At 37.3% G+C, this 72,089-nt stretch overlaps 1 protein-coding gene across 1 annotated transcript; it reads right to left on the reverse strand.

The window, feature by feature from the left end:
- Positions 1–31,300: 31,300 nt before the first annotated feature.
- Positions 31,301–37,650, reverse strand: FAM110C (family with sequence similarity 110 member C). Its single transcript, XM_053709739.1, has one exon. It carries the CDS (start codon positions 37,405–37,407, stop codon positions 36,415–36,417), a length of 993 nt encoding a protein of 330 aa, XP_053565714.1. The 5' UTR covers positions 37,408–37,650; the 3' UTR covers positions 31,301–36,414.
- Positions 37,651–72,089: the final 34,439 nt, after the last annotated feature.

Genomic DNA, 72,089 nt, shown 5'->3' on the forward strand with positions numbered 1-72,089 from the left:
CATCAAAGATGAGCTTGTGGGGCCTTTTCGGGTTGAGGATGGAGTCAAGCTCAACTCCCAGTCCTACTGCCAGTTTCTGGAAGACACCTTCTTCAAGCAGTGGTACAGGAAGAAGTCTGCATCCTTCAAGAAAAACATGATTTTCATGCAGGACAATGCTCCATCACACGCGTCCAAGTACTCCACAGCGTGGCTGGCAAGAAAGGGTATAAAAGAAGAAAATCTAATGACATGGCCTCATTGTTCACCTGATCTGAACCCCATTGAGAACCTGTGGTCCATCATCAAATGTGAGATTTACAAGGAGGGAAAACAGTACACCTCTCTGAACAGTGTCTGGGAGGCTGTGGTTGCTGCTGCACACAATGTTGATGGTGAACAGATCAAAACACTGACAGAATCCATGGATGGCAGGCTTTTGAGTGTCCTTGCAAAGAAAGGTGGCTATATTGGTCACTGATTTGTTTTTGTTTTGTTTTTGAATGTCAGAAATGTATATTTGTGAATGTTGAGATGTTATATTGGTTTCACTGGTAAAAATAAATAATTGAAATGGGTATATATTTGTTTTTTGTTAAGTTGCCTAATAATTATGCACAGTAATAGTCACCTGCACACACAGATATCCCCCTAAAATAGCTATAACTAAAAACAAACTAAAAACTACTTCCAAAACTATTCAGCTTTGATATTAATGAGTTTTTTGGGTTCATTGAGAACATGGTTGTTGTTCAATAATAAAATTAATCCTCAAAAATACAACTTGCCTAATAATTCTGCACTCCCTGTATATGTCAAGGGATATTCAGGGATTTCTGATAGATATCAGTGTTCCAATGTAACTATCGCTAATTTTGAAAAAAAAAAAATGGTTTGGAAATAGCAAAGTGCTACTTGTATTTATTGCCCTATAACTTGCAAAAAAAGCAAAGAACATGTAAACATTGGGTAAACTCAGGACAAAATTTAGAAACTATTTAGCATGGGTGTTTTTTTGGTGGTTGTAGATGTGTAACAGATTTGGGTGGTCAAGTTAGAAAAAGTGTGTTTTTTCCATTTGTTCATCATATTTTATCATTTTATTATAGTAAATTATAAGATATGATGAAAATAATGGTATCTTTAGAAAGTCCATTTAATGGTGAGAAAAACGGTATATAAACGGTATATAATATGTGTGGGTACAGTAAATGAGTAAGAGGAAAATTACAGCTAAACACAAACACTGCAGAAATGTAAAAATAGCCCTGGTCCCAAACGGTCAGAAAATGGAAAAGTGATCTAGTCACTAAGGGGTTAAAGGGATATGAAACACAATTTTTTTAACAAAAGATACTAACAAAATGAAGAAAATTTAATAACAGAAGTAAATTATTCCTTGTTGTATCTGAATCATAAAATAAACATTTTGGGTTTCATGATCTTTTATTTTTTATATAACTTAGCTCTGAAATTGTGGCTTTTCTAATTCTCAGAAAAGAAAAAGCACCCTGCAGATGTCTCAAGGATGACTCTCCGGCATAGTGTTCCCTAATTGCCTTTAACAAAAAAGAACAGCAAAACAATGCAGTTTATATTAACATTATGACCATGACTAGCCTTGTTTCCTGCAGACTCAAGCTTGGATTGGCTACTCTAAACAAGGAAAGGGGTGGATGGGTGGAGTTTGTTTAAAGGGGCAGTCTAGTCAAAATTAAACTTTCATGATTCAGATAGGGCATGCAATTTTAAACAACTTTCCAATTTACTTCTATTATCTAGTTTGCTCAATTCTTTAGATATCCTTTGTTGAAGAAATAGCAATGCACATGTGTGAGCCAATCACACAAGGCCTTTATGTGCAGCAACCAATCAGCAGCTACTGAGCAAATCTAGATATGCTTTTCAGCAAGTGATATCAAGAGAATGAAGCAAATTAGATAGTAGAAGTAAATTAGAAAGTTGTTTAAAATGACATGCTCTTTTCTAAATCACGAAAGAAAAAAATTGGGTTTCATGTCCCTTTAAGTAAAACCGTTCACAGCAAAATGATCTTTTGTTTTAAAAATGTTTAGACTTGGTTGGTATGTTATTCTATAGCAAGGCAACAGAAGTAATTACAAGAGGTTTATTCTCCCATTGATGAAGTAAAGAAATACATTTAATATTAAAAGTAAATTCTTTCTGAAGTATAAAAGTTTAATTTTGACGTTTATATCAGTTTAAGAAATTGCACTGTGTAATGAAGTAAGTATGACGTGGATTTTTCAAACAAACTCAGACTTTCAGTAAAGCTTCAGGATTCCTGCAAAACACTCCGAATACTTCCTGAGAAATGACATTCACAAACTACTATTTCCCAGCAACAAGCAGATTTTACTACAGTATTCTCTGTTGCAATCCAAGAATAAATTTCCTGTTTTTACCACTTCTTTAAGTTTCCACACCTTTATGAGTCAGAACTTGGCATAAAGTATACAAAAAAAATTAGATCGTATATGAATGATGATTAATTTTAAAGCACATTATTTGCATTTCTGATCAATTATTACTCATTACGGAGCTGATTTTAAGCTCCATTTATTAAACCTGAAAACATTTTACAGCTCAGCATTGAACTAACGCATGAAAGCACAGAAAGCAATACAGATTATACAAGTCACTTGTGATCTTGTTATTCAAAAATAACACATCTAGACTTAAAAATTTCCATTTTAAACCAGTATCATGAGATGTAGGACACAGCATAGAAGGTACAATGCAATTTTATTGCAGAGCATAGAAGTATACAGCTTGTACAACACATCTAACTTGGTAACTGCGACATAGACTATAATGGATTTAAGCCACGCCCCCATCCGGTGATGTCACCTCCCACTCTCATCACATCTTCCCCTTTTTCAAAGAACAAAGCATACATTTTTTAAGAGTACATCAAATAACAAGGTATACAAGAACCATACAAAAAAAGTTTTGTTTAGTGTATAACAAATAAGAGAATGTAAATGAACAACAAGAAATACAATCCTGACTTCATCGGGGTAGACTACCCTAGTCCACAGTGACCATGGGATTATTCTGCCCATTCTTCCGGTCACTGCTCTAACTAGTGTTAATCCCGATATCAGGCTGGAAGTTTCAATACTCTTCCACTTGATGTCATTTTACATGAACTGTCCTTTGATACAGAAGAAGGTGATTGAGAGTCTGCTGGAAGCAAAGAAGCATCCCCGCTCTGATCTTGCTGAGGGGAAGGCACCCCTCTTAAAACAGGGGATCCCATCGGCGATGGCTCTGAGGCATCTAGTCCCAAACTCTTAGGTACTGGTTGAAGGTGTCTTCTATTTCGACGTGTGACTGTCCCTCCATCAGGACTACATAAGACCTTGGTTCTGAAGAGCGTCCAAATACTGTAGCAGGCATCTTCCATTTCTTCTCATCATCCAGTTCAACTCTGACACTTTGCCCCACATTCAGCTCCTGCTAGGGCCTTACAGAGTGTTTTCTGTCATAGAAAAATCGATAACCCTTTTAGCCTCTTCATCCCTCCTAAGGACCTCGTTCCGAGGAACAGAGCAGGTCCGCTGAAAGACACCCACAGAGGGTAAAGTGGTGCACATCTGACGTCCTAGCATCAGCTGTGCCGGGCTAAAACCCATGGCTTGGATTGGAGTCACCCTATAGGTCAAGAGAGCTAAGTATGTCCAGGGCCATCTATAACGCAGGGCAAAAGGGGCAGCTGCCCCAGGCCCAGTCTTTGTTGGGGGCTCAAAGCAGCTGCCCCTTGAGCCCGCTCAGCTGACTGATATTTATTTATTTTGATATATAATCAGATCTGATTATATATCAAATAAATGGGCCGCTGCGCTTGCAAAACAAACTATTGATCCGGTGTGCTGGGGCTGGGTGGGAGGAACAGGGGCATCATGTGACCTGAGTGACAGTCTACTTTGAGTACTTCGAACTCCCTCTTGGAGGCCACTCCTGGCCGCCCTAACACTCACTCATTACTTTCTTCCACCACTTCCAGCTTCCTGTCTCATTACATGCAGCCGCGGAATAGGGAGACAGGAGACTGTGAGAGAGGGAAGCAGCAGCGGGCTGAGCTTGCTGAGAGGGGCTCGGGAGGCCAGAGTCTGAGGGCGCCGTGGTAAGAAGTAGTTAGGCTATGTTTGCAGGCTGGGCTGGCAGCACTCACTACAGTCTGCAGGCAGCAGCGAGGAGGGGTAGGACTAGCTAGCCTGGCTGGTCACATCACGCACAGACGGTCCCACTCCACAGAGGTGTCATCTCATCTAGTCATTTTCTGGTGAGCAAAAACATCACCACACACCAGTGATGAATCATCAGATTTTAATGGCATTGGCATAGATACAGTCCATATCATATAGGATTGTTCTACACTTATCTATGTATAATAGAGAGAAAGAGAGAGAAAGAGAAAAAAAGAGAAAAAAAGAGAGAGAAAGAGAAAAAAAGAGAAAAAAAGAGAGAGAAAGAGAAAAAAAGAGAAAAAAAGAGAGAGAAAGAGAAAAAAAGAGAAAAAAAGAGAGAGAAAGAGAAAAAAAGAGAGAGAAAGAGAAAAAAAGAGAAAAAAAGAGAGAGAAAGAGAAAAAAAGAGAAAAAAAGAGAGAGAAAGAGAAAAAAAGAGAAAAAAAGAGAAAAAAAGAGAAAAAAAGAGAAAAAAAGAGAGAGAAAGAGAAAGAGAGAGAGAAAGAGAGAGAGAGAAAGAGAGAGAGAGAAAGAGAGAGAGAGAAAGAGAGAGAGAGAAAGAGAGAGAGAAAGAGAGAGAGAAAGAGAGAGAGAAAGAGAGAAAGAGAGAAAGAGAGAAAGAGAGAAAGAGAGAAAGAGAGAAAGAGAGAAAGAGAAAGAGAAAGAGAAAGAGAAAGAGAGAGAGAGAGAAAGAGAGAAAGAGAGAAAGAGAGAAAGAGAGAAAGAGAGAAAGAGAGAAAGAGAGAAAGAGAGAAAGAGAGAGAGAGAGAGAGAGAGAGAGAGAGAGAGAGAGAGAGAGAGAGAGAAAGAGAGAAAGAGAGAAAGAGAGAAAGAGAAAGAGAAAGAGAGAAAGAGAGAGAGAGAGAAAGAAAGAGAGAAAGAGAGAAAGAGAGAAAGAGAGAAAGAGAGAGAGAGAGAGAGAGAGAGAGAAAGAGAGAAAGAGAGAGAGAGAGAGAGAGAGAGAGAGAGAGAGAGAGAGAGAGAGAGAGAGAGAGAGAGAGAGAGAGAGAGAGAGAGAGATATTGATATAGATATAGCCAGGTACTCATTTAATTCATAATGCTTGTATTTTTGCATGTACATAACCTTTGCAGTGTTTATCAGAGCTAAACATTTTTGGGCAACAAAATATTTAAAGTAATATTTTATTTAAATCCAATTAAAGACCGATCAAACTGTGTATTAAAGACCAATAAATTCAAACTGTGTATTTAACAATCTCAAAGCCCCAAGAAATTAGGTCAGATGTGTTTCATACTAAAGAAACATGAAAATCAAAATTCAAATTTCATGGTTTAGACAGAGCAAGCCATATTAGAACACATTTCAATATGTCAACTTTTAAAATGATTTTTTACTCTTGGTACCATTTGTTGAAAAGTATACCTAGATGCTCAGGAGCAACAACGCACTACTAAGAGATAGGCTGTCATTGGCTCACCTGATGTGCTCAGCTAGGTCCCAGTAGTATTGTTGCTCATGAACTGACTTCAAGTATGTGTTTAACTCACTTTGCCAGGGATTAATCATAATCACATAGTTATATATAAACCTTAGTGCAATAATAAAACACTTTTATTTCACTTAAAGGGATACTGAACCCAATTTTTTTCTTTCATGATTCAGATAGAGCATAGGAGCTTCATTTTCTTGGTATCTTTATTTTACAAACATTTTTACAAACATTTAGCCACCAATCAGAATGCGCTACCCAGGTGCTGAACCAAAGATGGGCCGGCTGGTAAGCTTACATTCCTGCTTTTTCAAATAAAGATACCAAGAGAACGGGGAAAAAATTATAATAGGAGTAAATTAGAAAGTTGCTTAAAATTGCTGCTCTATCATAAACGCAGCCAAATCAGAAATTTTCTGGATTCGTAGGACAAGTGACTCATGTTTAGAAAATCCATTCAAAAGAGTAACAGACTCATTTAAATATCTAGGGATAACTATCCCGGTGAATTCGGATAATCTTTATGAATTTAATATTCCCCCAATTGTTAGACAATTTAAGGAAAAGCTTAGAATATGGCAAAGCTTACCACTCTCAATTTCTGGACGAGTAGCACTAGTTAAAATGATCCTCCTTCCGAAACTGCTGTACATACTTCAGAATATCCCAATAATTCTTCTTGAAAAGGATGTATGGCTGATTAATGGTTTAATTAGACAATTTCTTTGGCAGGGGAAAAGAGCATGAATATCTTTTAATAAACTCACTCTTCCACGTGAGTTTGGAGGCTTAGCACTCCCAGACATTAGAGCATACAACCTTAGCTTCCTGGCACGAATAGCGGCAGATTGGATCTTCTCAAAAGACTATATTCTAAATAATCATCTTGAGAACAACATATGTAGTCCTTACCTCCCCTCAGCACTTCTACACTCCCCCCCTAAGGAGTTACCTCCAGAAATTAAAAGACTCAAAGTAATCTATAATCCTATCAGGGCATGGTGGAAAATAGCAAAAACTCTTTCAATTAACTCCAAGGTTTCGCACTACCTTCCCTTGATAGGAAATCCAAAATTCCAACCTGGGCTACACTCTGAAGTTTTCAATAGATGGTATAAGAATGGGCTGAATAAATTGATATTGCTGATAGACAGTGATAGAAAAACTACTAAAACATTTGAAGTATTAAAAGAGGAATTTAGTTTACCTAACAAAGACTTCTTCGCTTACTTACAGATAAGGCATTTTCTGTTTGAATTAATTAGAGAAGTGGGCTGGGGCTGGAAACTAGGTAAACTTGAAAACTGGCTTATACTTATGAAGGTCGATCGTATGTCTATTTCTGTGGGCTATCACTTACTGGGTGCTAGCAGGGGTAATTTAAATCTGACAAGAATTGCTTCAGCATGGACCTCACTCGCAGCACAGAATGGGGTTGACCCAAAAACTTTGCAATACTCTATAGCTAAAGTGGCTAGGACTACTCTCTCTGCTACATGGCGGGAAGCACACTTTAAGTTACTTCACAGGGCATATTTCACTCCGGAAAGGGGTCTTAGGGTGCATGAGAGAGAGCTGGGTGGGGATGATGAGAGAGAGCTGGTTTTCTTTTCTTTCTTTTTCCCCTTTTTTTTTTTTTTTTCTCCCCCCTTTCCTTTAATCTTAAATAGAAAACCCCAACTTAAGGTGATTTAAGCTAATAATGCTTCTTTTTTTTTGTTTTTTTTTGCGGACTTAAAGAAAAATATTCTTACTTTATTTTTTTTATTTCTTCCTTTGGGAAAATTGTCAGTTAGAGGCTACTTAATATAACCTGCTTTTGTCTTTATATTGAAATTGTTTGAACTTTAAGATGGTGATAATTGTTTTTCTTATCCCTTTTTCTTAAATATTGTTATGAATCAAGTCCGCATCATTGTATAATTCGCCTTTCTGTTGGTTAATAAAGAACAATTTAAAAAAAAAAAAAATTGCTGCTCTATCTGAATCATGAAATAAAAAATTGAGTTCAGTGTCCCTTTAAATTCCCTATCTTGTCTGGTTACTAAATAAATAAATAAAAAGCAACAAAGTAAAAAATTAAAGGGACATGAAAACAAAAATTTTTATTTTGTGATTCAGACAGAGCATACAATTTTTAAAAGTTTTCAACGTACTTGTGTTATTAAATATACTTTGTTCTAGAGGTAATCTTTGTTGAAAATATATTTAGATAGGTAGTGTGCACTGTGCAGTACATAACTGGTAACACTGCAGTCACCTACTGTTCTTGCAAAAGTGTAACAGTTATACAATGCTGCTGGGGGGGGTCAAGAAAATGTTTGCCCAGGGTCCAATCAATATTAAAGATGGCCCTGGGTACGGCTCAGCTTGCTTCAAAATGAACTTTGTTGTTTGAACTGCCCTTTCAGCCATTCCTTTGGCCTGTGGGTAATGTGGACTTGACGTAGAATGGACAAAATCATATTCACTGCTGAAAGAACTGAACTCCATGGAAGCAAACTGCATTCCGTTATTACTCACTAACTCCATTGGTATGCCCCACCGGGCGAACAAGCTCTTGTGACGAGTGATAACGGCTTGACTGGTGATCTCATTTAAGGGTGCAATCTCCAAATACCTGGAATAGTAGTCAATCACGACTAGGTACTTTCCCGTGTAGTTCACACAAATCAGTAGCTATTTTCTGCCATGGGCCTGCAGGCAGCGGAGTAGAAATCAAGGACTCCCTTCTCTGAGTAGGCCAGCGTTCCTGGCAAAAGGCACATTTTGACACGTGGCTTGCAATGTCGGAACTGATCCCAGGCCACCATACTGCCATAGCTGCCCTTTCTCTGCACTTTGTAATGCCCAAGTGGCCATCATGAATCCTGCCTAACATCTCCTTCCGCATGCTAACAGGAATAACAATGCGGTCCTGGAACAGCATCAACCCATCTAGCTCCGTGAGCTGCAACCTCTCTGACTGGTAAGAACTTAAAGATATCCAGGTTGCCCTCTTTAGCCAACCTTCTTTTATGTACTTAATGGATTTGGATGCCAATACTGAATCCACATACACTTTTACATCTGATTCTGTTGAAGATCCTTCAGCAGCAGCCAGCGGGAGCCTGGAAAGTGTATCTGCCACTACCAGTTTTCCCGGCACATGCACTGCCTGAACGTTGAACTTGAGCAGCCTCATCAGAAGTCTCTGGCATCTTAGGGGTGTTTTGTCAATATCATAAGAGTTGATTAGAGGGACTAGAGGTTTATGTTCAGTCTCCAGACTAAATTTCTCTAAACCCACTAAGTAACTCTGGAAGCGCTCACAGACCCAAACTGCAGCCAGGCACACTTTTTCAATTTGGGCGTATTTTAACTCAACAGCCATCAGTGTACGGGAACAGTAGGCGATGGTCTGTAGTTTGATCTCATTCAGCTGCAGGAGGGCGGCCCCTTGCCCATAACTGCTTGCATCAGCACTAACCAGTCATTTAGAAGGGTCATAGAACCCTAACACTGGGGCAGACACCAGCAAGGACTTGACCTGTACAAAAGCTTCTTCCTGTGAAGGACCCCAGACCCAGGCAGCATCTTTCTTCAATAACTCTGATAGGGTGTAGTACTGTGAATAAATCTGGAAGGAACCTGCCCCCATAATTGACAAGGCCCAATATTTGTCTCAGCTCGTGTACATCAGAAGGACTTTCATCTGTTCAATAGCAATTATTTTATCAGAGTCCGGCTTGATGCCATCTCCATTGATGATATGCCCAAAGTAACATAACTCAGATTTTCGAAAATGGCATTTATCTTTATTTAATTTCAGCCCGGGCTCTCTAATGGTCTGCAGCACACAGCTCAATCGCTGGTCATGTTCTTCCAATGTAGATCCATACACTAAAATGTCATCCTGTCAGGGTTTTTTCCCTGTTTTGTTTGCCATGTGCTGCTGGCAGCCATTTTACTCACCTCTCTTGCTGACTCTGGTGCATTGTGGGGGATGCTGCTCATTTCCTGCACTTCCTTTTATGGCCAGACTGGTGTGCATCATCTGTGTGAGACAGGATGCAGTCTCAGAATTGTGATGTCATCACTTATTATTTAAAGGGCCTCTGTTCAGAATGCTTTGCCTTTGCGTTGTCTCAGACCTGTTTGTGAGAGTTCCTGTGTATTACCTGGCTGTCTGATGTCCTTCCTGGTTCCTGATCCCTGGCTTGTTCCGGATTCTGCTGTTTTCCTTGTATCTGGTTCCGGCTCGTCTGACTATTCACTTTGGCTCCTGACTCGGTTCGTCTGACTACCAGCTCTGGTTCTGACTCCTGGCTTGTTATTTGACTTGTGGACTTTTTATTATTTTTTTGTTATTAATAAAGGTGTGATTATTTTTGCACTTCTCGTCTGAGTCTAATTCCTGGCACCCTGACACGTCCATGACGACTGCTGTGCCCTCGTGGTCCCTTAAGAGGGAACTCATCTCCCTTTGAAAGAATTCAGGAGCAGAGGATATCCAGGAGGGGAGTCTGCAGAAGCAAAACCGACCTACCGGTGTAATGAAGGTAGTCAGTTTGCGGCACTGTGGATCTAGAGGTATCTGCCAGAAGCCGCTGGAAGCATCCAGTTTAGAGAAGAACTTCGCCCCTGCTAGTTTTGAAGCTATGTCTTCAAGCATCGGCAGCACATATCTCTCTCACTTCACTACCTCATTCATTCAACCTTTTCAAGTCTACGCAGGTGCGTACTTTCCCGTTTTTCTTTGCAACAGGCACAATGGGGGCACACCAGTCAGTTGCTTTAACAACCTCTTCAATAACTACCATATTCATCATATGCAGAAATTCCTTCTCCACTTGAGGCATGAGCGGGAACGGAATTCTACGAGGAGTGGTAATGCTGTATGGGATTGCATCACTTTTAAGTGATATACGGACTGGGTTGCAATTCAGTAGGCCCAATTCGCCAAACATGTCTTCCGAAATCTCATTCACTCTGGCGACAAGGCCCAAACCACAGGCTGCTTTCCTGCTCAATAGGTTGTTATCACACTGATCTCTAATTACATGTAGCCACATGGTAAATTTCCTCTGCTTGTACTAACAACTGGAAATAAATTTCCCCGCACAAATCAATGCGGCAACCAGGACTTTGAACTTTCGTTGTAACTTTCATCAGCTGTTTTATGAATGCTGCAAGAGACATAACAGTGATGTCTGCTGCCGTGTCAATCTTGAAGGCAACCTTGGCTCCCATTACAGTAAGGGTAACCCACCAATCTTCGTCTGAACCAGACCGTTCAACGACAGAACCTGCAAAGGACACTTCTTGACCCTCCTGGTCACTATCCACCTGCATCTCCTTAATGTATTCAGTTTTATACATCACTTCAAAATGACCCATTCGGGTACACTGTCTACATCTTTTATCTTTAGTGGGGCATACAACATTCTGATCATGGGTACGGTTACAACGCATGCAGCAAGCCTGCTGTGCCCACCCGCTTCTGGGCCTATCTGTTGCCCTTGGTCTACACTGTACGTTTCACCTGCAGCTCTCCTGAACTGCTGCACTTTATCCACAATACTCTCAGACCTCAGATCAGCACTTTGCTTTTTCCCCAGTTCACTCTGGCTGGCCATCCTAATAGCCCCATCTAATGTTAATTCAGCCTCCAACTGTAGCTTCAGTGAGACTTCAGCATCTGCAATTCCTATGACTATTCTGTCTCTGATTTTCTCTTCTTTAGCAACACCAAACTCACAGAATTCAGCTAGTTCATACAGGCTGCGCACAAATAACTCCACAGATTCTCCCACACGCTGAGCATGTTTGTGAAAATAGGCGCCCTCAAGAATCACATTTCTTTTGGGCACAAAGTGAGCACTGAGTTTGTTCATAACTATTTCAAAGTCAAATTCTTCCCCTTCTTGGAAAGTAAATGCATTGAACACTGGCTCCACATCTTACCCCATAGAGTATAAAAGAGAATTGACTTGTACTTCACCACTCTCCTTGTCCAGTTTGGAAGCAATCCTGAAGCATTGAAACCGCTGAAGTCATGTGGGCCAAGCTGCAGGCTGAGAGAAATCAAAAGGCTCAGGTGGGGTAAACTTCGACGTTGTCATTAATCAGGAAACAGAAGCACAGGCAAGAACTTCTGACACCATGTCATGAGATGCAGGACACAGCATAGAAGGTACAACGCTATTTTATTGCAGAGCATAGAAGTATACTGCTTGCACAACACAATTAACTTGGTAACTGCGACATAGACAATAAAGGCTATAAGCCACGTTCCCATCCGGTGACGTCACCTCCCACTCTCATCACAACCAGTAATAACACAATTTGGAATCTAAGCCTCAAAACAAAAATAAGTTATTTAAAAAAAAAATAGTTTATGACACAGGTATTTTTAAATTGACAAAAAATTAATTTTATATTTGTTACATCTAATATAGCATTTAAAATGTATTACCATGTCTTGTTTGCATATCCAAATGTTCCTGTGCTAAAAAAAGTAATAATAATATTATTGTTATGCCTGTGATAGTGTCACACTCTACCACTATATTAGTGGGAGATGTCCTCATCAACCAATGGGCTTCTATCCTGTGCAATAGTTGTACATGCCAGTTTTTTTTATCAAAATGAACAGCTTTAACTGAATTTTATTACGCAAACACACACAGACATATAAATGTGTCTATCCGTATGATTACAGCTACATTAGCCCCATACAAAGTCATGACGAGGACACAATACCTATCTCTTTATGCTGCTTTAATGCTGTGACATATTGCCTTGTGCTAATGTTGTTTGCTTAGGTTAGTTTACTCACCTTGTAAGATGCAGCATAGGAAGTTCAATTATCTAATGTCAGGTTGTCTTCACAGTACCCTGTCTACCTCCAGGGCATTTTCATAGCTGAAACCTCTTAATTAGGTGTACAGTTATGTTCCAAAAATACATATAACTAGTTGCTTCTAACCAAATACTACCTTTTTTGTCTTATCAACTGCTTATTAAAGGGATATTCCAGTCAAAATGTAAATGCACATAGATGAATTACATCTTTGAATAGAAACATATTTGTAATATACATGTATTGGCAAAAATGCTTCTGGATAAAAGTTATCACTGTTTTAGTTGTAAGCATTTGTCTCTGCACGTGCATGTGAAGCTTAGCTAGATATTCTCAGTGCACCAGCATTTTAAATACTGCAGCTGCTCAGAGTGCCAGTGTGGCTTGTATCATGTGAGCAATTAACAAATGGAGTCATTACCAGATGATAAAAGCAACTTAGGCTCTCTGAGCAAGTGCTGTGTTTAAAATGCTGGTGCACGGAGCATACTTAAATATACGTTTTAAACAGCTATAGATTTTATTAGAAACATTTTTGTTAACACATGTATAATACAAAAATGCTTCTATTCAAAACTGAAATGCACCCATGTACATTTTAATTTGGGCTGGAATGTCCCTTTAACATAATACTGAGGAGCTTTCACCAAAAACCTCTGCAGTCTCATAAATTGCTATGCTATTCAAAGGTAACTATTCATTAAGGTTATTATTTAGTGAATGGACTACTTATTATGGCATAAGATCTAGTAAGAATGGGGACACTGAAAAGCTGTTAGTGAATCTTCAACACTGTTCCTAGGTACGTCAATCCTATATGCTAGAAACAGATGTATAGCATGTAATCCCACCCACACTTTATTATTATCAGGTATCTGTAGAGCGCTAACAGGTTCCGCAGCGCTATGAACATGGGTGGTATATAAAAGCAATTACAGGGATCAAATGGGTAGAGAGTCCTGCCGAGAGATGCACTGTTGTAGTCGGCTCTTATGAAGGTGGACTACAAACAGCTGGGCTCATACGCTTACATGCTATGGGGTTTAAGGGGATAGCAGTGGAGATAGGAAGGTTAGTGTAGGTTGCATGCGTCCCTGAATAGTAGAGTCTTCAGGGAGCACTTGAAGCTTTTAAAACTTGGGGAAAGTCTTGTGGAGCGAGGCAGAGAGTTCCATAAGATGGGAGCCAGTCTGGAGAAATCTTGTAAATGGGAATGTGAGGAGATAACAAGGGAGGAGGAGAGAAGGAGATCATGAGTGGTGCGAAGAGGTCGGGAGAGTATCTGGAGACAAGGTCTGAGATGTAGGGGGGAGCAATGCAACTGAGGGCTTTATGTGTCAGAGTGAGAATTTTGTGTTTAATCCTGGAGGCATACAAATGATAGTGAAAGCCGTGGGACTTTATTAAGGAACCTAAATGTAGATTGAGAAGGGGACCGAGGACCCCAACAGAAAGAGGTAACGGGGCAGAGGATGCCCCAGAGAAGGCTACACTAAAGGTATGGTTAGACAGATAGGAAGAGAACCAAGAGAGAGCTGTGTGGCAGATGCTGAAGGATTGGAGGGTATGGAGCAAAAGAGGGTGGTTGACAGTATCAAAGGCTACAGACAGATCAAGGAGGATAAGTAGAGAGAAGTGACCTTTAGATTTTGCTGTAAGTAGGTTGTTGTTAACCTTAAAAATTGCTGTCCCTGTTGAGTGAAGGGGGCGAAATCCAGATTGCAGTGGATCAAGGAGGGAGTTTAATGTAAGGAAATGGAATAGACGTGCATATACTAGCTTTTCAAGAAGCTTTGAGGCAAGAGGCAAGAGGGAAATAGGGCGGTAGTTGGATGGAGAGGTTGGATTGAGATGTTTTTTGAGGATAGGTGTGACTAATGCATGTTTAAGAGATGTGGGAACTATACCAGTGCTAAGGGAGAGGTTGAAGATGTGTGTGAGTATAGGGGTAAGGGTAGAAGAGAGGGGAGTACTTGTGAGGGGATGGGGTCGAGGGGACAGGTAGTGAGGTGAGAGGATAGTATAAGGGCAGAAACTTCTTACTTTATAACAGGGGCAAAAGAGCTAAATTTTTGGCTATGTGGGTTTTGGATGATTGTGAGCTTTTAAGGGGGGGATCTGTAGTATGTTAAGAGCTGATTTCATTTCTGATGGAGTCGATTTTGTTGTTGAAGTAGCTGGCAAAATCTTGAGTTGAGAGAAAAGTTTGGGTGGGAGGTGGGGGTGGGCTAGAAGAGTATTGAATTTGGAGAATAGACATTTTGTGTTTGAAGAAAGAGTAGAGAAGTAATGTTGCTTATATAGATTAAGGGCAGAGTAGTAAGTGTTCAAGATAAACTTATAGTGAAGAAAGTCAACAGAACTCTGAGATTTCCTACAGTGTTGCTCAGCAGTACGGGAACATCTACGTAGGTACCGTGTCAGAGGAGTATGCCAGGGTTGAGGATGAATGTATGTTTTCCGAGCTATGGTAGGTTTGGCCAGATTATCAAGAACCGATGTAAGGGTGGAGTTATAGTGGCAGATAGATTCATTAGGACAGGAAAAAGAGGGGATGGAAGAGAGAAGAGGTTCAAGAGAGCTAGCGAGCTGTTGCTGATCGAGTGACTTGATACCTCTGTGAAGTTTAGTCTGAGGGGTAGAAGGAGAAAGAGTTGTAGGGAGGGAGGTGATGTTACAAGTGAGGAGGTGGTGGTCAGAAAGAGGAAAAGCTGAGTTTGTGAAGTTTGAGATAGTGCATTGATAGCTGAAAATCAGATCAAGGGAGTGACAATGTTTGTAAGTGGGAGAGTCAGTCCATTGTGACAGGCTAAAAGAGGAAGTGAGTTGCAGAAGTTGTTTTGCAGAGGAGGCAGTGGGATTATCAACAGGGAGGTTGAAGTCACCGAGAATAAGGGCAGGGGTATCTGAGGAAAGGAAGTAAGGAAGTAAGGTAGCCAGGTGGCAAAGTGATCTAGAAATAGAGTTGCGGAGCCAGGGGGGCAGTAATAAAGAAAATGTGAGGGAGGAGAAGGGCTGTATTTGTTGAAAGGTGCAACAAGAGGAAAGTAAAATACCAACACTACCTACTTGTCTATTGTCAGACCTAGGAGTGTGGCTGAAGTGGAGACCCCCATGTGACAGTGCAGCAGAGGAAGCAGTGTCTGAAGGAGATAGCCAGGTTTCTGTGAGAGCCAGAAGACTGACAGAGTGGGAGATAAAAAGGTCATGGATAGAAGTGAGTTTGTTGCAAACAGAGCGAGAGTTCCAAAGTGCGCAAGTGAAGGCTTTAGATGCAAGAGGAATGAGATTAAGATTACCAGAGTTTTGTTTATGAAGTCTATTGAAGGGTACACATGGGCAAGGAAGTTGTTGGGGACCAGGATTAGGGGAGATGTCGCCAGCAGCTAGTATGAGCAAGAGGCAGGGCCGGCGCTCCCACTAGGCACACTAGGCAGCCGCCTAGGGCGCACTACCACCTAGGGTGCAGCCGGCCATGACTGCTGTGATTTGGGTCTCAAAGTATGCAGCGCGATGATATCAGCGCTTTATGAGTGACACTCTCAGACTCAGTCAGTGAATGTGCTTAGCGTCAGCACACAAGTCATCATTAATCTCAGTTAGTCCCTGGACTGTCTGCAAGCAGTGCGCTATGACTGTGTGTCTCCTGTCCTGATATGACTGAGCCTCGAAGTGATTGCTCCCAACAAGCAGTGGCCGCCTACTGGTAACGTCACATCACGTGTGCGCACTGCACTAAGCATGTGCAGTAATCGTGGGGAAAGTGAGGTGGATTGTGGAGGAACTGAGAAGTCAGAAGGTTCAAGTGTATGGGTTTGTTTTATAGAGGAGAGGGAGACTGTATGATACTGTATAGTGACTGGGTTTGTTTTATACAGGAGAGGATGACTGTATGATAATGTATAGTGACTGGGTTTGTTTTATACAGGAGAGGGAGACTGTATGATAATGTATAGTGACTGGGTTTGTTTTATACAGGAGAGGGAGACTGTATGATAATCTATAATGACTGGGTTTGTTTTATACAGGAGAGGGTGACTGTATGATTGATAATGTGTAGTGACTGGGTTTGTTTTATAGAGATGGTGACTGTATGATAATGTGTAGTGCATGTGTTTGTTTAATAGAGGAGAGGGTGACTGTATGACAATATGTAGTGACTGGGTTTGTTTTATACAGGAGAGGGTGATTGTATGACAATGTGTAGTGACTGGCCTGTAAGTGCATGGGTTTGTTTTATAGAGAGGGTGACAATGTGTAGTGACTGGCCTGTAAGTAAGTGCATGGGTTTGTTTTATAGAGAGGGTGACAATGTGTAGTAACTGGCCTGTAATTGTAATTAGGCAGGCAATGGTGGCTTATATATAAGGTTATGTATAGATCCCTCTCTTTATATTTGCATCTTCATGTACAGTATGTAGCTTGTTATTGTCCAATACAAGCTAGCCCCTTATTAATAAATTTATACAGCAAGACTTTGAAAACCCTGAACAAAACCATGTATACAAATATTTATTTACTTCACATGATTAATCATTATGTTAAAGGGACATTGGTACACTAGATTTTTCTTTGCATACATGTTTTGTAGATGATCGATTTATATATAGCCCATCTGGGTGTGTTTTTGTAAAGATGTATAGTTTTGCTTAATTTTAAATAACATTTTGCTGATTTTAAGACTCCTAACCAAGCCCCAACGTTTCAGATTATACTGATATATATAGACTTCAGACTGCTTCTGTTTGTAAATTGGTAATACAGTCCAAAGAAGGCAGCAGCACTCACCAATTTATGCAAAAGATTCCATCTTTATTGGGATATTCAAAGAATACAAGACAACGTTTCGGACCTCTAGTCCTTAGTCATGTCAATACATAAATGCAGGTAACAAACCTTAATATAGGGATGGGGGTTAGAGAACCTGATACTGATATATACAGACTTCAGACTGCTTCTGTTTATAAATTGGGTCATTTCATATGCAGGGGAGGATTTGTGGAGGGGGGCGCAAGTAGCAGGTCTTTCCTAGGGCGCAAAATAGTCTAGCACCGGCCCTGGCAAGAGGGAGAGTGACATGAGATTAGATGTGGATTTGCAGTAGTGAGTTTTTGTGATGAGTTGCAAGGGGGAGAGAGAGTCTTTAGGAATGTGTGAAGTTCATGAATACAAAAGTAAGGTGAAGTTAAGAGAGATGGGCTGATGACCAGTGCAGGTGGTGAGGGATAAGGAGTAATTGAGTAAAGTAATTTGTTAAACAGACAAAAGGTGGCAAAAATGGATATTAACATTTTGTGCATTTTTTACAAAATAGACAGTGTATAAAACTCAGTATAAAAACAGAACTTGCCTTATCCCTTGTCCAATCCTTGTCCAATTCTTGAATAATTTGTTGTTCCTCACGTATAAATGTTTACTTAAGAGATGTGAACAGATGCTACCTAAGCCTGTATTGCTACCCCTGCATTGCTTTCCCCATAGCAGTGTTTACATTTATAGGCCATAGCATTCAGCTGAATGCAATAAATTAGGTAATGAAATAATCAAAGACAGTCAAAGGCCAATTGGGAAAATTGTATTCAGGGTGAGATAAGTTTAAAAAAAAAAAACAGACAATAGAATTTGGGGGAGACTGGGGTTATACCATTAGTGAAATTATAAATTTAGCAATTATAACAAATATTTGCAAGGTTTAAACATCACATAGATGAAGACAAGATCATCAGTGTAAATATATAAATTATTACACAGACTACAGGCAAATGCAAAGTAGAGAGACTTGTAGTACAAATGACACAAATACAGGGAAATTTGCAGGATTTGAATGCAGGGACCCAATTCACATACCAAAGAGACTTGTAGTACAAATGATACAAAGACAGGGAAATTGACAAGATTTGAATGCAGGGACCCAATTCACATCCTAAAGAGACTTGTAGTACAAATGATACAAAAACAGGGAAATTGGCAAGATTTGAATGCAGGGACCCAATTCACATCATAAAGAGACTTGTAGTACAAATGATACAAAAACAGGGAAATTGGCAAGATGTGAATGCAGGGACCCAATTTACATCCTAAAGAGACTTGTAGTACAAATGATACAAGAAACAGGGAAATTGGCAGGATTTGAATGCAGGGACCCAATTCAGATACCAAAGAGAGACTTGTAGTACAAATGGCACAAAAACAGGGAAATTGGCAGGATCTGAATGCAGGGATCAATTCACATACCAAAGAGAGACTTGTAGTACAAATGGCACAAAAACAGGGAAATTGGCAGGATTAGAATGCAGGGACCCAATTCACATACCAAAGAGAGACTTGTAGTACAAATGACACAAAAAAACAGGGAAATTGGCAGGATTTGAATGCAGGGACCCAATTTACATACCTGAAAGCAGAGGAGCGAGCAATAGGCAGTTTGTTAGTTAGTAAACAGCAGTGTGGTGAGTATTGAGTGTAATTCTTGTATAATTTGTTGTGCCTCACTTATAAATGTTCACTTAAGAGATGTGAACAGATGATCTTACAATACTGCTACCTAAGCCTGTATTGTACACACCAGTGTTTACCAAAATAGCTAAATATATGCTAGATATAATGAGGTGTTTAAAGCAAAGATAATAATATACAGTTGTATCTTTAATATTAAATCAGCGAAATATTAAAAAAAAAGTTTTACATTTTAGTGTTCACAAAGTAGCAAGTGCTGTCATGTTCTAATCTATGTTTCCATATGATTAAAATCCTGTTTGACAGTTTTTATAATTTAATAAGGCAGTTTATCGTAGGCTGTTTGTGTGCGCCAGATTTTCCACTCGTATTACAAGTTGAAAGTAAATGCGATCTCTTGAGCGCAATCTCAATTTATGCTAGAATGATTACCACGTCCTCAGACCTCTAGTTAACTGTTTCTCAAAAAAATGTGTCACAAAACACATCAAAAATACATTAAAAAGTACAATTAATCTCAAAATAAAATCATCTAATAAAAATTATTTTTTAAATTTTTCTTTTTGCACAAATAAAGTTACAAGGGCTCAAAAATATGAGCAAAGTGCTTTAACATTGAGATACATATATATATACATGTCTAAAGATGGATATGTATATATATATGTGTGTGTGTGTATATATATATGAGTGTACATATGTATTTATATATTTATATATGTATTTACAGACATATTTACACACATATAAACACATATACACACATATATAAAAGTGCATTGGAGCCCTTTGCAGTTAAGTAGATGAAAACATGTAAAAATCTATTTATGCAATATTCATATTTAATAAAGTTTAATACTGTGTATTTACTGTAAATTTTGTACATTCCAATGTTCTACACACAGCAGAATATACATATTGTAAATACATATATATATATCTGTTTATATATCTATATAGGTGTAAATATATATTGTACAAAAAAATATATATATACTGTATATATATATATATATATATATATATATATATATATATATATATATATATATATATAGAGAGAGAGAGAGAGAGAGAGAGAGAGAGAGAGAGATGTATTTATGAATAAATAGAAAACATTCTGCTATGTGAAGAACATTGGAATGTGAAATATTCATATTTTCATGCTGGGTTAGAGCACTTGAGAATATGCAATCGTGTTTGCACACGAGTGTGGTAAGTTTGTTTCCTCTTTTTTGCTCATTGACTTATATGGGGGATTACATTATTGCATGTACAGTATCCTAAGTTCTGCTTTTTACGTGTGCAGGGTTTGCACGCGAGCGAAAACAGTTTACTTTCAACTCATAATACGAACGCAACCCAGCATGCGCAAAAAGCTTACTTCTAGCGCAGTTAACTCTCAAACTGGAGTGTTAAAAAGCACTCCACTTGTAATCTGGCTCTAACTGTCTTAACTACCAAATATATAAGAAATCTCATCAATCTCACTACCAGGGGTCATTCTGGGCAATACAATGTTCAAAAAGTTGAACACAAAGCTAAATATCAAGGATGCAGAAGCTAAACATGGGATTCTTTGTTTTAATACCTATTGCTATTTTTTTGTAAATTTTCTATCTCCCTCCTTTTACTTATTTGATCTGTAGAGAGCACTTGATATGTACAAAAAGATTCTGGTGCATTTTAAATTTGTAGGTGCTACCTTGTATCTAACTCTCTGTAGACTGCCCCCTTATTTCAGTTCTTTAGACAAACTTGCTTTTTAGCCAATGAGTGCTGAATCCTAAGTAACTACAGGGAATGAGCACAATGTTATCTATAGGACATACTTTAACTAGAGCTGTCTAGCTGTAAAACAAACTAAAAAAAACTGTAAAAATGCATTAAGATAAGAGGCGGCCTTCAAGAGAAAAAAGCAAATGATGGTAAAAGTAAATTGGAAAGTTGTTTAAATTTGCCTGCCCTATCTGATTCATGAAAGTTTCATTTTGACTAAACTGTCCATTTAAAGGGACAGTTTACTCAAAAATGTTCTCCCCTTTAATTTGTTCCCAATGATCCACTTAACCTGCTGGAGTGTATTAAATTGTTTACAAGTAGCTCCTTTACCCTTATATTGGCATTTGAAATTGTTAATTTAGCATGTGGTATCCCCACCTATTCTGAAAGTTTGTGGCCGCGCGTACCAGCTATAGATAAGCTTTGTAAACACAGCCAGCAGAAGAAATTACACTCACAGTGTGATAAAGCAGAGATAAGGTAATAAAATGTTGATTTTCCATTGTTCTCTCAAAGTATTGGTGATTGTTTTAAGGACAGATATAAGATAAAGAAGCAGTTATATGTGCACAATGTGATACAGTAATGAGATCTGATTATACCTACAAACTCAACCTATTTTATTAGGCTGTGGCTTCAAAACACAAAATCAGAGCTTTAATATACAGAAATAAACCTTAAAAAGCTATTTGTCATACATTTTTTACTCTGCAGTTGGTAAAAAAAGCAATTATAAACACATTAAGGGAAAAGTTATTTTACAGTATACTGTCCCTTTAAGTAATAGATGTTTAAAGGAATACCAATTGGTAACATAATTTAATAAATAAAGTATAAATGTTATAACGTTTATTTACTTGATGTAACTAAATGCTTTATAGAGTAAATCACACAAACTATACATATATGAATGAACTAGTGAGTACATTCTACACTTACACATACTGTGCACTGACTAAATCTATATTTGTTTCTCCTAATTCTGGTAGAAATAACAGAACAAAGAAGTGCAAAGCTGCTCATTTTACCTGAGCTTATTTTAAAAGGAAATGAGAGCTGCATGAGAATAAAATGATTTACTGAAGAAAAGGAACAATTTGAAGGAAATAAAGCTAATTTGTGATTTACTAATTACACTCATTGCCGGGCACAGCTTTGCATTGTCTTCCTTGTCCATATAGCCTCTTAGCTGATAGAGAGAACTGATTATAATGCAAATGTAGCCTGTAGTTATACTTAATAGCGTCTTATCTGTACAGTGCAGTCAAATCGCTCTAGGCACATGTCTGGTACTCCCTATCACTTTAAAAGAGAAAAATCCCCTAGGGAGACATATCCTCCATTGCCATGAGCCCATAGAAGGATATAATGTATGTTTGGGGTTGGCTGTTTCTCCTGTTCAGAGGCTCCATTACAAAAGTTCTTTAGGAGAGTTCTATTCTGTGAAAAGCACATATGGGATAGAAGATGTTTCACCCTAAGTGGGCACCTACTCACAGAAAAGGATAGTGAGCTGTGAGCATTCCAAGATAAAAGCTTTTCTATTAGCTGTTTGTGGAAACAGTGTCTTAAACGTTAGCACATTTGTAAACCAAGAACTAATCATACAGAGTTGTACCAGCTCATTCTAATGAATTGAACCAGTTGAATCGGGAAATTGTAACACTGTGTGTATGATTCATACATTTATATCATATGTTTATAACCTGAGGAATAACAGGGTTGTGAACTGATCTCCTTATTAATACAAACTAGCAGTTTATGGGAGCTGCCATGCAACTGGCCGTTGGAAGACTGCTACAGTAAGAGATTAGTACTATTCTATAATAAAAATAACAAGTTTTAATTTGTTCAAGCACTTTATTAAAAAAAAAAAAATCGTTGCTAACTGTGGGCCACATTCAGATTATGCATGAGCAATATCGGGTTTATAGCTGCTTTTTTGCGCTCATCGGATGTGGCGCTTGTATTACAAGTTGAAAGTAAATGCGAATAATTACCAAGACCTCAGAACTCTGGTTAACTGTTTTGCAAAACAAAAAAGTGCCACAAAACACATCAAAAATGCAATGCAACGTGCAGTTACACTCATAACAACACTAATAAAAACATTTTTTTTTTTTTAAATATTGCACAAAAAAAGTTATAAGGGCTCAAAGATGAGGTCTCAGGTATTAGAAAAAAAGGCATGCAAAGGGATTTGACATAGAGATACATACACATAAATACATACGTACACATATATAGACATATATTTATATATATATATTTATATATATAGTCACACAATGAAGAAATAGAGTGCGAGTCAAACCCAATAATTATATAGCACACCTTAAGACTCCTGTGCCTTTCCTGAGCAAAACAGAGCCCAAACGCTGCACAATCCCCCCTAAGCATCTGTTACATACGAGATTATAAATCTCCGCTTCTTGTAAACTGTGCTTGAATAAAGTTGGCACTGGAATTGTGCTCTCTTACCCTTCACCTCCGACTATCCGGCTCCTGAGAAAAGAGGGACCAAGCTGTCTTTGCGGGCAAACTGCTCTTCGGTACCCTCCGCCTCCCTCAGCGTAGTCATAGCCTATAGTGCTGTGTCTACTCCTACTATTTAATATGAGTGTACCAAAAGCGTCATTAAATTCTAAGAAGTATGTGATAACAGATCTATCGTTTGGCACGTTGACCGGAAATATCTCACATATGGTCTGGCAGACAAATAGTTAACAGAGTAGCGCAATTGTGTTTTTAATTTGTAATTAACTTTGAGCCAATTACATTTTTGCATTTGCTTTTAAATAGTAGGAGTAGACACAGCACTATAGGCTATGACTACGGCTTAACCGCTGAAACGCGTAAGCCCAGTGCTGCGCTTACTCTGCAAAGCTGCGGAGGTTTCCATTTGTATGTTTTTTCTTTTTAACAAGTGAATAAAAGTCAAGTTTTACTTTTGGCGTGGATCGCAAATTCTTCTTGGAGGTCTATATATATATATATATATATATATATATATAGATAGATAGATAGATAGATAGATAGAAGAGAGTCCCCAAATGCCTGTGCACAAATAGCAAGGACAAAAATGTCCAGGGATTAGAACCTTCGATGTCGCTATGGTGAGGGATATCGATAAAATAGGGTTCGTCTATTATGTAGTGTGGTAAGTGGAAACTGGCTGAAATTGCAAAACCCCAAGTTAAGGGAAAGAACTTACTCTGTTGGTGTCCTGGCGTGAGACGAACTCCTTCCAAAAGTGCCGTCGTTCATAGCACCTCGAGAGGCAGAACACGCTCATTGATCCAATCGTTCACCTAAAGTGCCCGGTTTTTAAAAATTCGATTAAAAACAGGGGCACTTTAATTCATCAAAATTTACATTTCACTCCTGTTGTGAAAAAAAACTTACCTTTTAAACTTGACAGCAGCTCCAGCTTCCTCCAGTCATCGCAAGCCATTTCGGACGTCAGAAATGATAGATAGGTCATCCTCCAATCACGGCTTCCCCCTCGGGGGAATCAGTGTCTGATTCAACGCCATGATTGGAGGAAGCCGGATTCCTCATTTTAGACCCAGGAAGAGGCTTTGCGACGGGTGGAGGAAGCTGGATTGGCTGTCAAGTTTAAAAGGTAAGTTTTTTCACGACATGAGTGAAATGTAAATTTTGATGAATTAAAAGTGCCTATGTTTTTAATCGTATTGTTAAAAACCGGGCACTTTAGCATCAATATTGACATTCACTTTAAAGAGGAATATAATAGTGGAGGCAGATGTGTATATAAAAAAAAATTATGAAGCCTTACTAAAAATTATTTTTATACACAATTCAACCAATATATTCTACAGACCCTGCAACACGTCAGGAAAGAGAAAGAGAGAGAGAGAGAGAGAGAGAGAGAGAGAGTGAGAGAGAGAGCAACTTTCATGACTCAGATAGGGCATGCAATTTTTAACAACTTTCCAATTTACTTTTATCTTCAAATTTGCTTTAATCTCTTGGTATTCTTTGTTGAAATCTAAATATCTAAGCCCTTAAAAGGCCGCCTCTTATCTCACTGCATTTTGCCCGTTTTTCACAACTAGTCAGCGCCAGTTCAAGTTTGTCATAGAGATAACATTGGGTTCACTCCCGTGGAGTTATTTATGAGTCAGCACTAATTGGCTAAAATGCAAGTCTGTCAAAAGAACTGAGATAAGGGGGCAGTATGCAGAGGTTCAGATACAAGGTAATCACAGAGGTAAAAAAGTGTATTGATATAACTGTGTTGGTTATGCAAAACTGGGGAATGGGTAATAAAGGGATTATCTATCTTTTTAAACAATTACAATTTTCAAGTAGGCTGTCCCTTTGATAATAAAAAATAATAATAATTGTTAGTTTTCATTACTTTCATCATACTGTTATATTATAAAAATACTAATAATTTATTACTCTATATAAGCCTGCCAGATTAGTGTTTCTCAAGGAAGTGCACTATGCTGCACCAAAGAATGGAAAATAATTATGCAGCAAACTTTTTCTGACTCATAAATGTCACATTTACATAGATTAACTCAGGTTACAATCTTACATAGGGAATGCAACACAGTAAACAGGAATTAGTTGCAATATTCATCCAAAATGAATCATAAATAATCACAGCCCTGAAAGTGATGGTAAACTCCGTTTTACATAAATATGTAATTATCGTTGTTTTGTTATAATAATATTGCACACCATATGTCGTCTAAGCATGTATATTACAAATGACTTACAATGAGTTTATTAATAACACATTTGGATGTATGCCCTCTCCAGCCCCCTGTGGTCACATAATCTGGTTTTCTCTTCATCAGCCAATCTGTAAACGTGTCGCTAGACAGGCTTACTTCTATGTAAACGTTATACACAAGTGCAATATAGCGGTTGTCTTCCAGCACGCTCCTCCAATCATGAGCGTTTCGATTTGGTCCTGATTTTGCGTGTGCTTGTGTTTATTGTGCATGAGTTTGTATATACGCCAACATTGAATTGTGTATTCTATAGTTTTCATTACTTGTATCAGTGCCAGTAAGAGTACATCATCCTTCTTTAAATTATTATAATGATGAAAATCCAAGATCTATGTCGGGAGCGCGCAGAGGCTCTGACGTGTAGAAGTGGGACCGCAATACACGTCACATAGGTTTTAAAATGTAAGTTACAGGGGCGGAGCTAAGAGGAGCTAAAACGGAATTATAAACTGAATAAAATAAAAGTAAGTATAAAATGAATGTATTTTTTTTGTGCAGTTTACTTAATGGACAGTTAACACCAGAATTGTTGTTGTTTAAAAAGATAGATAATCCCTTTATTAACTATTCCCATAACCAACACAGTTATAATAATACATATTATACCTCTGTGATTACCTTGTATCTATGCCACTGCTAAATGCCCCCTTATTTCAGTTCTTTTGACAAACTTGCATTTTAGCCAATCAGTGTTGACTCCTAGGTAACTTCACTTGCGTGAGCTCAATGTTATCTATATGACACACAAGAACTAATGTCCTTTAGTGGTGAAAACCTGTCAAAATGCATTCAGATTACCTAGATTTAGCTTTCAACTAAGAATACCAAGAAACAAAGCAAAATTGGTGATAAAAGTAAACTGGAAAGTTGTTTAAAATGTTGGACTTGACTGTCCCTTAAATAAAATACTGTAGAATTGAAATATGATATCTAACCACACAGGTGTTTACCATCACTTGAATATGTGTCCCTTCTAGCATTTGGTTTGATTTTGCTGAGTGACTTTATAGTTGTGCTATTTGTTTTATAAAATGATTGAATCAGCAAAGTAAAAAGAAATACAAAAAGAGATGTGCAATGATAAAAACATACATAAGTTTGCTGGTGTGTGCATGTATACTTTGCATTCTGTTAGACATTTTGGTATTATTGTTTATATTATTCAATTATATACAATACACACAAAGAGCTAGCTTTAAAAAGATACACCCTTGAGTACACGCATAGAATGCTGTAACAAACACCCAATGCCGGTCTAGCCATGAGTATTGTCATACTGTGTGCTAATATGCATGTGAATGTACTCTGATAGCTCAGCACTACCCCTGAAGACTTTGTAAAAAACTAATGTGTTCACATAAACCCATACAGAAGCCCACAACCTTGAGTGGAAACCACATGGAAGTTTATTTGTCATTTATTAATTTTTTATTTATTTATTTTAAATTCTATTTTTTCTTTACACATATGCATTATTTATTTTTTACATTTTTTATATTACGTTATGTAATTGTTGTCGATAGGGTGCTGGAGATGAATAAGTGGTGCCATAAAAAATTGTAGATACTTTTTGTGTGTGCCGCTATCATGGCTCTGCCTGTTCCATTGGTTACAATAAAGTCTGAATGATTTTGATTGGCAATTCCAGGCAATATGCCTGGCTGATGAGTAAGAAAATTAAAAACTCACATTGTTTCCTGCAACAGTCACCCCCTCATAGATTTGCCTCTATGTTTTAGTTTTTTTAATAGGTCTAGTGGCCCGATCAGCACAGATTCCTTACTTTACAATGAGACATGCAGATCTGTACAGCTGTCTGTTGTGGGCCCACCCATTAAGTGCACACATGGTTCGTTCCCAAGGCACTTAATTGTGGCTGCAGAACATTATTTGTAGACTTTTACCCTTCAAAAAAGTGTTATACTATCAAGTTGTGCAAATGTTAAAAATAAATACATTTGGTCTAGGCACATTAAACTCTAAATGTCACACATTTTCCAAACAAAATCACAGGTTTAAATGGTTTTATAATAGTTTGTGTTATGTTTTGTAAATACTGTGAATTTATTTCTGATGTTTAAATTACAAATGACTTAGGGCTAGATTACAAGTGGAGTGCTATTTTAACTTGCGCCTGCAAAGTGGCACATTTGCCTGTTTACGGGCGCATGTTAAATAACCAGCCATTACAAGTGACTGTCTGGTTAATGTTCATGCAAGCTTGCGGAACTCTTTGCACTAAGTGCAATTAACCAGAGGTCAGACCTCTGGTTAATTTGAAAAATGTGCATCAATTGCCCCACCAATTAAAGTGGACAGTTTCTTTCTTTAAATAAAAAATATTAGCGTCTTTATTGGAAGTTATAAGGGGTTAACGTGAGGGTATGTGGTGTGTTAGAAAAAGAAACAGCACTGAAAAGTGCCTTTACATTGCAGTCTATGGGGACTGTGTTTTTACTGTAAATAAATATATGTATAGGCTTATATACATTTATGTGTTAATATGTGTATATACACATATAAACACATAAATATATATGTATATATTCATATACATATTTTATTTTTACTTTGCTGCCCAACACTGCACGACTTACCACCTGCGCTAGGTGCTTTGCCGTGTCTCACAGCATAAGAACGAGGCTACCATTGGAGACTATGGAAGCACGCTCTCTTGAGCACAAGGATTCCAGGCAACATTTGCGTGCACTGGTATTACTGAGTGCAGCGCAAATATCGTGTTTGTGAAATCGCAATCTTGCGCTCCACTCGTAAACTTAATGTGCTAGCTGACTAAGCATTACATTTTATATAATAAATGTGGATTCCTATATTATCTTATCATTCTTAAGATGAAAACTATTCACAATTACTATTAACAATTGTTCAATTATTTAAAGGAATATTTAAAGGGAGATGGAAGTCAAAATCTTTCATGATTGGTGGATATACAGGTATGCATCTTGTTGTTGGCTCACCAGATGTGTTCAGCTAGCTCCCAGTAGTACTGTTCTGGAGCTGACTTAAGCTATGTATTGACTCACTTTACAGGGTTTAAACACACATCTATATACAAACAATAATACAATGCTCTAACAAATTAGACCATTTACCTTTTACACTTAATTAAAGGGACACTAAACACCTTGTAATTGGATGATATTTCTGTTGTCTTGCTAAATAATAACATATCCCTCAAGTGTAAATATTTTCAAAATAAACACCTTCTTTGCTGCAATTGTTTTTAAATAACCAAACTCCCCCATTATTTGCTTGTTTAGAAGTGCCAATTTGAAGTTGTTACTAGAGAAGAAAAGGCTAGCCACTGTTGTTATGCTAACAACAACAGCACTGTTTTGCAGTTCAATATGTAACCCCCTGCTGATGCCAATTATGTAGTAGGGATAGGCTTGGAAAGTCTGCTGTGTGCATTTCCAATTATGAAAATTTGAAAACTCAGTTTTCAGAGTTCAGGAGAGTGTCGGGAGCACTATATGGTAGCAGATTTCCAGGAATGCTATCAATTTCCAAGAGCACTAGGTGGCAGCAGTATTTTCTACCATATAGTGCTCAATGCACTTTCCTATGCAACTCTTCAACAAAGAATACCATGTGAACAAAGCAAATTTGTTAATAGGAGTAAAATTGTATGCTCTGTCTGAATCACAAAATAAACTATTTGGGTTTCATATCCCTTTAAGAACAAAAAAATATATATGCTAATAGGCGGGTTTTAAACTGCACATATGAAATTTCAAATTTAATTGTTAATTATCCTGAAGGAATAGTAGATAGAGATCTTTACAATAGTAAAATTCAGATGTCACAAAGCAAAAATGTAGGCATAATCTGACCTGGAGAAATAAGTACAACTGACGGTTTTAGAACTTTTTCCCATTTTGTAAACAGACATCAAAGGTTATTGTTTATCCACCATGATGTTAAGATGGAGTTACATAACATATGGAACCTCTTTATCTGAGTATGTAAAGTCTCATTTAATTAGATAAGTGGTACCATAAAATAATGTAAAAACTGTTATTGCTTAATGGACCAGTAAATTCAGTAGATGTGCATAAATAACACGTGCACAATAACAAGACAATGCAATAGCACTTAGTCTGAACTAAGATTTTTTTTCTGACAAATTTCAGTTATGTCTATTTCCACTCCCCTGAACCATGTGACAGCCATCAGCCAATCACAAATGCATATACATATATTCTGTGAATTCTTGCACATGCTCAGTAGGAGCTAGTAACTCAAAAAGTGTAAATATAAAAAGACTGTGCACATGTTAATGGAAGTAAATTTGAAAGTTGTTTAAAATTGCTGCTGTAACAATCATGAAAGTATACATTTGTTTTGAGTGTTAAAGGGACTTTGTGAGCAAGTTGTTTCTCTTATGGGGTTTTTAAAATATATGTTTTATTGTTTTTTTATATTCCTGTCCTGAATAAATCTTTGTCGTGTTTGCAGAGGCACGTTTCTCACCACCAGCAAAATCTAAGGGAGTTGTCCTTATGAGGATGAGGGAAGTATGAAAAACCAATACTGCAATTTTAGATTCAATTTAAATTCGACATTTACAAATTCTGTTCTTTTGTATACATTTTCAATGCAATATCCCTTATACGTTTGCCACAATATTTAGTGCCTTATAACAGCTTCTATTAAACCCTCACCAGTTAAATAGGGCTATAACACATTGCATAGCAATGAACTGCAGTCGATTCTGGCGATCAAGGAGTTAAGACTCATATTTAAATTATAGAGTACAAAACAGACAGCTGTGCTAATTTGCTGACCTTACACTGCGGGGGGACTTCAAGAATGCCTGGAATAAGCATAAGGCTATCCTACAAATTAATTAAGCTAATATGGGCAAACTTGATGGGGCCTATAGTTCTTATCTGCCATTAATATTTGCGATTCTATGTTTTTATCTGCCATCAATATTTGCAACTAAATAGATGGTAGCTAGAATTATGTATTTAAAGCAAATATTAGCCTGAGAATAATAGCCAGACTTATTTTTTAAGGTATACTAGTGCCCATAAAGCAATAGATGCCGCCCTGTTGTAAGCTAGCTGGTTTCTCCTCTGCAAATTAGTTATAATAAATCAGTGTGCAGACAATTAATTGGAAAGCCTACAATTTTCAAAATTAAATGAAACGATAAAAAGGATAAATAAATAATGAAATCATATTTCTAAGTTTGTTACTATGCATAATTAAAAGGGATACTAAACCCAAAACATGATTCAAATAGAGCATGCAATTTTAAGCACCTTTCTAATTTACTCCTATTATCAATTTTTCTTTATTCTCTTGCTATCTTTATTTAAAAAGCAGGAATTTAAAGCTTAGGAGCCAGTCCCTTTTAGGTTCAGCTCCCTGGATAGTGCTTGCTTATTGGTGGCTACATTTAGCAAACCAATAAACAAGCATAACCAAGGTTCTGAATAAAAAATGGGCAGGCTCTTAAGCTTTACATTCCTGCTTTTCTAAATAAAGATTGCAAGAGAATGAAGAAAATGGATAATATAAGTAAATTTAAAAGTTGCTTAAAATCGCATGCTCTGTCTGAATCATTAAAGAAAAAAAATGGGTTTAATGTCCCTTTAACATATTATATTATAATCTCAAAGTCTTTACTGACCCTTGAAGGCAGAGTACCAATAAGCTGTGGACAAAGACAAAGCCATCCTCAAAATAATATGATTGTTTTTGTTAATGTGTATGATCAACCATTATGATGTAATTAAGAGTCAATAAATTTTAATATAAAAAAAATGCAATAAATTACCAACAACTAAATAATTTTATTTTAGTTATATAGATATATTTTATATACAAGTAGCAATCTGGACACAAATATAAAGACATAGAAATACATTCGTTTACAAAAGTATATTTACATGAAAAAAAATACTGTACAAACAATAGACATACTGTATTGCACAAAGCTCATAAAATATACAAAAAGGGACTTTGATCCCCGTGACTGTTAAACAATAAAACGTTGAACATTGAACTTTCTTCACAGGAACCACATTGTTCACTATTTAAGACACATTAACTTTGGTACAAGTTAGAAATATTCACAATTATTAAGTTAACAAATGACAGTGCTGGAGTGAAAAATGCCTACAAGCAGCAAGAAGAAAGGAAATGTTGAATAAATTTGACATTTATGTACATAGCTTAAATTCCACTTTCCAGTCATATCAAGTACCATATTTTCCATACGTGTTTCAATAAGCATAGACCAGTCAACCCTTTATACACAATACAGTAACATTTCCTGAATGTAGTCATGTTCAGTCAAATTGTAATTGTATTTATTAATATGTGAGATGCCTAACACATTATTTCCCTCTTGGGAGAGGTTTGTCCTTTCTTTTGAAATCTCTGTATTACTCGCTAAAGCTATAGGAAAATAAGCAAATGGAACTTAAAGGGACATTAAACCCAATTTTTTTCTTTCATGATTCAGATAGAGAATACCATTTTAAACAACTTTCTAATTTACTTCTATTATCTAATTTGCTTCATTCTCTTGATATTCTTTCCTAAAAAGCATATCTAGATAGGCTCAGTAGCTTCTGATTGGTGGCTGCACATAGATGCCTCATGTGATTGGCTCACCAATGTGCATTGCTATTTCTTTAACAAAGGATATCTAAAGATTGCAGCAAATTAGATAATGGAAGTGAATTGGAATGTTGTTTAAAATTGTATTCTCTATCTGAATTATGAAAGAAAAATTTGGGGCTTAGTGGCCCTTTAAGCAGAAACAAATGCACAGTTGTGAGTGGAATAGAAAGAATTTGCAACATTAATGTGACATGAAACCCAATTTTTTCTGTCATGATCAGACAACATACAATTCTTAACAGGTTTCAATTTACGTCTAATCAATTTGCTTTAAACTCGTGGTAATCTTTGTTGAAGAGATAACTAGGTAGGTAGCTGCACATGTATAAAGCACTACATGGCTGGAAAAAGTGATGTTATCTAGTATTCTTGCAAATGTATAACATTCCTGTAAAACTACTACCATCAATGCTGCAGACACGTGCACGCTCCTGAGCTTACCTCCATGCTTTTCAACAAAGAAAACAGAGTACATTTGTTAATGAAAGGAAACTGGAAAGTTGTTTAAAAAAATTGTTACTACACCTTTAAGAAATGTAATTCACTAGGTACATGTTGCTACCATTAGTATTTTGTTTAATAAAATACATAAACTATAGAATGTTGATGATCCATAAAATAATATCAATAATTTCCACTTCTCTTAGCTAAATAATGAAATTAAAAACAAAGCACATAAATATGCATTGTAGACCTATTTGGCAGCTTAACAGTTAAACTGTCAGGGTAATAAAAAAAAAAGAGGTAAACAACTTGTATAGTAAACACATCTGTGGGACAACTTATGTGGCAAATCACTGATCAGTCTGTCAGTTGCTAGCATTTTCTTGTAGGAACAGAGGCAAGAGAATACTGCTTGACTGCTATGTGAACAATTACATAAATTGCTTATTCCTTAGAGTGCTTGGTCTGACAACATGTGACTAATAACTTGCTTCAAACTGATATCTGCTTCAGAATTTTCTGCACAGAAATTACAAAATTAAAGCCAGGGTTTCTCATCTTATGTGATATAAAGCTGAAGATAAACACAAGATAAGCGCTTTTTATAGCTATGTATATGTAACATTCTCATGGATTCTGGCATAAAATGTATACCCAATACCCAAAGCAAGAAAAGAGGGTGATTGTCATAGGAAGTAAAAAAGTAAAATACTGAGCCAAGGTTTTCTTTTTAAAAGGTCCATATCTATTCAGTAAGCATCTTTGATATTTAGGTCAGTAGTGCCCTCCAAATTCAATAGATTTTACTACCCAGTACTTATGATTCTGGCCACCTTCCAACAGATATTTTTTACATCCATCAAAAACAGAAAGGACAGTTAGGGTATTAAGTAAAAACAGCAATTCTCATTGGAGTAACCTTGACAGCACAAAAACAATAAAATGCAAGGCAAAAATAATAAATATAAACAACAGTGAATCCAACAATGACAGAATGGTGGTGTTGGATCTAGTCTCTCGGTTATTACACTGGAAGAACAGTACACCTCAGAAATAAAGATCTAAATGTGATTTCAGGAGCTTCATTTTATAAATCATTTGATTCTGAACATGATCAAGAAATAACATATCAAGCACCAGATATTTTAAACATCACTTCTACACCAAGTATCTTTAACAGTAATTCAAATATATGTTTTTATCCCATTTGCAAGTCTGCATAGACATAACTTTATATCTATTTTAAACTTGTAAGACACATAAAATGAATTGCATAAAATTGTCTGAAGTACAAAGATAAATATTTTTTATAAGTAACAAGTTGTTTTTTTTTTACCTTCTTGTTTTAACCAAATTTTGCTTATGATTGGAATTTCAATTACTGCTCATAATATATACATGAGCCAGGTTATCCCATAAATCAGTTCCTATTTACCAATGTTTGGAAGATACATAGTAAATTTGACAATAAGTTAACACAGACAGCTTGGTCAAAACAAAGCCACCATGTGTCAACTCACTGATCCTATGTAAAGCTGTGAGGGCCTGGATGTTTATCTTTGATTTTGTATCTTGGTGCTATCTCCACCTGTGGACCAAATGGTTTTGCCCCAGGCAGTTGAATTCTGAAGTTTGGATTCCATTGAACGTGGGAAATGTGTCTTAATTTAAACTTAAAATAGATAAATTAGAATACATAAACTATTTCTATTGGTAAATGTATGTTTCCAAAAAAACTAAATGAAATTGGGGAAAGACAGAAATGTTCATATTACCTTCCAAGATCGTTTCAATTGATAGCTAATCTGCTTCTAGAAATAGTGATATAGATTCATAATGTAACAGGCCACGTATATCAGAGGTTTCAAATGACAGCAATAGCATCATAATTAGTGTATCTACTAGAATCTGTAAATTGTGGATACAAAAATAGTAATAATAAGCTACAAAAATAACATGAATAGTGTTGTTAAATTTGTGACACATTTTACATTTTTTTGGACACCTTTTCAAAACTTAAAACTAAAATAGTCACTAATTAGAATTTTTTTGAGTGTTCACAGAATCTATGTAAAATATTTAGACAAAACAAAGTGTACTAATTACCCATTCCTGTTTAATGTCTACTGATTGCATCTGTTTTACTTGGAAGTAAAAATAGCAGATACGCTGATACAGGATTTGCAAATAGTAAAAGGGTCTTGCTTATCCTATAACTAAATGAAGTGTGTGGAAAGCTGTGTCATGTCATGTCTAAGTACAATTAGGAGTCATTAAAGTAGCCAGTTTCTCACTATATACAATAAACTGCTAGAGATTATGTATGTCTGCTCCTCAGGGCAATAGACAAAATTACACTGCAGACATTTTTATTTTTAGGCAATCTAAAATGTTTAAGTAAAAAATAATAAGAAATTGTACTAATTTAATGTAGCTGTGATGAAAATATAAGCAGCCTCTAAATACATAATATTAAATAGGTAAAAAAAAACAAACACCATCTTTAAAAAATGTGAATGCCCACATTGTAAATAGACCCTAGAAACAAAAACATAAGTTACTTTTTCAAAATGACACAGATAAATAGCTATGAAATGTTGAAATTGATGTTGTGTTGTTATAATCAAATTATGATGTAAAAAAGAATTATAATATGCATCAATTGTCAAATGAATAATTCTAAGCACAGACCATGGTTTGCAGATTCTTGTATCACTATATAATCAACAAAGAAATGTAATGCATTCCATAGCAGATAGGCCCTGCTCATATATTAACATTATATTTTATCAAAATGAGGTATTATTTAATTATATGTTGATCCCTTTGACAAATTATTCAAAAAATATAGAGATTGAGTGATCTAGAATATCAATGAAATCAATTTGAGTTCATGTTATGTTATATCTGAGAGGCCCAAGTATTGATCTGTTATTGTGCTGTGTTGTTCTATACTCAAAATAGCTTGATTAAAAAATAATCCTATGTAACCAGCAAACAGCAGAAAATGTAACACTGTAATTCTTGGATTCAGCAAACAAACAAGAAAATTACAGAAAGAAATTACAATTGAGGAATCAAGTTGATTAAAGGGCATGATACATTTCAAGATGATCCATGCAAGATATATCTCACAGTTAAAATATAAACATTTCTAAAACACAACTGTGTATCTCACCCATGACAACATATCACTGATGAATCCTCTAAAAAGGTATCATACTAGCTAAAGTCAACTTGTTCCCCAAACAAGTAATGTAGTCAGTGCTTTTATACTACCTGTTTAAGAGCAACACTTTGAATTACTTAACAATAATATAATAATTGAAACCCCACAGTGCATCTACAAGGCCTTTTGCACTTTAAAAAACAACTTCTTTATAGGGAACTTGCTGTCCAGCAGCTCCCCTATGGCACCTATATACCCAGCATATAGGTGCAAACTCACACCTGAAAGATTTGCCTCTCTGTCTTGAATAGGGAAGTCAGGGTCTTATGTTTTGCTTCATTACACCTTAACCCCTTGACTGCTAGTCATCCCTCTTTTATAGTATCCGCCCCTTATTTTAGAGGTGGTAGTCATTCATTCTTCACTAAAATCACATGTAGGTTAGGGGTATCAAGTTCAGAATAGGGCAATGCCATTATACAAGCCCATGATCCAGTGACCTAACCCAGTCTTGTTTCTGTATAGTGCATCAGAACACAGAACAGCTGCCCCATAGAAAATGGTGACCAGTTCCTAAACATGGCACTAGGTGAGCGAGAAAAAAAAGCTTATGTCGTTGGTTGCCCATATGTGCCAGACTGGGAGTTTAGGGCAGATCTGGGGAACCTCCCCGGGTCTCTCTAGCTCTCTTGCAGCTGTACAGCCATTTGATGATCCTGGCATTGCGTTCTATGACTGACGTGCTGCTATTGCCACCTCCACCTGCCAGTTGCCCACTGAGCCTCTCGTCCTCTTGCAGATCGAGGCCGCTGCCTTCCCCGCTCCTCCGGCTAAAGCCGCTCTCTGAGGTGGCAACGCTGACACTGCGGATCCGGTGCTGCTGCCCCGCGGTGTCCGGTAAGTCCTCCGGGGCTGGGGTGAAGCTCTCTCTGCCCAGCTCGTTTACCACCTCCGGCTCCAACCCACAGTACTTGAAGAAGGTGTCAAACTCAGCGAAGGAGCGGGAATAGCGGGAGCTGATATCCGACTGAGAGCGGTGCAGCCCAGTCACCTTGACGCGGGGCTCTGCTTCCTCCTTCCCCGGCTGCTGGATGTTGCTCACATCTGGGGTTGAATCCATTGGGGTTTTTTCTTTCAGCGATCCCAGGAAAAGCCTCCTCACCAGGCCAGCCCGGGCTTGCTCTGCAGCCCCCAAGCCTCCCTCAGCCCGGCTCTTCTGCCTGTAGAAGACCAGAGAGTCCGGGCGTAGCTGCCTCTTGCTGCTGCCCCGCCTGACGGGGGCACTCGCGGGATACGGCGACTTCTGCTCTGTCTCCACTTGTTGGCTCTGCCTGTTGCTGCTGCCCTGGGAGCTGCCCTCTGTGCTGCTGCCCCCCGAGCTTCCTCGGGTGTCTCTGCTGCCCCGGCTGCTGTGGCTGCCCTCCTGTCTGCCGTATGCCACCTGTGGGCTCTTCACGTACTTGGCCTTGTCGGCCGCCAACCGCTCTACGGCGCTCAGCGTTACCCTCTGTGCCCCCTCCAGCTGCCGCCGCAGGTAATCTGGGCCCTTGGTAAGTAGCCTGACAGACACCGCTGGGCTGTGGTGCTGCAGCTCGGAGATTGGCTGCATCCTCACCGCGTGCATGATTTCCGTGGGCATAGCACACCGGGGTGCCACAGACTGGAACACTGCTGCTCAGACTACAGGGATGCGAGCAGCTGCCAGCTCAGACTGTTTGTGTGCGAGCATCATCACCTGAGGCGAGGATTGGTTATAAGTTGTGCAATGACGGATCACTTGCTGGTTATTGCACAAGTTCTGCTGGATTCCCTCTGCTTCCTTCTCTGTTTCCTGCTCTGTTTGCTCCCTGTACGGGGTCTGTGCTCCTTCCTTGCTCAGGCACAGTGTGTGCTCACCTACTGTCTGTACACTCACCTTGGTGCTACTGTGCCCGCCCCTACTCCCCAGCCTGACCAATCACAGCGCAGACAATGTGCCTGCTGAGCTCCCTATTACGTCTCTGGGGAGGCTGATCTAGGCAGCAACAACACACTTCAGCTATCCATCCCCTGCTGCAAAGACTACAAGTCGTTTTTAACCATTTGGCTGCCACTGTGCTCCCTACAGGGAGGATCACTTCTCCTTGTTAACTCTTTGACTGCTGGAAGACTGCAAGGCATTCCATAGCACACCCCTGCTATCCTTAGCAGAAACAACAGATGATCTAACAAATCCTTTGGTTGCTAAAAAAAAAAAGTCTGTAAGTCATTGTGTTGTACACTATACCCTGAAGTTAGATTCGTCCTTGTTATTAGCCCATAGGCTGCCATAGGAATCTGTAAGTGCATTAAAATCAGTCATAGTTATAAACTTCTTGGACACTGTTTGTTTAACTTGTGTTATCGCAGCAGCCTCCTTCCTCCCTGGCCATAGTGTCAGGCACAGAGTAATCATAACAGTTCTAGAAGAAGAAGTGTGTGCAGACTCGTGCAAAAGATAATGTCTAACTTGCAGAAGTCTGTGTGGCACCAATATACAATTATATGCAATTTATACCCCCTGTTTTAATTGTTTTGTTATCTACCAATAATGGTCATGTTACAACTTGAAGATCTTTTTTTTTATTTCAAAGATGTATTTACATTATATTGTACAGAACTTGTTTGACTACAATATAAGTATAATATATTCTCAACAAAGAAAACTCCTTTATAGTTGTGACCAACAGCAGTGCAAATGGAAACATAATACCAATAATATGAATAATCTTGTAGAAAAATATTTAAATAGACAGTTAAGTCAAAATTACACTTTCAAGGTTTAGCTAGTGATTGCACACACTTTCATACACTACTGACAGAAAATGCCTGAGAGATAATTAGTTTTGATAAACTGTACAATCTTTAGAGCATAATTTTCTGCCTATTGAATTTGTTTAAAGGGACAGTGTACTGAAAAATGTTGTCCCATTTAATTTGTTCCCAATTATCAATATTACTTGCTGAAGTGTATTAACTTATACTGCACTTTTTAATATTAAGTATTGGCTATAGAAAAGCTATGCAAATATTGAACAAAACCAGATATTTCCTATATAAACATAAACATAAACGAACACATTCACATTAATTTTATATTCTGCTGCTGGTATAGCAAGGCATTGGACATACATTATAGGAAAAATATGTTTACAGTACTCTGTCCCTTTAAATGACAGTACACTATAACATTGTTTTTCCCTTAATGTGTTTAAAATTATATTTTTTTTACCAGCTGCAGAATATAAAATGTGTGAGATTTGCTTTTTTAAGGCTTTTTTCTGTATATAAATTAGCTGATTTTGTTTTTTGAAGCCACAATCTAATAAAATTGGTTTGTAGGTATAATCAGATCTCATGACTTTATCACATTGTGTACATATACTTGCTTCTTTAGCTTGTATCTGTTCATTAACCAATCACCAATACTTAGAGAACAATAGGAAATTAACATTTCTTTCATGTAATTGGCAAGAGTCCATGAGCTAGTGACGTATGGGATATACATTCCTACCAGGAGGGGCAAAGTTTCCCAAACCTCAAAATGCCTATAAATACACCCCACCACACCCACAATTCAGTTTTACAAACTTTGCCTCCTATGGAGGTGGTAAAGTAAGTTTGTGCTAGATTTCTACGTTGATATGCGCTTCGCAGCATGCTGAAGCCCGGTTTTCCTCTCAGAGTGCAGTGAATGACAGAGGGATGTGAAGGGAGTATTGCCTATTGAATGCTATGGTCATCCTATCGGGGATCTATTTCATAGGTTCTCTGTTATCGGTCGTAGAGATTCTTACCTCCCTTTTCAGATCAACGATATACTCTTATATACCATTACCTCTGCTGATTCTGGTTTCAGTACTGGTTTGGCTATCTACTATATGTAGATGAGTGTATTTTGGTAAGTATGTCTTATTTTATTTATGACACTCTCAGCTATGGTTTGGCACTTTATATGTAAAGTTCTAAATATATGTTTTATACTTATATTTGCCATGATTCAGGTTAATCAGTATATTTCCTTCTTACAGACTGTCAGTTTCATTTTTGGGAAATGCATATGAATAAATATTTTCCTTACCTGAAAATTTTTCAAATTGACTTTTCTTCTAAATTGCGGGCTGTTAGGCTTGCGGGTGCAAAAAATGCTAGAATTTATTGTGTCATTTTTGGCGCGTTTGTTGACGTTAATGACGTCATTTCCGGCGTCGTAGTTGATGCTGAGAGTTTTCACGTAGTTGCGTCATCTATGACGCTCGTGTTTGTTGCAGACGTTTTTGGCGCCAAAAAATTTGTCAATTGTGGGCATCATACTTGGCGCCAGTTTTTTTGGCATTATTTAAGTCTTTGTTTCTTTTTGCTTCTGGTTTCCAGAGGCCTATTCTGTTTGCATTTTTTCCCATTCCTGAAACTGTCATTTAAGGAATTTGATAATTTTGCTTTATATGTTGTTTTTTCTATTACATATTGCAAGATGTCGCAATCTGACCCTGTATCAGAATCTACTTCTGGAAAGCTGCTGCCTGATGCCGGTTCTACCAAAGCTAAGTGCATTTGTTGTAAACTTGTGGTAACTGTTCCTCCGGCTGTAGTTTGTGTTAGTTGTCATGATAAACTTTCAAAAGCAGACAATATTTCCATTAGTAGTAGTCCATTACCTGTTCTTGTTCCTTCAACATCTAATGTTCAGGATATTCCTGTTAATGTAAGAGAATTTGTTTCTATTTCTATTCAGAAGGCCCTGTCTGTTATACCACCTTCTAATAAACGTAAAATGTCTTTTAAAACTTCTCATAAATTAGATGAATTTTTAAATGACCGCCAACTTTCTGATTTATCTATTTCTGATGAGGATCTATCTGGTTCAGAAGATTCTGCCTCAGATATTGACACTGACAAATCTTCATATTTATTTAAGATGAAGTTTATTCGTTCCTTACTTAAAGAGGTGTTGATTGCATTAGATATGGAGGAGTCTAGTCCTCTTGATATTAAAACCAGTAAACGTTTAAATTTGGTTTTTAGACCTCATGTAGTTATTCCAGAGGTTTTTCCAGTTCCTGATGCTATTTCAGATGTAATTTCTAGAGAATGGAATAGTTTGGGTACTTCATTTACTCCTTCTTTAAGGTTTAAGAGATAGATCGGCTGATAGATTGGAGTTTTGGGGAAAAATCCCCAAAGTTGATGGGGCTATCTCTACTCTTGCTAAACGTACTACTATTCCTACGGCAGTACTTCTTTTAAACATCCTTTAGATAGGAAACTTGAATCTTTTTTAAGGAAGGCTTATTTATGTTCAGGTAATCTTCTTAGGCCTGCTATTTCTTTGGCTGATGTTGCTGCAGCTTCAACTTTTTGGTTGGAGGCTTTAGCGCAACAAGTACCAGATCATAATGTGTATAGCATTGTTAAGCTTCTTCAACATGCTAATAATTTCATTTGTGATGCCATTTTTGATATCATTAGAATTGATGTCAGGTATATGTCTTTAGCTATTTTAGCTAGAATAGCTTTATGGCTTAAATCTTGGAATGCAGATATGACTTCTAAGTCAACATTGCTATCTCTTTCTTTCCAGGGTAATAAATTATTTGGTTCTCAGTTGGATTCTATAATTTCAACTGTCACTGGGGGAAGGGAGCTTTGTTGCCTCAGGATAAAAAATCTAAGGGTAAATTTAGGGCTGATAACAGTTTTCGTTCCTTTTGTCAGAATAAGGAACAGAAGCCTGACCCTTCCCCTAAAGGAACGGCTTCCAATTGGAAGCCTTCTCCAGTCTGGAATAAATCCAAGCCTTTTAGAAAATCAAAACCAGCCCCCAAGTCCGCATGAAGGTGTGGCCCTCATTCCAACACAGCTGGTAGGGGCAGGCTACAATTTTTCAAAGATGTTTGGATCAATTCAGTCCAAAATCATTGGATTCAGAACATTGTTTCTCAAGGGTACAGAATAGGTTTCAAGGTAAGACCGCCTGTGAGAAGGTTTTTTCTCTCATGCATTCCAGTCAACCCAGTAAAGGCTCAGGCTTTCCTGAAGTGTGTTTCAGACCTGGAGTCTTCTGGGGTAGTTGTGCCAGTTCCATATCTGGAACGGGGTCTGGGGTTTTATTCAAATCTGTTCATTGTACCAAAGAAAGAGAATTCTTTCAGACCAGTTCTGGATCTAAAAATTTTGAATCGTTATGTAAGAATACCAACATTCAAGATGGTGACTATAAAGACTATTCTGCCTTTTGTTCTGCAAGGGCATTATATGTCCACAATAGATTTACAGGATGCTTATCTTCATATTCCAATTCATCCAGATCACTATCAGTTCCTGAGATTCTCTTTTCTAGACAAGCATTACCAATTTGTTGCTCTTCCTTTTGGCTTAGCAACAGCTCCAAGGATCTTCTCAAAGGTTCTCGGTGCCCTTCTCTCTGTAATCAGAGAGCGGGGCATTGCGGTGTTTCCTTATTTGGACGATATCTTGGTACTTGCTCAGTCTTTACATTCTGCAGAATCTCACACGAATCAACTTGTGTTGTTTCTTCAAGAACATGGTTGGAGGATCAATTTATCAAAAAGTTCCTTGATTCCTCAGACAAGGGTAACCTTTTTAGGCTTCCAGATGGATTCAGTACCCATGACTTTGTCTCTAACAGACAAAAGACGTCTGAAATTGGTTTCAGCTTGTCGGAACCTTCAGTCTCAATCATTCCCTTTAGTAGCTATGTGCAGGGAAGTTTTAGGTCTCATGACTGCAGCATTGGACGCGATCCCCTTTGCTCGTTTTCACAAGACCTCTTCAGCTTTGCATGCTGAATCAATGGTGCCGGAATTATACAAAGATATCACAATTAATATCCTTAAATCCCAATGTTCAACACTCTCTGACATGGTGGTTAAATCACCAGCGTTTAGTTCAAGGGGCCTCTTTTCTTCATCCAACCTGGACTGTGATTTCAACAGATGCAAGTCTTTCAGGTTGGGGAGCTGTCTGGGGATCTCTGACAGCGCAGGGGGTTTGGAAATCTCAAGAGGCGAGATTACCAATCAATATTTTGGAACTCCGTGCGATTTTCAGAGCTCTTCAGTTCTGGCCTCTTCTGAAGAGAGAATCGTTTATTTGTTTTCAGACAGACAATGTCACGACCGTGGCGTATGTCAATCATCAAGGTGGGACTCACAGTCCTCAGGCTATGAAAGAAGTATCTCGGATACTTGCATGGGAAGAATCCAGCTCCTGTCTAATCTCTGAAGTGCATATCACAGGTATAGACAATTGGGAAGCGGATTATCTCAGTCGCCAGACTTTACATCCGGGAGAATGGTCTCTTCACCCAGATGTGTTTCTTCAGATTGTTCAGATATGGGGGCTTCCAGAAATAGATCTGATGGCTTCTCATCTAAACAGGAAACTTCCCAGGTATCTGTCCAGATCCAGGGATCCTCAGGCGGAAGCAGTGGATGCGTTGTCACTTCCTTGGAATTATCAACCTGCTTATATCTTTCCGACTCTGGTTCTTCTTCCAAGAGTGATTTCCAAAATCATAATGGAACGTTCGTTTGTACTGCTGGTGGTTCCAGCTTGGCCACACAGGTTTTGGTATGCAGATCTTGTTCTGATGTCCAGTTGCCAACCTTGGCCACTTCCGTTAAGGTCAGACCTTCTATCTCACGGTCCGTTTTTCCATCAGGATCTCAAATCATTAAATTTGAAGGTATGGAGATTGAACGCTTAGTGTTTAGTCATAGAGGTTTCTCTGACTCAGTGATCAATACTATGTTGCAGGCTCGTAAATCTGTGTCTATAAAGACTTATTACAGAGTTTGGAAGACTTACATTTCATGGTGTTCCTCTCATAAGTTCTCTTGGCATTCTTTTAGAATGCCTAGAATTTTACAGTTTCTTCAGGATGGTTTGGATAAGGGTTTGTCTGCAAGTTCCTTGAAAGGACAAATCTCTGCTCTTTCTGTTCTGTTTCACAGAAAAAATTGCTAATCTTCCTGACATTCGTTGTTTTGTACAGGCTTTGGTTCGTATCAAGCCTGTTATTAAGTCAATCTCTCCTCCTTGGAGTCTTAATTTGGTTTTGAGAGCTTTACAGGCTCCTCCGTTTGAGCCTATGCATTCTCTGGATATTAAGTTACTTTCTTGGAAAGTATTGTTTCTTTTGGCTATCTCTTCTGCTAGAAGAGTTTCTGAATTATCTGCTCTTTCCTGTGAGTCTCCTTTTCTGATTTTTCATCAGGATAAGGCGGTTTTGCGGACTTCATTTAAATTTTTACCTAAGGTTGTGAATTCCAACAAGATTAGTAGAGAAATTGTTGTCCCTTCATTGTGTCCTAATCCTAAGAATTCTTTGGAAAATGATATGGTAAGAGCTTTGAAATATTATGTTGACGCTACTAAAGATTTCAGAAAGACTTCTAGTCTATTTGTTATCTTTTCTGGTCCTAAGAAAGGTCAGAAAGCTTCTGCTATTTCTTTGGCTTCTTGGTTAAAACTTTTGATTCATCATGCTTATGTGGAGTCAGGTAAATCCCCGCCTCAGAGGATTACGGCTCATTCTACTAAGACAGTTTCTATCTCTTGGGCTTTTAAGAATGAAGCTTCTGTTGATCAGATTTGCAAAGCAGCAACTTGGTCTTCTTTGCATACTTTTACTAAATTCTACCATTTTGATGTTTTCTCTTCTTCAGAAGCAGTTTTTGGTAGAAAAGTTCTTCAGGCAGCTGTTTCAGTTTGATTCTTCTGCTTATAATTTCAGTTTTTTTCATTATAAGATTAAAACTTTTTGATTTGAGTTGTGGATTCTTTTTTCAGCGGAATTGTCTGTCTTTATTTTTATCCCTCCCTCTCTAGTGACTCTTGCGTGTAGTTCCACATCTTGGGTATTTGCTATCCCATATGTCACTAGCTCATGGACTCTTGCCAATTACATGAAAGAAAACATAATTTATGTAAGAACTTACCTGATAAATTAATTTCTTTAATATTGGCAAGAGTCCATGAGGCCCACCCTTTTTTGTGGTGGTTATGATTTTTTTGTTTAAAGCACAATTATTCCAATTCCTTGTTGATGCTTTCGCTCCTTTCTTATCACCCCACTTCTTGGCTATTCATTAAACTGAATTGTGGGTGTGGTGGGGGTGTATTTATAGGCATTTTGAGGTTTGGGAAACTTTGCCCCTCCTGGTAGGAATGTATATCCCATACATCACTAGCTCATGGACTCTTGCCAATATGAAAGATATGAATGTATCAGGTAAGTTCTTACATAAATTATGTTTTTATTACCTTATATCTTCTATAACCCACTGGGAGTGCAGTTTATTCTGCTGGCTGTGTTTACACAGCTTGGCCTTGAGGCCAAAAACTCTCAGGATGGGTTGGGATACCACAGGCTAAATCAACTATTTCAAATGCCAATATAAGGGTAATGGAAATACTTGTAAACAATTTAATACACTCCAGCAGGTAAAGTGGATCGTTGGGAACAAATTAAAGGGGAGGAAAACTTTGAGTAAACTGTCCCTTTAATTTATCTATTTTCTTATCATCATTTTGTGTCATTATCTACCCCTACTCATGTGCTGAGCACAAGGGAATGCTGCAGCACTTTACAAATCACTTATAATAATAATATATAGAGGAATACTATACATATCATGCTTTTAACTTGGTGGGTGGGTAGGTTATTAACGTTTATTGCAACACTTTCAGTATAACCTCTCATTGGTTCAAGTGGTAAACCAATGCGTCAGAAGTTTACTCGTCACGCAAATAAATGATAATAATATTATGTATTAGCACATTTTGTATATTTTGTAAGCTGTTCTGCACATGCCAGAACTCTTAAAGGGACAGGAAACACCCAATATTTTCTTTCTTGATTTAAATAGAACATCCAATTTTTCACAGTTTTCCAGTTTACTTCTATTATCAAATGTACTCTATTCTCTTGTTATCCTTTGCTAATGGAGCAGCATTACACTACTGACAGCTAGCTGAACACTTCTAGTTAGCCAATACCCTGAGACAAATGTGTGCAGGCACCAATCAGCAGCTAGCTCCCACTAGTGTAGGATATGTGTGCATTCTTTTTCAACAAGGGATACCAAGAGAACAAAGCACATTTGAAAATGAAAGTGCATTAAAAGGGTCTTAAAATGACATGCTCTATCTGAATCATGCTAGTTTAATTTTGACTTACCTATCCCTTTAAGGCACAAAAGTGTTTTGAACTGGTGCAATAGGGCTTCCATCTTCTCCTAAGGTCCTAGTCCACATCTAAACAATGTCAATAGCATTATTTAGACAAATATATTGTGGCTGCCTTATGTAGTGTTTTTTTTGTTTTGTTGGCTGCTGCAGTATTGTTGTATTCAAGGCCATTATTAAAGGGACAATCTACACCAGAATTTTTATTGTTTTAAAAGATAGATAATCCCTTTATTACCCATTTCCCAATTTTGCATAACCAACACAGTTATAATAATATACTTTTAACCTCTGTGATTATCTTGTATCTAAGCCTCTGCAAACTGCCCCTTTTTTCAGTTCTTTTGACAGACTTGCAGTCTAGCCAATCAGTGCCTGCTCCCAGATAACTTCTCATGCACAAGCACAGTGTTATCTATATGAAATACGTGAACTAACACCCTGTTAAAATGCAATCTGAAAGAGGTGGGCTTCAAGGTCTAAGAAATTAGCATATGAACCTCCTAGGTTAAGCTTTCAACTAAGAATACCAAGAGAACAAAGCAAAATTGGTGATAAAAGTAAATTGGAAAATTGTTTAAAATTACATGCTCTGTCTGAATCATGAAAGTTTATTTTGGCCTAGACTGTCCCTTTAACACAGTGCCAGAAGGAGTTATAATCAATGTTTCCTCTAATCTTCATACAAAGCATGAACAAAAACTGTTTGAGCTGATATAAAAAAGGAGTTTACATCTGTGCACTATCTGGCACACATTGATGGCATTATAGGCTTTTAACCAATTTATTTCTTTTAAATGTTATGAAAACAACTAAAAATATATTAATACATTGTTAGAAAAAATTGTGAACATGTGCACGCAATTACTTCTTGTGTGCACTGGGTTACTTCTATAGTACTTTACTTTCTATAAAGTAATCTAAGTTTTCCCCTTATCTATCTCTTCTGCTGAGGACAATTAGAGACAAATATAACACCGGCAATAAAAGAGAATGTGCAAACAAGACTGTAGACTTTGTGGATTATAGGATTGTTACTAACAGGGTTTCCACAATTCAGTAGAACTGAATGTGCATTTAGTAAGGTTTGTTTAACCATGTAGCATGCTCTTGCTATAGTTACATGATTAAGGGACCTGTATTTCATCACTGTAATACTGGAAGGAAATACTCCATTAAGGGGTATCATACGTGTCAAACCCAATTTGTCATCTACATGGTTAAATGCCTGTGTGGGCGGAGCTATGTTGGAGAGACTACAAGATGCATCAGAGACAAAAGTATAGAACATTAAAGCAATATTAGAACCAAGACTGAGCTTGCACCTATAGCTAACCATTTTTTAAAGATGGGACATGCCATTAATCAGTTAAGATTTCAGATCATAGACTTTGTCCCTAAACCCGGGAGGGGATAGAGAGTTTATGATGAGGCAGCGTGAGTCTTTCTGGATACACAAGCTAGGTACACTTAAACCTTTAGCATTAAATAGGGACTGGGACCTCTCAGTAGTTTTGTGAATATCTATTAATGTCTTTTTACTTGCAATGTTCTTTTTAAGTATTATTCTCTCAATGATTTAGACATTATGCATTGTCTTACTATTGGTAGAATAGGAGTATGTAAAAATTGTAGAAATTGAAAAGATAATGGCCTAGATTTAGAGTTTGGCGGTAGCCGTGAAAACCAGCGTTAGAGGCTCCTAACGCTGGTTTTAGGCTACCGCCGGTATTTGGAGTCAGTCAGGAAAGGGTCTAACGCTCACTTTTCAGCCGCGACTTTTCCATACCGCAGATCCCCTTACGTCAATTGCGTATCCTATCTTTTCAATGGGATCTTTCTAACTCCAGTATTTAGAGTCGTGGCTGAAGTGAGCGTTAGAAATCTAACGACAAAACTCCAGCTGCAGAAAAAAGTAAGTAGTTAAGAGCTTTCTGGGCTAACGCCGGTTTATAAAGCTCTTAACTACTGTGCTCTAAAGTACACTAACACCCATAAACTACCTATGTACCCCTAAACCGAGGTCCCCCCACATCGCCGCCACTCGATTAATTTTTTTTAACCCCTAATCTGCCGACCGCCACCTACATTATACTTATGTACCCCTAATCTGCTGCCCCTAACACCGCCGACCCCTATATTATATTTATTAACCCCTAACCTGCCCCCCACAACGTCGCCGCCAGCTACCTACAATAATTAACCCCTAATCTGCCGACCGCAAAGCGCCGCTACTTACGTTATCCTTATGTACCCCTAATCTGCTGCCCCTAACATTGCCGACCCCTATATTATATTTATTAACCCCTAATCTGCCCCCTCAACGTCGCCTCCACCTGCCTACACTTATTAACCCCTAATCTGCTGAGCGGACCGCACCGCTACTATAATAAAGTTATTAACCCCTAATCCGCCTCACTCCCACCTCAATAACCCTATAATAAATAGTATTAACCCCTAATCTGCACTCCCTAACATCGCCGACACCTAACTTCAATTATTAACCCCTAATCTGCCGACCGAATCTCGCCGCTACTGTAATACATTTTTTAACCCCTAAAGCTAATTTTAACCCTAACACCCCCCTAAGTTAAATATAATTTTATTCTAACGAAATAAATTAACTCTTATTAAATAAATTATTCCTATTTAAAGCTAAATACTTACCTGTAAAATAAACCCTAATATAGCTACAACATAAATTATAATTATATTATAGCTATTTTAGGATTTATATTTATTTTACAGGTAACTTTTTATTTATTTTAACCAGGTACAATAGCTATTAAATAGTTAATAACTATTTAATAGCTAAAATAGTTAAAATAATTACAAAATTACCTGTAAAATAAATCCTAACCTAAGTTACAATTAAACCTAACACTACACTATCAATAAATTAATTAAATAAACTACCTACAATTATCTACAATTAAACCTAACACTACACTATCAATACATTAATTAAATACAATACCTACAATTATCTACAATTAAACCTAACACTACACTATCAATAAATTATTTAAATAAAATATCTACAAATAACTACAATGAAATAAACTAACTAAAGTACAAAAAATAAAAAAGAACTAAGTTACAAAAAATAAAAAAATATTTACAAACATTAGAAAAATATTACAACAATTTTAAACTAATTACACCTACTCTAAGCCCCCTAATAAAATAACAAAGCCCCCCAAAATAAAAAATGCCCTACCCTATTCTAAATTAAAAAAGTTCAAAGCTCTTTTACCTTACCAGCCCTGAACAGGGCCCTTTGCGGGGCATGCCCCAAGAAATTCAGCTCTTTTGCCTGTAAAAAAAACACATACAATACCCCCCCCCCAACATTACAACCCACCACCCACATACCCCTAATCTAACCCAAACCCCCCTTACATAAACCTAACACTAAGCCCCTGAAGATCTTCCTACCTTATCTTCACCATACCAGGTTCACCGATCGTTCCAGGCTCCGAAATCTTCATCCAAGCCCAAGCGGGGGCTAGACATCCATCATCCGATGGCTGAAGAAGTCCAGAAGAGGCTCCAAAGTCTTCATCCTATCCGGGAAGAAGAGTAGATCCGGACCGGCAACCATCTTCTTCCAAGCGGAATCTTCTATCTTCATCCGATGAGGACCGGCTTCATCTTGAAGACCTCCACCGCGGACCCATCTTCTTCTTCCGACGACTTCCCGACGAATGACGGTTCCTTTAAGGGACGTCATCCAAGATGGCGTCCCTCGAAGTTCGATTGGCTGATAGGATTCTATCAGCTAATCGGAATTAAGGTAGGAAAATTCTGATTGGCTAATGGAATCAGCCAATCAGAATCAAGTTCAATCCGATTGGCTGATCCGATCAGCCAATCAGATTGAGCTCGCATTCTATTGGCTGATCGGAACAGCCAATAGAATGCGAGCTCAATCTGATTGGCTGATTGAACTTGATTCTGATGGAGCCGGTCCTCATCGGATGAAGATAGAAGATGCCGCTTGGAAGAAGATGGTTGCCGGTCCGGATCTACTCTTCTTCCCGGATAGGATGAAGACTTTGGAGCCTCTTCTGGACCTCTTCAGCCGCCGGATGATGGATGTCTAGCCCCCGCTTGGGTTGGATGAAGATTTTGGAGCCAGGACCGATCGGTGATACCCGGTGAGGTGAAGATAAGGTAGGAAAATCTTCAGGGGCTTAGTGTTAGGTTTATTTAAGGGGGGTTTGGGTTAGATTAGGGGTATGTGGGTGGTGGGTTGTAATGTTGAGGGGGGGTATTGTATGTGTTTTTTTTACAGGCAAAAGAGCTGAATTTCTTGGGGCATGCCCCGCAAAGGGCCCTGTTCAGGGCTGGTAAGGTAAAAGAGCTTTGAACTTTTTTAATTTAGAATAGGGTAGGGCATTTTTTTTTATTTTGGGGGTCTTTGTTATTTTATTAGGGGGCTTAGAGTAGGTGTAATTAGTTTAAAATTGTTGTAATGTTTTTCTAATGTTTGTAAATATTTTTTTATTTTTTGTAGCTTAGTTCTTTTTTATTTTTTGTACTTTAGTTAGTTTATTTAATTGTAGTTATTTGTAGGTATTGTATTTAATTCATTTATTGATAGTGTAGTGTTAGGTTTAATTGTAGGTAATTGTAGGTATTTTATTTAATTAATTTATTGATAGTGTAGTGTTAGGTTTAATTGTAACTTAGGTTAGGATTTATTTTACAGGTAAATTTGTCATTATTTTAACTATTTTAGCTATTAAATAGTTCTTAACTATTTAATAGCTATTGTACCTGGTTAAAATAAATACAAAGTTACCTGTAAAATAAATATAAATCCTAAAATAGCTATAATATAATTAGAATTTATATTGTAGCTATATTAGGGTTTATTTTACAGGTAAGTATTTAGCTTTAAATAGGAATAATTTATTTAATAAGAGTTAATTTATTTCGTTAGATTTAAATTATATTTAATTTAGGGGGGTGTTAGGGTTAAAGTTAGACTTAGCTTTAGGGGTTAATACATTTATTAGAGTAGCGGTGAGCTCCTGTCGGCAGATTAGGGGTTAATACTTGAAGTTAGGTGTCGGCAATGTTAGGGAGGGCAGATTAGGGGTTAATACTATTTATTATAGGGTTATTGAGGCGGGAGTGAGGCGGATTAGGGGTTAATACATTTATTATAGTAGCGCTCAGGTCCGGTCGGTAGATTAGGGGTTAATAAGTGTAGTTAGGAGGAGGCGACGTTGGGGGCGGCAGATTAGGGGTTAATAAATATAATATAGGGGTCGGCGATATTAGGGCAGCAGATTAGGGGTACATAGGGATAATGTAGGTGGCGGGGGTGTATGGAGCGGCAGATTAGGGGTTAAAAATAATATGCAGGGGTCAGCGATAGCGGGGGCGGCAGATTAGGGGTTAATAAGTGTAAGGTTAGGGGTGTTTAGACTCGGGGTACATGTTAGGGTGTTAGGTGCAGACGTAGGAAGTGTTTCCCCATAGGAAACAATGGGGCTGCGTTAGGAGCTGAACGCGGCTTTTTTGCAGGTGTTAGGTTTTTTTTCAGCTCAAACAGCCCCATTGTTTTCTATGGGGGAATCGTGCACGAGCACGTTTTTGAAGCTGGCCGCGTCCGTAAGCAACTCTGGTATCGAGAGTTGCAGTGGCGGTAAATTATGCTCTACGCTCCCTTTTTGGAGCCTAACGCAGCCATTCTGTGAACTCTCAATACCAGAGGTATTTAAAAGGTGCGGCCAGAAAAAAGCCAGCGTTAGCTACGCGGGTCGTTACCGACAAAACTCTAAATCTAGGCGTAAGGGAGGCAGATAGCCACTCCCAGGGATTTTCATGTTTTTTAGAGAATTGAGTGCGGTCTGCTAATCTGAGGGTCAACACTGTGATTGCACTCTATGCTGGCAAACTTTAGAGAATTGGGCCCTTTGTATCTATCTTTAAACCATTTTTACTAGCTCACATTTTTTTTAGATGAATTAAAGGGACATAAAACTTAAATGATTTTTTTTTTCACGATTCAGATAGAGCACATCATTTTAAGCAACTTTCCAATTTAATTCTGTTATCAAATTTTCTTAGTTTTCTTGTTATCCTTTGTTAAAAACAAGGGTGTAAGCTCAGAAGCGTGCACGTGTCTGCAGCACTAGATGGCAGCACTATTTTCTGTCATGTAGTGCTTCAGGTACGTGCACGCTACCTAGCTAGGTATCTCTTCAACAAAGAATATCCATGAGAATGAAGCTAATTTGATAATAGAAGTAAATTGGAAACTTTTCTAAAAATGTATTCTCTGAATAATGAAAGAAATATTTTGAGTTTAATGTCCCTATAAAAACATTTTGTGCACAAAGCAAAAGAGAATTTTGTTAATGGCAAAAAAAGATTTATTCTACTGGAAGTGAAATTAATATTTGTTTGGGAAAAAAGAAAGCAGATCAGAGGCTGTTGCTGAAGTGCACAATGCAACAGTATAAAGAAACAAATTAGATTATTTTTGTCTTGTGCAGGAGCAAACAACCGTAGAAATCAGAACACAGGTGTAGCAATATCAAGTTACATCCCATGTTGAAAATATAGAGACTGAAGAACGCAAGGGGGGTAGTCATTTGAAACACAGCATAATACTAGTATAAAAGGAATTCAGGAATGACAGGGAAACCTAGTTCCAATGGAAAATAAACTTCTTATTTAATGCATAATGGTGTGTAGGCTTCAGAATAGGAAGTGTAAATCAATGGACAGGATATAGAAACACGGCAGCATATGAAGTAATAGCTGGGTATATTTAAACCTGCAATAGGTGGTCTTGCAAGTTCCTGTTAAAGGTGCAGGAACTTCATTCAAAAATAGGGAAATCCTTGATTTCAGGCAGGGGGTTCCTCTAGTCTGTGCAGCTGGTAACAAAGTAGCCCACACACAAGGAAGCAATTTTAGATGAACTAGCGACAAATGGTGAAATAGATTCAGATGTCTTTGTCAGGAAAGCGTAGATTTAAGTCGTTGCCATATGGTGTGAGATGCAGAAACTGAAAAAGAGAATGTTAAGAAATAAAGTGTCACAATCCTCAAACATTGAATTAACTCTTTCGTTTGAATACAGCAAGAAGGAGTAAATAGCTAACTGCTTGGCTGAGAGAAATATTTAAGGTTTTGTTTATTTTGTGTTTGAATCACAAACAGGAATTACATATCTGTGTGGAACAGGTCATTTAGGCCTGATTACTCACTGGCTGACAAACCAAACTCTCACTGGTATACTGGTAGACTGACAGGCCTCACAATCATAAAACAACATTTGTTTTTCTTTTCTTCTAAACTTAGCATATGAACATTCATTTCACACATTTTAAAATGCCCTCTTGTTGATGATCAAAGAACAAAAGGTGACTTTAATATCTCTATAAAATTCTTCCCCACGTGGCATATACTGTACTGTAGTACAATTTATCTGTCTGCTGTTAGCAATACAGTTTAGTAATTTTATCTTGGGTAGCCACCAATCAGCAGCTAGCTCCTAGTAGTGCATTACTGCTTTTTAATGCTTTTCAACAAAGGGTACCAAAGGAAAAAAGCAAATTAGATAATAGAAGTAAATTGGAAAAATGTTTATAATTGCATGCTCTAGTCTGAATCATGAAAGTTTAGTTTTGACTTTACTGTCCATATAAGGTGTGAACAGAACAATTTAATGATGAAAAGTAAGAACATTGTATTTATTTTACACAAGTATTGGTCTATTATATCCAAGTACACTTACTTGAGTAAAACACTGCACTGTTCTGAAACATTCTATTTCTGGAATAGTTTAATACAAAGTTAGATATGATTGCTATTGCCTGTGCACCCTCTATATTTTAATTTCTGGACTATCAATGGCAATAATCATTCACAAGCATTTTATAATAAAATTAATTTATTAATGGGATATAGAAGTGCAATAAATGCTTTAGAACATGTTAACTATTGCACTGCTGCCTGAACATAATTATTTATTGCAAATGTGTTAAAGGGACAGTCTACACCAGAATTTTTATTGTTTAAAAAGATAGATAATCCCTTTATTACCCATTCCCCAGTTTTGCATAACTAACACTTTTTTATTAATATACTTTTTACCTCTGTGGTTGCCTTGTATCTAAGCCTCTGCAGACTGCCCCTTATTTCAGTTCTTTTGACAGACTTGCATTTTAGCCAATCAGTGCTGACTCCTAGGTAACTTCACGGGCATGAGCACAATGTTATCTATATGGAACACATGAACTAACACCCTCTAGTTGTGAAAAAATGTCAAAATGCATTAAGATAAGAGGAGGCCTTCAAGGGCTCAATTTAGCATATGAGCCTACCTAGGTTTAGGTTTCAACTAAGAGAAACCAAGAGAACAAAGCAAAATGAATGATAAAAGTAAATTGGAAAGTTGTTTAAAATTCCATGCCCTATCTAAATCATGAAAGTTTATTTTTGACAATTATTCCTTTAAGCACATATTTAAACCACTCCAGATAGGTCACCCACTACTGTTCCTCAGTTGAGCATGTCTGCAGAACTAGTCAGGGGTGGCATATGTATATAGTTGTCAAACACCACCCCAGACAACACTTTTCAATGTATTACAAAGAATCCTGGATATTTTTAATGTAACCTTGGTTTTATACATGGGAAAACACACTAAAAAGTCCCCCCATCATATTGGATGACAATATCCCCAAAGACACACAAATATTTCCTGCTTGATGTAAATAAAAAATAATAATACTTTTACATTAGCAAAATCCAAAACTCAACAAACACAAATGCACATTATACCAATAATGCCCCTGTTCAAAACCCTTAGATAAATATACACATATATCTCTATGGGTTTAAAGCAAAACAGGTTAATTGCACACATGTAAGCTATTAACATCACTACACACTATCAAAAGGGATCAGTTGACATACAGACCCTTTAATCTATGATATAATTTCTAAAACCCTGAAATTGCTGTTTTGTTTGTGGTTAAAGGGACAATAATTACTAAATACGTTTCACGCACCTCCTTCTAATTATGAGGGCTGACATTTTTTAACCTAGGTTACACTGCAGGTATATGAAGTAGAGTCGCTGCACATGCGCAAACATGTTAGCACTGGAATGCAGTGAAAGCTATATTTCAACATGGTGGCACCCAGGACTAGAATGAGGCAGGGAAGAAATTGGAACATCAGGGGTATTAAAAGCAGAACTATTTTGGGATTATTATCACTGGAAAAACACACTGATAATGCAATCTGAAATGAAGAAATTATTACAAGTGCAAGATTGTGATCAGCCTCAGTCCTATGCAATCAACAGTGCAGTAATGAAATGCTCTAGCTCATTAGAGACCTCACAACTGTCCCTATTTGAGAGGGAGAGTCCCTGATTCTGAGCTCTTACCTGCTGTCCCTCTAAGACAGTCATAAGTCCATATTTGGATAATTTCCCCTTAGCACCACCCACTGACCAAACAGACACACCCACAACACCACTATCCCACGTCCTTCCAACACAGCTCCTACCAAAAAATGGCGACCTGCCCCATCAATCACTGAAACACAACCCTAAATATTGAGGTTTGCAAAACCTAACATAGCCAACTATTTGTTAAATTGATTTGAATCCTTTTTTATTAATTAGATTAACTTATTAAAGGGACTTTAAACTTCTGTATTCAGCTACAAGAATAGTAACTACTCACTATGTGCTTCAGGTAAGTGTGCATGATGCAGCATGTGAGCTTTATATTTTTGCATTTTTACACAGTTTTACAGTTATGCTTCAGTATCTGGCACCTTTAAAGGAGCAGTCTAGTCAAAATTAAACTTTCATGATTCAGATGGGGCATGCAATTTTAAACAACTTTCCTATTTACTTTTATCACCAAATTTGCTTTGTTTTCTTGGTATTCTTTGTTGAAGGCTAAACCTAAGTAGGATCGTATGCTAATTTGTAAGCCATTGAATGCCACCTCTTATCTCAGTGCATTTTTATTTTTTCACAGCTAGACAGCACTAGTTCATGTGTGCCATATAAATAACATTGTGCTCACTCCCGTGGAGTTATTTATGAGCCAGCACTTATTGGCTAAAATGCAAGTCTGTCAAAAGAACTGAAATAAGGGGGCAGTCTGCAGAGGCTTAGATACAAGGTAATCACAGAGTTAAAAAGTATATTAATATTAATATAACTGTGTTGATTATGCCAAAATGGGGAATGAGTAATAAAGGATTATTTAGCTTTTTAAACAATAACAATTCTGCAGTAGACTGTCTGTCAATTTACGCTATTAAAACAGGAGAACGGATTTGTAAAGAGCTGCAGGAACAGGATGAAATAACATAGTGAGTAGTGACCATTCTAGGGTCGTTGAGCCCAGCAGTTTAATGTCCCTTTAAAAGGACATGAAACACTTTGAGATGGTTATATAAAGTATTTCATTATGTGTAGTAAAAAAGTTGTAATATACAATTTTCGTTTTCATAAATGAAAATCTAAATGAATGCAAAATTTGTTAGTATTTATTAGTTTCCTTTAAATTAATTTTTTAAAGGGACAGTCTACACCAGAATTATTATTGTTTTAAAAGATAGATAATCGTTTTTTATCCATTCCCCAGTTTTGCATAACCAACACAGTTATATTTATATATTTTTTACCTCTGTGATTATCTTGTATCTAAGTCTCTGCAAACTGCATGAGCACAGTGTTATCTATATGAAAAACATGAACTAACGCCCTCTAGTGGTGAAAAACCTGTTAAAATGCATTCTTAAGAGGCGGCCTTCAAGGTCTAAGAAATTAGTATATGAACCTCCTAGGTTAAGCTTTCAACTAAGAATACCAAGAGAACAAAGAAAAATTGGTGATAAAAGTAAATTGGAAATTTGTTTAAAATTACATGCCCTATCTGAATCATGAAAGTTTTTTTTGGACTAGACAGTCCCTTTAAGACTTAATACTCATCTTAATGCGTTTTGGAGAGCTCTTAAAACCAATCTTTTTCTTGCCAGGTCCCTGGCCACGCTAACAGGAGCATAAGCGTGCTCAGCAGCACGAACTTTAGTGCAGGTTCTGGGAGACAAACTGCTAAGATCAGGGGCGCGATCCGATATAGATCGCAGTTTGCGGCGCAAGCGAGGGAACCCGCGTCGCCCGCAGTTTCAGCTCGCAACTCGAGCTATCCCATATAAGTCGCCGTCAGATGCTAACGTGCCGTAAGTCTGACAAACCAGCGATGTCCAGAAATCTGCGTAAGTACAGATTTTTGGAGTCGCCAGTGACTTGCGCCACGTTAGAAACTGCCGGCGCCTATAAAACCTGACTAAAGTCTAAAACACCCGCACTGTCTAACACGCCTCCCTAACATAGCCCGACAAGTCTAACACGCCTCCCTAACATAGCCCGCACTGTCTAACCCTCTATCCGCTATCCCCCCTCACTATCCTAACAATAAAAAAGCTATTAACCCCTAAACCGCCGCTCCCGTACCCCGCCGCCAGCTATATTATATCTATAACCCCCTAAAGTGAGCCCCTAACACCGCCGCCATCTATATTAAAATTATTAACCCCCAATGTAAGCCCCTTACACCGCCGCCATCTCTATTAAAATGATTAACCCCTAATTTAATCTACCTACCCCGCCGCCAGCTATATTATCTATGTTAACCCTAAGTTCTGATCAGCCAATAGAATGCGAGCTCAATCTGATTGGCTGATTGGATCAGCCAATCGGATTGAACTTGAATCTGATTGGCTGATTCAATCAGCCAATCAGATTTTTTTAACTTAATTCCGATTGGCTAATAGAATCCTATCAGCCAATCGGAATTCGGCGGACGCCATCTTGGATGACGTAATTTAAAGGTACCTCATTCCAAGTTCAGTAGTCGGCCGGGATGGATGCTCCGCGGCGGCGGAGCGAAGAAAGAAGATTGAAGATGCCGCCGGAAGAATGAAGACTTTGCTGCCGCTTGGAGGAAGACGTCGCCGGAGGAAGAATTCTTCTTTGCCGCTTGGAGGAAGACATCGCCGGAGGAAGAATTCTTCTTTGCCGCTTGGAGGAAGACATCGCCCGGATCGGATCAGGAGTTCGGCCCGGTGTGGTGAAGACAAGGTAGGGAGATCTTCAGGGGGGTAGTGTTAGGCTTTTTTAAGGGGGGTTTGGGTGGTTTTAGAATAGGGGTATGTGGGTGGTGGGTTGTAATGGGGGGGGTATTGTATTTGTATGCAAAAGAGCTGAATTCTTTGGGGCATGCCCCACAAAAGGCCCTTTTAAGGGCTGGTAAGGTAAAGAGCTTTGAAATTTGTTTAATTTAGAATAGGGCAGGGATTTTTTTTTATTTTGGGGGTTTATTATTTTATTAGGGGGCTTAGAATAGGTGTAATTAGCTTAAAAATCTTGTAATCTTTTTTTATTTTTTGTAATTTAGTGTTTTGTTTTTTTGTAATTTAGTTTAGTTAATTTAATTGTATTTTTAGATAGATGTTTGTAGTTTATTTAATTTATTGATAGTGTAGGTGTATTTGTAACTTAGGTTAGGATTTATTTTACAGGTAATTGGGTAATTATTTTAACTAGGTAGATATTAAATAGTTAATAACTATTTAATAGCTATTATACCTAGTTAAAATAATTAACAATTTACCTGTAAAATAAATATTAACCCTAACATAGCTACAATGTAATTATTAATTATATTGTAGCTATTTTAGGGTTTATTTTATAGGTAAGTATTTAGATTTAAATAGGAATATTTTAGTTTATAAATGAATTAGATTAATTTAATATAAATTTAGTTAGAGGTGTTAGGGTTAGATAGAGTTAATATAGTTAATATAAATACTATAGTAACTATATTAACTATATTAACCCTAATATAATTAGGGTTAATATAGTTAATATATATAATGTAATACCTATATTAACTATAATATACTTAGGGTTAATATAGATAATATAGCTGGCGGCGGGGTAGGTAGATTAAATAAGGGGTTAATCATTTTAGTAGAGATGGCGGCGGTGTAAGGGGCTTACATTAGGGGTTAATAATATTAATATAGCTGGCGGCGGTATAGGGGGATTAGATTAGGGGTTAATAATTTTTATATAGGTGGCGGCGGTGTAAGGGGTCAGATTAGGGGATAGATAAGGTAGATGACAGCGGTGTAAGGGGTTCTAATTAGGGCATAGATAAGGTAGATGGCGGCGGTTTTAGGGGCTCACAGTAGGGGGTTAGTTTATGTAGATGGCGGCGGGGTCCGGGAGCGGCGGTTTAGGGGTTAATAACTTTATTAGGGATTTCGGGGGGGGGGGGGGATCGCGGTTGACAGGTAGATAGACATTGTGCATGCGTTAGGTGTTAGGTTTATTTTAGCAGATCGCGGTTGACAGGGAGATAGACATTGCGCATGCGTTAGGTGTTAGGTTTATTTTAGCTGCCAGTTTAGGGAGTTACGGGGCTCCAATAGTCAGAGTAAGGCTTCTTACGGCTGCTTTTTGTGGCGAGGTGAAAATGGAGTAAGTTTTCTCCATTTTCGCCACGTAAGTCCTTACGCTGCATATTGGATACCAAACTGCGCGGGTTTGGTATACCTGCCTATAGCCCAAAAAACTACGGGCGACGGCAGAAATATACGCGCGTAACTTCTAGGTTACGCCGTATATAGGATACCAAACCCGCGCAAATATTGGCGTCGCCGGCTTTTGCGGGCGACGATTTTTATCGGATGGACCCCCAGGTGAACGCGCTCTCCAGAGTCCGTTAGGGTAAGTATGTAGCTACAGTTGAACTTTTTACCTGTAGCTTTGAAACATTTACATTTGTTTTAATGAAAATTAATGTAAATGTTTAACGAAAATTTTTAAACTTAAGGAAAACTGAATAGTGCGTTGAACGAATGTTTTGGGAAACAAATTTCCTTGAATATTCTAAACAAAAATTCCATCTGAAACAAAATTTTCTTCCCTGCGCATCTCTACTATACAGTGAGTGTACAGTTAAAAGGACAGTGTACGCAAATATTTTCTCCCCTTTAATGTGTTCCAAATAATACATTTTACCTCCTGGAGTGTATTAGATTGTTGATAAATAGCTGCTTTACCTTTATTATTTCATTTGATTTTGCCTGTTGTATACCCACCTATACTGAAAATATCTGATAAGGTTTAGATTAAATAATGCTCCTAGTGGGGGCTCTGACAGAGTGGTGCTAAAATGTTCATTTTCCAGTGTTCTCTCTAAGCATAGCTTTTGAGTAAACAGTGATAAATTAGATACGGAAGACTTTTTGTAAATAATTAGAAGATAAGAGAGAAGTCTGTTTTCCCTACAAGTTCAACCCATTGGATTGGGTTGTAGTTTCAAACAGCATTTTCAACTCTGCAGCTGGTATAACAAGCAATTGGAAACACATTAAGGGGGTATCAATTTTGAGCACACTGCCCTTTAAAGAAGATAAGATAAACATAAGAGTATTTTCAAGTTGTTTTGCAAATCATTAATAAAAGTGAAATGAAGGTTTCTAATGACATAGACACAGAGATAATGCTACTTTCTTAGGAGAAAGTCTCATCAGAGATTTGCAAGATGAAAGTGAGGAAATCAGGTGGGCCTTGTGTGATATATAACTGTGACTAGAGCAGTGATTCTCTAAAAAGTGTGCTAGGGCATCCTGTGGTGAGATAGCCCACATGCTGAGGTTACCAGACACAATTAGGGCTGGTCTGAAGATCCCAAATTACTCATGAAATGTCCTTTTAGTGTAAAAACCTTAAAGGGATAGTGTACAGGAATTTGTTTCCACCTTTAATGTGGTCCCAGCGATCCATTTTACCCAATGTATTGTATTAAGTTGTTTACAAACAGTTTATTTAGCTTTATTTTAGTACTGGTTGTAGAAAAGCTGTGTAAACATGACACTGTCAAAAAAGTTACACTCCCAGTGGGGTTATAGAGATAGGTCTTAAAATCTTAATTTTCAACTGCTCTCTCCAAGCACTGTCTTTTGTGTAAACAGACAGAGATAAGATAAGGGGCCAATGTTAATAGAAATAGAGATAAGGTAAAGATGTATGCTCTCCCTAAAACATTGTTTTCAGCTAGCAAAATAGCTATTTAATATATAAAATAAACTTAAATGAGCAATTTGATGTACATTGTATTCTATGCAGCTGGTATAACAAGAAATTGGAAACTCATTAAAGGGACACTGTACCCACTTTTTTTATTTTGTAATTCAGAAAGAGCATGCAATTTTAAGCAACTTTCTAATTTACTCCTATTATCAATTTTTCTTTGTTCTCTTGCTATCATTATTTGAAAAAAGAAGGCATTGAAGCTTTTTTTTTGTTTCAGTACTCTGGACAGCACTTTTTTATTGGTAGATTTGCATTTCAAATAAAGATACCAAGAGAATGAAGAAAATTTGATAATAGGAGTAAATTAGAAAGTTGCTTAAAATTTCATGCTCAATCTGAATCACGAAAGAAAATTTTTGGGTACAGTGTCCCTTTAAGGGAAAACAATTTTATGGTACAGTGTCCCTTTTAAGGGACATTAAACACTGGATACATGTGAGATATCATGGTGTATGTTTGAAATTATATTAATAGTTTAAAAAAAATAAGTGTAAAGTGTTGGTCTCCGTAAAGTTCTGGGCACCGCCATATTGTAACATAAGGTTACCTAGGTTTAAAAGCCTGTTATTTTATCTACGCTGCTTAGTCCATATATGGACAGTTATAAATGAGTTATTTGAGTAACATTCTCACGGTGTTTAATGCCTCTTTAGTTCTGAAAGATGTTTTGTGGTATTCTTTGTGTAATATTTCCTATAAATATATCTTAGTTTCCAGCATATTCATTTAGTGCAATTCCTAGAGTCTAACAGGCATAAAAACAGATCAGATTTATCAAGTGAATTTCAGTAGTTTGCCATGCGTGTCTGTGACCAAAAACAAAAAATGTTTATAAAGAAAAAAACAAACTGTGGGTACAGTCACGTAAATGCAGGAGAGTGTATTTTACAGTCAGCAGTCATAAAGAGAATATTAATACTAGACAAAAAAAGAATTATCAGAAAACAAATAAATTTTCAGCTAGTGCGCTTGATGGGCACTAAAATTAAATCTCAGGGACAGATTGGCCATATATTGATTTCGCTACAGCTCTAAATATAAGCCAAAACAATGTATATATCATTATCTGTGCACCCCAGACATATTGTGTATAGAAAACATATAATATAGAATAAATAAGGACTTGAAGGACATAAAACAAATGCTACATTTAGAAGGGCAGGGTACCATGGGTATTGGATATCTGTACTAGTTAGATAGCAAATGGAGTAACGTGGCAGTTATGCCTTAAATGGTGACAAATACGATCAAATGGGACTCATTTGGAAGTGGCAGCAAAAGGATCAATGTTGTATGTAAAAGAAGTTAGATTAATGGACCAAGTGCGTCAGTTTTATACAAAGGTTAGAAGCAAAGCATCCAAAATAGACATTATGGTTACTGAAACTAGTTTATCAAGAGATGCAGTGTTATAGGTTGGATGAACACTTTAACCTGTAAAAGTAAAGCGTATTCCAACTGAAAGGAATATTCAACTACACAAAGTTATATAACTGCAAGTGAAATAAATGGTTATGGTAAATTTAGCTACTTCTATAACATCTGGGGTCTGACGATCAACAATTTGCTGGATCACAAGTGAAAATAAACACGCTAAACTTTTACAGGGGCTGTCTTAAAGGGACAGTGTACTCCAAGTTTCATATAACTGCATGTAGTAGACACTACTATAAAGAAGAATATGCACAGGGGGGGCGGAGCCAGCCATTGAAGAGATAGGACGCAAAAGCCTGGAGCTCCTGCCGATATATAGTTTCAGAGAAGATTACTAATTATACCTAGCTTTTATGGCAGAATTTTATTTATCATTTATGAATGGCAACTCCCATGGTTATATGTGATTGCAGTTTGGAGCCATCGCAGTGACTTTTTCTGAATATAAGCCCTTAAGACGGCCCACATGGAGGCCTACAGCGACTACAGTGCTATTCATTACTCCTACTAAGGCACTGAGACTTGTCTCCGCACTCTGGTGGAGTCTCAGAACGCTACCATGAGGGAAATTACTACAATTCTGCTGACCCTTTTGTCGGACTTTGAGAGGGAAATGCTCAAGGTCTTCGACCCTACACATAGAAACACCGAGGGGTTTACTGCACAGAGGGTGGAGACGCATCAGCCTCAAGATACAGAAATGGCTGCGCACTCTAGATCTCCTGAAGCATACTATCCAGGCGACTCAGATTTCCACTGTAAGTGGGACAATTGTCCATCTCAGGAACAGCCACTAAGTCCTCGGAGGGAGGTCAAGCAGACCTTAGGGGTCACTGGTTGGAAGGATCGCCTATGGCTGATAGTTAGGAAAGTTATGACAGACCTGCCTGGCCGTGTTAAGTTCTGGGGGAGCGTAGATGCCGCATTTGGAAAATCTGTGAGACCTCTGGATGCTGAGACTCATGTATGGGGAGCGGACTTCAGTTCTGTTGGCCATTTAGATGATCCAAGGCACGGCTCCGTGAAGGGCCTACTGTCGGGTGAGAGACCAGTTAGTGTCACATGCAGGGGTCTGGAGAACGACAGTCCACTACAATTGTCTAGGGGCATAGGCTGAAGAACTGATAAAATGACAGTTCAACAAGCCCACAAACGTTGGCAACGCACTGAAGTGTGAGACTGTGCCATTTACTCATAATTTGATGTCCTTTTGTGACAGAGCTTGACAGTGCCTTTGCTGCTTATGTGGAGACTTTGGTCCTTTATAGGTGTACTTTTACACGTATCTCTGGACATTGATAGAGACTATAACAATATATACATATATGGTTTTGTGAGCCTCTTTCCCTGCGCCCCCCTCAGAGTTCAGACAGTGCAGCCAATAGAGATCTGCTAGCTTATACAAATGTTTTTTTTTGTTTTTTTTTTAATTTTTTATTTTACAGGATTCTTAGCGTGACCACATCCAGGTCCTATGATATATGGTGGCTCGCCAGTCTAATCTGCCTACACATAATATTCTGTATTAGGATATTGTATTTATAATGTTCATATATATGCTGTTCTTATAACTGGTTAAATGTTTATGTTATATGAGATATGCCTGGGGCATTATAGATTACTTGTTCTATTTTTGACTGGGCAGTTCTGGGCCCCCCTCTGTGGGGGTGAGGTCCTTGATATGCGGGTCTAGATGACTCCTAAGTTTATTATTATACCCTGAAAGTTTAGTTGCTAACTCTCTCCATATACCTGTGTCACCAATCAGCCAATACTGTGTGCAAAAATGTGTGGTTATGTGAGAGTGTAAATCAATGTTTAAGTTATTGCTAGGTCTGAGACATTCTAAATATTTGACTATTTATTTTGCTGGGTTGCCTGCGGCCGGGGTGACCTTGTAAAGTTAATACACAGGTACTGTCATAGCTGCACTTTAGGGGATATTACACACACAGCTCTACTAATGTCTCCTAGACCATTAACATTACGGTGAACAGTAGTAGGGTAGTGAGTGCTCCTTTTAAGCTAATTATTACCATAGCTATGGCTTTCCCAGTTGGGAAAGTATAAATTATGCCCTCTATACTACCATTTAAGAGTAATCTAACACTAGATATATCTATGCAATTATAATGTTAAACCATATTTTGTATGCTATCTTTATTTGTCTTACTATATATTAGATTTGCAAATCTATCTGCATAGTTATAAATTTTGATGTGATCCGCCATTCTACTATACTCCTACTTGAGATTTGCTCCGTTTGGTATAATATCATCTTCTTAAGGTGACAGCTGAGACATAGGTCTTCTTCTCTATGATGTTAGATTTAAATTACTTAAGCCCCATGTATTGTCTGTACCACTTTGATGTAACAAATTTTTCTACCCTGGCAGATATTTCATCACTTGCTATGACATTAGGTATAGGCGTATGTAGGTATTTTAATACACACCCTAGTTTTAATTGCGTTACTGAGCTGGTGGTCCTGGTTCAATGTATATTTACAGACCTACACACCCACATATGAATGTTGATGGGATCCGCCAATCTACTGTACTCCTGTTTATGAGTAGTGACACAGGCCTCATATGTAAAAGCCCTTGGCTGCTTATATTTGACTAGTTATTATCCATGTTACAGAGTATAGGTATATGTGGTTTACCTTCATGGCCTCAACTGTCTAGTTATATATTATAAACTGGTTGGCTCCGATTCCCCCCCTAGGGCTTTCGCCTTAGTACACGTTTACTTAGTAAACCAAGGAACGTAGATTCCCTTGAATTTCACTTTTATCAAACACAAAACTGGTACAATGTAGCGGCTAGCGATATACTTATTCAAGTATCACATAATAATAGTCTTGCTAATCTCCTTCCTTATTGTATTTTTTCTAAGGATTTAACTAATCTACGGAGATTTCTATTTGTATGGGCTTAAATATGGCCCCATAGGCTATATTTTTGAATTCTTTACATAAATCTTGGCAATTACAGCCATAAGGGCTCCAAAAGGGTTCCATATTTTTATTTGAAATCTATCAAACACAAGACTGGTACAATGTAGCGGCCATTTGAATTTTTCATAACTTTTGACACTTATAGCAATAAGGGCTCCAAAAGGGCCCCACAGTCTTATTTGAAAACCTGAGGTTAGTTCTTATTATTTTTATTAACCACATAGGTAGAACTTCTTTAATAGTGTTTGGTTCAGTTTTTAGTTTTTGTTCTCTCTACATGTGAAAGTACAAGACTTTATGTATGTTTATAAGATTGTGGTGATATATGCTATATGTACGGTACTGTATACCTTATTATATACCCTCACGGGCTGAAGATTCTTCTAAATGATTGCTATGTACTGTTATATTCTTTACCTCAATAAAAAAATATTTAAAAAAAAAAAAAAGAAGAAGAATATGCACAGATACTGATAAAAAAAAATCCAGTATAAAAACTTTTAAAAACTTACTTAGAAGCTCCCAGTTTAGCACTGTTAATGAGGTTAGTCTGGGACACCCAATGAAATGGGTTGGAAAACAGGAAGAGCAGACACTCACCTCCCCATTCCCTGCATATGAAAAGACAGATAACATAAATAGGAGCCAGCAGGAGTCTGTAAATGCGTGTATACATCTGACACTGTGGGGCTTGGTTAGGAGTCTAAAAAACATCACAATGTTTATTTTATTTGTGGTAATAAAAGGTTTGCATATGGAGAACACAGTGCACACACATGTATATATATATATATATATAAAGAAAAAATTAAGAAATGTTACCTTCTATATATGTGTAACCGACTAATAATAGTACGGCCTCTGACTGACTACCCTATGATAAAAAGAAAAGGCCAGTAGTGAAGAAGGGTATTAACATGCACCAAGTGCTAAAAAAGTAGGATTATGGTGTGTTTTTGTTTTGATTTTCGAAATAAACTTTTAAATGACATACGTTTTCGGTTAGTGTACGTTATCTGGGTTGGGAAATACACATTCTATACAAATATTATGCAGAACTTTATAAAATCTTAGTAAATTAGAATAATGTTGCAAAACTTTTAGTGCTAGTTTTTCAAACATAAAAGGTTAGCAGTAACGAAAGAAAGATAAATATCCAAAGTGCTATATTAGCCAATATAAAAGTGTTCTCACCAGTAAAGGAAACCACTTCAGCTGCACTGTTATTGCATGATACTTTATCATAAGAAAGTGTGTAATTTCTCAGCAAGCTGTTCCATAGAATCACATTAACTGGTAAGGTTTATCTCACTGGAGAGAAAGTTCTCACATTAGCCAGCCTACCAGAAACCAAAATATATGTTAGTAAACAATACATTTGAAGTGGCAATTTATACACAATGTCAGGATTAACCCTTTAAGGACACAGCTTTCAGTTTTCTCAATTGTTTTATGATGGAAAAATTCCGTCATATGTCCTTAAGAGGTTAATAATGTGTCATGATAAAACAATTGTGCAGAAACTATGAAAAAAATATAGATGTGTTTTTATTTATTCAGTTCAAATATAGAAATTGGAATTTATATTAATTGCCACAAAGGTCAATATTTCCAAAAGCCTGAAAGGGACATTATACTCTGGATTTTGTACATCTATATGAAGCAGATAAATAAAATTAAAAAAATGTGTTTCATGTTGTGGTTTTAATATATTGCTCAATGGCTCCCAGAGAAAAGTCCCACATTTTTAAATATTATTTTTTTAGATGGAACAGAACATGTTTCAGCATAATGGCCTATTAAATATTTTAAAACATTCCAATCTTTAATTATATTATGAACTTTGGGAGTTCCAATACAATGTTTAAATGTTGTTGTTTTTTTGACATTCACCAAACTTTCTTTGAAGAATTTAGGCTGCTGTTTCCCAGGCACTGTGATGGGACAGAGATCATTAGGATTAACAAATGCCACAGTTTGCTGTCAGTTTCAATTGTACATGGAGCACTGACCTTTAGGAATACAAACAAAAACCACATGTGGAAGGTATCCACCTTTTTTCTTTTTATATAGCATATGTCAGGCACAATTTGCCGCATTAAGTGTCAAATTTTAACAGTAGTTAAAGACCCATGAAATTTTTCCGGATGTTCAGAATAAAGGAAGGTAATTTTGGATGTAAGTAAAAATAGTTGAGAAAAAGTCAACTTTGCTAACAAGTGGTAAGTCCAAATATCATAGTAAATACAAGCCTATACGAATATTTGCATAGTGCAGCGCAATTCAGGCAAGTATTCCAGTCATTTAGATTTCTCAGACAAGCATGAAATTACCTAGATTAGCTCAAACAAATTTCACGTTTGAGAACATTGCTGTAAAAAGCAGTACCTTACATAACCACTGTCTGTTAACACTTAAAAGGACATTGCAGTGTTTTTGTATTTGTTTCATAAAAAAGTCAATTTTTGTTTATGGTTTTTTATTTTATGTTTCAGAATAAACCAATGCTTTGTTGTACACTTGCAGAGGCTTGTCCTCTTAACTAACTGAACTCAAGGTGTTGTCCTTAAAGGGGCAGTCTACAATATAATTTTTATTGTTTAAAAGATAGACCATCCTTTTATTACCAATTCCCCAGTTTTGCATAACCAACATAGTTATATTAATATACTTTTTACCTCTGTGATTACCTTGTATCTAAGCATCCCCTGATCACATGACTTTGTATTTATTATCTATTGACTTGCATTTAGTACTGTGTTGTGCTAACTCTTAAATAACTCCCCGGGAGTGAACACATTGTTATCTATATGGCCCACATGAACTAGCAGTCTCCTGTTGTGAAAAGCAAATTCAAATGCATGTGATTAAGAGGCTGTCAATAAAGCCTTTGAAACAGGCAGAAATGTAGGGGTTTAAATGTTTTAAAGTATATTAATCTAACAATGTTGGTTTTGCGAATCTGGGGAATGGAAAGTAAAAGCATTATCTATCTTTTTAAACAATACATTTTTTTGTGTAGACTGTCCCTTTAACAGCCAGTGAAAATGCACAGGAAGTACTTAAAGGGACAGTCAACAACAGAATGTTTGTTGTTTTAAAAGATAGATAATCCCTTTATTACCCATTCCCCAGTTTTGCATAACTAACAAAGTTATATTAATATACTTGTTACCTCTGTGATTACCTTGTATCTAAGCATCTTCTGACAGCCCACTGATCACATGACATTTTATTTATTATCTATTGACTTTCATTTTAGCCAATCAGTGAAGTGTCTACCACAATCCACGGGCGTGATTACAATGTTATCTATATGGCCACATGAACTAGCTCTCCCCTGTTGTGAAAAGCAAATAAAAAAGCATGTGATAAGGCGGCCTTCAAGAACTTAGATATTAGCATATGAGCCTTCCTAGGTTTAGCTTTCATCTAAGAACACCAAGAGAACAAAGCAAAATTGGTGAAAAACTATATTAGAAAGTTGTTTAAAATCGCATGCCCTATTTGAAACATGCTAAATATTGCTAAATTTGGTTCAACTTTTTCCTTAAAGGGACAGTCTACAATATAATTTTTATTGTTTAAAAAGCTAGATAATCCCTTTATTACCCATTCCTCAGTTTTGCATAACTAACACGGTTATATTAATATACTTTGTACCTCTGTCATTACCTTGTATCTAAGCATCTTCTGACAGCCCCCTGATCACATGACTTTGTATTTATTATCTATTGACTTGCATTTAGTATTTTTTTGTGAACACAGTGTTATCTATATGGCCCACAGTCTCTTGTTGTGAAAAGCAATTTAAAAAACATGTGATAAGAGGCAGCCCTCAAGGGCTTAGAATTTAGCATATGAGCCTTCTTAGGTTTAGTTTAAACTAAGAATACTAAGAGAACAAAACAAATTTGATGATAAAAGTAAATTGGAAAGTTGATTAAAATTACAAGTCCTATCTGAATAATGAAGTTTAATTTTGACTAGATTGTCACTTTAACAGTTTTCTGAAATAGAGGTATATTCTTTTTTATATGCATGATATAAAATTTTTTAGTGAACCTTTAAATAAAAATAAATAAATAAAAAATGCAACTTTAGCAAATATTCATCCATTATCATTCATTCTTAAAGAGACAGTTAACAAAAACATACATAGTGTAATTCTGCACTATAGAGCAGTCAACAGCTTTACCTAGCTCTGAATTGCAGTGCCAAAGAGGACGGCTGTAAATGAATGCTAAGAAAACTTTTGGGTGCATAAATGTATACTTCAACATCTTTTTTAAAAGGCTATCCTTATGATACATAATTCTGCACTATGCGCAGGATTATGCAATTTTTTTCACAGTGTTTACTGTCCCTTTAAGGAATAATATAATATGTAAGACACTCCTAAATGTTTTTTTTACATATACAGGTGACTACATTCACTAACTATTTAAAGAACACCCTACAAAGATATAGCTCAAGTTGCTGTTATCCTGATGGATCCTTGAGAATCCCAATCATAGGATGTAGTGATTTTATTTCACTAGAGCAGATGCGCCCAAAAGGTAGATAGCGATCTATAAGTAGTTCTCTAAGTTCCGGCCAGTAAATCAAAAGATAGTTGTAAGGGTCAGTTTAAAAGAAATGTACATAGTGTATTATGCACCACTATAGTAGCTTCAGTTAAAAAGGGGATACAGCACAAGAATATTAGTACCTGTGATTTTCTCATGCTCAGCACATGAATAAGTAGGTCACATTGCCAAACCACAAAAAACACACCAGCCGCATCTCCATCTCACTAAAGTATGAATACCCCTGCACTAGAGTATTCTTCAAATGCATAATGAAACTAGGCAATGGTGTGTTATCTTAAAGGGATATGAAACCAAAAATGTTTCTTTAATGAATCAGAACATTTTTAAACAGCTTTCTAATTTACTTCTATTTTAAATTTTTCTTTGTTGTCTTGGTATCTTTCATTGAAAAGCAGGGATGTATGCTTAGGAGCTAGCACATTTCTGAAGCACTATATGGCAGCAGTTTTGCAAGAATGTTAGATGGGAGCACTATTTCCTGCCATTTAGCGCTCCTGATGCCTACCTAGGTATTTCTTCAACACAGAATAGCATGGGAATGAAGCAAATTTGATAATAGAAGTAAATTGTAAACTTTTTTAAAATTGGATGCTCTGTCTGAATCACAAAAGAAAATCATTGAGTTTTATAGCCCTTGGGGGAAAAAAAAGATACAGAATCTGATTTTGAAGTTTGCAGTTTGACAAAGTTTAAACATATTACAGACATGATCTACTGCTCATTAATCTCATACGTTTACTAGCATTAGTGCATTTAAAGGTAAGTAACAGAAAACTGACCAAAATGACAAGGAAGAACCATAAAACCTGTTAGTTAGTTTTTTTCTTTTTAAAACAACTATCGTATTCAATACAAAATAATAAGTTGTCATAATAAGTCAGAAATTGTGTAATCTTCCTTTAGGTTTCATCATCTCAGGTATGTGATGGGAAAAAGCAGTTTGAATCATCAGATCAGGGTGCTACTGATAGACCCAATCAAAGCACAATTATCTGTACCTTAGTTTATTTCCTGTGTAATTTAAATACAAATTTAAATTTTTCCATGAAATATGATTTTTTTCAGAACAATTTTGTAAAGATTTTTAATGCAATGCAATTTTTCACTGTGTATTTTAATATTTCATTTATTATTTATTTATTTTTATTAAAGTTTTCAAATAAAGTGATCAAATAAAACAATATAATGTTGTAATGCTCTGAGCCAAGGTAAATCACTGTTTGATGCAGAATCTTTCATGTGTAAAAACAAAGCTTGTAAGTATGCAGGTAAATCTATGGTATGCACAGATTCTGGTATTCCTCTAATTCTCAGATTTTTCTGCCTGCTCCTATTCTCCAGGTCTTTTAACCTTTCTTGTAGGGAGCAAGTACTTCAGTTACTGTTTGTTCTAGTTGAGTAATATCTTCTCTCACTTTGGGCGAGATTACATATACGGCGTAGGTTTCCGCGCACCTGCTGAAACCCATGCCGCCCGTAACTTCACCTCACACATTGGGTGAATCACATATATATGGTGCCTGCAGATCAGATACTGCCATAAGTCGGATAAACTGCGATGTTCAGAAATGTGCGGAAATAGACATTTCTGGAGTCGCCAGTGCCTTACGGCAGTTTATGAACTGTCAGCGCCTAAGTTAGAAACAAAAAAATGTTTAAACACGTAAAAGTCTAACCCACCCCCCAAAAATTAACCCGACATGTCAAAACCCTAAATCCGCCATACCCCCCACATCACAACTAATAATAAAATGTATTAACCCCAAATCCGTTTTGCTAACCCCCACAACGCAAACTACCTATTTAAACTATTAACCCCTAATCCGCCAACCCCCCACATTGCAAATTACTAATTAAAACTATTAACCCCTAATCCACCAACCTCCCACAATGCAATCTACCTATAAACACTATTAACCCCTAACCCGCCAACCCCCCCA

This window comes from Bombina bombina, chromosome 4 (genome assembly GCF_027579735.1).
Source record: "Bombina bombina isolate aBomBom1 chromosome 4, aBomBom1.pri, whole genome shotgun sequence".
Taxonomy (NCBI): Eukaryota; Metazoa; Chordata; class Amphibia; order Anura; family Bombinatoridae; genus Bombina; species Bombina bombina.

Coding starts and splice junctions, on each gene's coding strand:
- FAM110C (XM_053709739.1), bottom strand. CDS start 37,407: ATGCCCACGGAAATCATGCACGCGGTGAGGATGCAGCCAATCTCCGAG.